The 72089-nt window shown below is 47.0% G+C and overlaps 1 protein-coding gene across 1 annotated transcript; it reads left to right on the top strand.

Moving 5' to 3' along the window:
* Positions 1-50134: 50134 nt before the first annotated feature.
* Positions 50135-71761, top strand: LOC142079768 (uncharacterized). The gene is made up of 3 exons (XM_075144514.1): positions 50135-52203; positions 69051-69794; positions 69852-71761. Exons 1-3 carry the CDS (start codon positions 50217-50219, stop codon positions 71759-71761), a joined length of 4641 nt encoding a protein of 1546 aa, XP_075000615.1. The 5' UTR covers positions 50135-50216.
* The last annotated feature ends 328 nt before the right edge of the window (positions 71762-72089 follow it).

Raw genomic sequence — 72089 nt, 5'->3', positions numbered from 1 at the left:
CTACGACTTCCAGCAGTGCTCATCACCTTGGCTATGCCGGTAATGTGCTCTGCGATGCGAGAAGGTGATGTGCGGAAGCGAATGGATCTTGGGTAAAAAATGTGTTTTGATGCTGGGGCTGAGCCACTTAGGACGGTGTGGAGCAAGAGGCTGGGCGGAGAGGAGGTGTGAAGGGATGTAGCCAGCTTCTGTCCGCCCTGGTCTTTGGTCGGCCTCACTGTTTCTGTAGTGTTGATACCTACTTCTGCAGACAGCCACCACAAGGCTTTCCTTTTAGTCCATGGAGAGAAACAAAGCACTTTTGGGATTACAGTCCTCTGAGCTCGCTGCCCAGAAAATGGTATTTCCCTATGTGGAAAGGATATTGTAGGTTCATGAGTGTGAAGGTTTCGCAGAAATCCTTCAAATTTTCATAGACTAAGTTAACTTTATTCCTTTTCTCATTTAATGCCATAAAGCTGGAAGATAACAAGCATCTCAGGAGAATTTTTTGGAAAAAAAAAATAGAGCATAGCTATAAATTGTGGACTGATGGCAAAATATGTAGTTAAGACAAAAACATCCATGATCTGGATAGTCCTGTTGGATTCTACATTGTTTCTCCACTTGCTAATTAGTGTAGTAGAAAGAAAATATTTCTGATGAGTATAATTACTATACAGCAGTGCTATAGTGACCTTAAGCTATGAGAAGCCAAAGCTTTAAAAAAGAACTCATAAAACTTTAATGAGTTTCACAGATGCTAACGAGCAAGCCAGCCTCCGTGAAGTCTATCTGTGCTCAGCAGTCTCCAAAGGCTGTGAAATGAACCCTGCGACCCTTTTGACACATCTTTCCTCTGCGCTCCCAGGCTGCAAGGGGTCATGTCAAAGGCTGAACCAATTAATTGCGCTCTGGATATTGGCATATGTCAAATGAGTGATTCAGTCTTTTGAGGTGGAGGAATGACAAATTATAAAGCTGCTGGCAAGGTCATAAGAAACAGCACCAGCACCCCGCAGGGATGCTTTCCTCAAGGACCGACAGTATTATGTTGATTATTGGCACGGTGGCTAATGAGCTGCCCCATTCAGGCTGAGCAGGGAATAGTGGTTAACCTGGGTCATCCCAATCCCGGCCAGCCACATCCAGCCTGAAAGCACATTTAGACAGTAGAAATTCTGAATGTCCTTCAGCTGTCTTGCCTGTGATTTAGTAGTTGACTCATTTTGACCTTGGGGATGCTCGCTGATTGCTGACTTACAGCTCAGCAGTTCAGCCAGAGGCCAACTGATCAGCTGCCGTGTGAACCGGTGGGTCCTGGCCCATTAACTGATCACCTCCGATGTCTGAAACAGAGATTGCTTCTTCCTAGTACAAGGGTGAGGCAAGACTCAGGAGCAGTACGCAACCAAAGTAATGCAGGCCACAAGGTCAGCCCAACTGCTTGTTTGTGAGATCTGGTGATTACCATGCTTTTATACCTCCCAGGGATCCCTGCAAGACTCCTTGCCCAGCAACCAGATGGGGATTGGCCTCAATTCTGTAAATGTGTGCAGGTATTTCACATAAGTCATCAAGTCTAGAGCAGCATTTCTTTAACAAAAGGATTGCATAACCTTTTTGGGAATAAAAAAACACCCAAACACAAATCTAGTCATCCTGTGCTGTTTTGCCACAATAACAACACTCAAGTGAAAGTTGGAGTTCATTTTGAATACCTAGTGACGGCTTTTATTAGCCTTCAACTCGTTTGCATGTATGTATATGAGCACACATGGTTTTTTGATCCTCCTGTTTACTTAAGAAGATATCTGATGGCTAAAGAGTGACTCAGACCAAGAAACACTCAGCAACCAAATCAAGTGCTGGATTGGGAATAGGACCCCTACGCACTCTTCCCACCTCTCCTGTAGACTTCTTATGTCACTTCAAGGAAGTTTCTTTCCGTATCTGCTTGTATTAGATTGTATTTCTCCCTGCATTTGTCTAGCTTGAGCACTTAGACTGGAAGTCCTTTGGGGTACAGGCTTCCCTCAGTGGCTGTCCATATAGCCTCTAGCAACTGACACAGTGTGGGCTCTTTTTTCAATGTGCAATACCAAAATACAAAAAACCCCATAATAATCACAGAGGTGTACAGTCCAATCCACATCTGAAACCTAGCGTACAATACTGGGTCACTCTTGTCCACCTGTGATTTAGCACAGACATCAGAGGTGTGAGTTGTTATACATTGTGCTAACGACAAGCCCCTGTCAGAGGTGGCTGGCTAACAAATACACTGTCATCCAAAAATAATGTACATTTTTCCATGCTATTGGCCAAATGTCTATTGGGTTCTTAGCATGCAGATAGGCACCCAGCGGGATTTTCAAACATTCCCGTATTGGCTGAGTACTTAATTCCCATTGATTTCTGGTGGAGTTGAGTGCATATCAGAGTTACATATTGACTTTGTAAATACCCTTACAGGTGCTCGTGTATTTTCCAGTGTATATATGCTTTTTGAAACACGTCTACCAGATCTGCAAATGGATGGGAAGCCTCTTCCGGACCTCAGCAGGCTTTGGCTGGACACATCTGTGTCCCAGTGAACAAAATCAGCCATGACGGCCGGCAGTGCCCAGCTGCTGAGTCCAGCCACTTGTGCCACGTCCCCCACGCGCTGCAGAAAGCTCCATGGCTTCATTGATGCAAAAGAATTAATCACAGCCAACAACCGATTTCTTTTCTGTTTTGATAATTTAAATCTGACCCACTGAGAACTTTGAAGACACAGATCAACTTTTGAACCCAATATCATATACCTTGGGAAAAGAGCAAGTGGGAGGAACAGCATTGCTCTTTTTCCTGAAGCCATTTTGGATTTCTTTTATGGAGGTGCATATGAAAATACAAAGAGGAAAAATCTCTGTTATTTTTCACTTACTCTTTTTAATTTAGGTGAGTGGGCTTTTTATTTCTTTCTACAGATTTTTTTGTAGGCAGTGTTTCCATTTTGCAAGGGTAAGTATGTGCAAATGGTACCATTTATATACCCAGTTCCATCACCAAATCAGTTTAGGTCGCTGAACCAGAACAACATGACATTTTTTCCAATAGATAGCAAATTCATGTCTCTTTCCCAAAAGGGAATTTCACAGGAACTGAAGCTATTTGCAAAACTGGGTTAAATGAGGCAATAATTTTGACTGAAGGAAAACATTTGGTTCAAAATGCTGTTACTGATGACTAAGAACTGTATTTCACATTTTAAAAAATGGTCTTTTTTATTTTAAAATTGACAAAATTCTTAAAAAAAAGGATTTTAAAAATAATTCCTATGTCAAATCACAGGAAGCTCTTTACCTGGTGCTTCCTTCTATTTTTCCCAATTTCTCCAGCATTTGTGGGTCAGCAGAGGAGGCTGAGATTACTTCTGCAAATGTCTACAGACTCTAGTCCTACCATGAACACCTTGTAAAGATGGGCTTGTAAAAATGGGACATTCTTACTGGTTCTTCTTTTCTCCCTTAGACATCACAGATGAAAGCTGCTTAACACATCTCCCAGTCCTGCCACACACTGCCAGTTCCCAACAGGATTCTTCTTGATGGCTTTCCTTATGTGAGACTGGCAGCCCATGAAGCAAATGTCTATCTATCACTTCAGCGACCATGGTTCTTAGTTTCCCCTCCAACTTGCCCAGCCAGCATGTAACAAAACACAGACTTATTTCAAGCTCTAAAATCTGCATCAGCTCTGGACGTGTTGGCATAAAGATGCTTGCCTGGCTTGTACGGCTTCCTACTAAGGACAGTATTAGTCCAAAGGCAAGGGAATGTCCAGAGAACTGGGAGGATTGTCTTAATGGGTGGTGTCCATTTAGCGGCTGCCCATTCCATTGAGCTGCTCTAAACCCCTCTTCCTTCCAAAAGCATCACTTAGAGGCCTCACAACCCTAATTCACTTCAATACTTTACCCTACAAGTTATCTCTACGTGTTTTGGTGGCTGCTTTTAGCCTCAGTTTGATTTGAGGTTATGGGTGAGTCCTTGGGAGAAACTTGGATGCATTTTCTCCCTTGCGTGTGGTGATAATGCTGCTGTGAGTTCTGGTAGGAATCATAGAATCATAGAATCATTAAGGTTGGAAAGGACCTCTAAGATCATCGAGTCCAACCGTCAACCCAACACACCATGCCCACTACACCATGTCCCTAAGGGCCTCATCTACACATCTTTTAAATACCTCCAGGGATGGTGACTCCACCACTTCCCTGGGCAGCCTGTTCCAAGGCCTGATCACTCTTTCAGTAAAGAAATTTCTCCTAATGTCCAATCTAAATCTAAATTCAGGAGCCTCTGAATTCCAGCCAATTCAGCATCTACTCACTTTATCCTCAATTTCTATTTTTCCAGAAACTTTGTGCTTATTCGTTGATCCTTGCTTGTCACTCTTCATTTCTCACATGCCTAGCTCCAGAACAGAGACAGCTAGGTCTTCCTTTGCCAAGCCTACAGCAGCTCTGAGGTGCCTCCTCCAGCTGGTCACAGGAATGTGCCCATCACAAGGGCATGAGTTTTTATTGGGAGTGCGAAGAAGATGAACCCAACTGGATATGATCCTGCCAGCAGGATGTTCTTCAGGGATGTGAAGAGTCTGAGTGCCAGAGAGAGGGATATACAGAGAAATAGTGATTGAGCTTGTAGAGGTTTCCAAGGAGCCATCAATTCACAGGCTGGAGCAACAAGGACCGATGTACTGAGCAAGATGATGTAGTGAACAACCTGCCCAGAGGAGGGGAGAGATGGTTGATCTGAGGAAAGGCTTGTTGAGGCCAGAACAAGGGCTGGATGTAGAAACAGTGTAGATGGCCTGCTACCATCGGTACCTGCTGCAAAGTCTACATGGTTTAAAGGCATAGGAGTCTGCCCTGGAAAATAGTTGGAGTAGGAAAGTGATGTTCTTGCACTGGTCCTGAGCTCCATCCTGTGCGTGCAGAGTTCATTGCCTGGGAGAAGTAGCACACGACAATGACACAAGCATACAATGCTGTAATCAATAAGGTTGCTTGAAGGTTTTCTTTCAGCTTTGCTGATTTGCATTTTCTCATTTTATTAGAGTTACTCTCTTTGCGTGTTTTACACTCTCACTGATAAAAATCTGTGACTAGCAATATGTCTCCACGTTTGTGCTGTTCTCCAGGCTAACCTTCACTTTGTTAACAACAGCTGGCTTGCTCGTCCTCATTCTTTTCCCCCACTTGGTGTACACAGGCTTTCAAAGCATTTTTGCTTTGGTCAGCATTGACAAGTATTGGGAAGTTGCTTGCAAAGCAATACAGAGAAAAAGTTGCCTAAAAATGTTTTCTCAAAGTTGCCAACATCATAAATCTTCTAGGAAGCATGTAGTTCTCTCTCCTGCTGAACTCGTAAAGGCAGAGATGTGAAATGAAACAGAGCCAATCTGCCACCCCCTCTAACTCGCTGTGCGCCGAAGGATTGAAAGGAAAGCCTCAAGCTGCTGCAGACCTAAAACTCGTCATGTGACTCCTTCAATAAATCAGCCCTTCCCACACGTTCTGAAATGATATTAGCTTCTAGCCACAAGACATTTATGATTCATATGGGACAGGCTCCTTGCAAAATGATTACAAACAGTCCCATCTGCGGCATAAAACCAAAAGACTGTGCAGTCAAAGTCAATTAAAAAACAAATACATCAGACCTCCCTGTTTCAGCGAGGAAGGATCACATGCTTTTCCCTATCAATTACTCATCAGCATCATTTTGAATGGTGTTATTTATTAGTTGTTCCTATCTAAATCAACAACCCAAACAATCAAACTGTCTCAGCTCAGTTATTTTACTATTTACAGACAATTTTGTTGGCATGACAGTGTCCGTATAGCCCTCAAGTATGCTATATATATCCCATCTGTGCCCATATTGCAATAAGAATCTTTTGTTTGCCAGGGCCAGATTAACGTCTGTATCCAGAACCACATCAAAGACTCACCTTAAACTCTGCAGAGATCGTGCCGACTGTGCGTAGCTGTTCTCATACAGAGGGCATTCGCTGCATGGGATTCAAAATGGGCTTTCGAAAGGGTGGCGGTTTCCCAAGTATCTTTTTGCTGTATGACAACGCAGCAGGCTTCCTGGCTCACCTGTGTCCCAACCTAAGGAGACATCTCAAATCCGCCGCAGGAGCAGCGTACCAAGCACCCCGGTTCCTGCCCCTCTCCAAGGGCAGGTCAAGCTCACACTTCTCCATTGGGATTCACCTCACTGAGAAGGTCACCTAAGTTGAGGTGTCAGTATGCAGGTGTGTCTGAGGAGCTGGTGTCTTCATCCTCATGGTAGGCAGTGGAGGTCTCATCCATGCAGTGAGCACAGCCCAGAGAGCTGTTTATCCTGTCCATACGCAGGTGTTTGCCTTTGGGTGACCCCAACAGCTCCCACGGGCTGTACTGACAATATTCCCACTGGCTATGAGAGGAGCTTGGAGGCTGGCTCAGACACCTGGGGGTTAAAAAGAGGTATCTCCTGAGCTAAACCTCAGAACTTGGTTGACTGACTTGTCTAAACATACCTGCTAAGTGCCACCTGAGATGGCCTAGGGTGTCTGAGACATCCGCATGGGGTGGCAGGGTGAGAAACCAAACCCGGCAGGGCTCCAAAGGTGCTAGACACCAGCAGGAGAATCGCTTGTGTGGGGGTCTTCTGTATCACAAATACCACATCACACTATCATTTTATATCAAGCCAAAGAAAACCACTTTGTATTTACTTAACCTCCCCTGTAGCTTCTGCTCTTCATTTGCAGTTGAAATGCTCTGATTATCCTGCGTTAGTCACCCAGTTTTCTTCTCTTTGTCATAACCTAAATGAAGACTTTGATTTTATTTTGTTCTTTTATCACAGCATTGGACAGCACTAGCAAAAAGAGAGAGAAAGCCCACGAGATTATATCTCTTTCTGCTGACGGAATCGGCGCAGTGCGGCGAGCGGAGCTTGCAAACCGGGGCAGATGTGGGCTCGGTGCTGTGACGAGACAAGGTGGCTTCAGCTTCAGCTCACAGGCTGGTGGTGTAAGGAGAGGAGACAGCAGCGAAGGAGCAATGATTGCGAGGTGATGAAGGGATGGACAAAGAGGAGCTCGCTGGTTTTTATGTAGTACATGCAGGTGTCACACGCCGGGATCTCAGCCCTAAGGAGTGATTGCAAGGATAACAGAAAATGGCACTGTCTGGGGTCCACCATCATCAAATTACTTCTCAGGAATGGAAAATAATGTCTGTATTTCTTTAGAGAGAGCCAGAGGGTGGTGAGGACCTGAGTGTGGGGAGTTTTTTCTGTTTGCTTTCTATGCCCCCTGCTTTTCTAGTATGATTAAGCTGAGAGGGGGGGAAAAAAAAAGGAGAATAAAAGCTATAAAATGGTTATAACTCATACACAACGCCAAGGAAAACATTCCAAAGTTACAGTGCAGTTTTCCATTGTAAAACCGCTGGCTTTGGCTGGAGAGCTGAAGGAAGAAAACTCCGTCAAAAGCAACTCAGCCATTTCTGACTCAGCTTTTGGTCTGGGATGTGTCATAACCTCTGGAGCAGACACATGCCTGGTAGGCAAGCTGGAAAGTAGTATCTCCTGTCAAGACGGAGACGAGAGAAGCCAATGGTCTCATCTCTAGCAGCCCCAGGGCATGTCACCCCATGGGTTCAAGCAGCGTGTGGGTGGGACATGGCTCCCATCTGCCCAGCCTGGGAAACCAGTAGAGCTTGTATAAAGCCTCCTTTGGGGAAATCAGCAAGGGCATCATGGACGTTTCTTCTTGGGTGACCCTTTGTACTAGATCCCACCATTCTTATGTGGGGACAGGAGTCTGATGTGTCTTGCCATGCAATTTATAATCCCAGGTATATCCCCCATGATGTTTCATTTCCCCTACACATATATATTCCCTGGGGTTCTCATTCCCTGCACTTCACCTGTTACTAGCCTGAAATCCACTCTCTGATGTGCAGGACAGTCTCTGTCCTGCTGCCCTTATCCCGCAGGAGCCAGCAAGGAATATTTTACTAGTAGCACCATTACTGTCCCTCATTCACAGTTCAGAGTGGAGAACAAAGTGAACAGCAGGACACTGCCACTGGGAAGCAACAACCTTCCCATCAGACCTCTTGTCCTGTTCACTATCTCCCATTCTCTAAATTAAAATTCCAGACCATGCTGCAAGCACTTTGAAAAAAATAATATAATACTTTATTTACTTGCATAGAGGCTGCACACACATAATACCTTTTACATATGAGTTCCCCTGGGTTACCAGTGAATACTTACCATTTTTCCACGTGTTGCAGAAAATAGGTTTTGCAGATTTGCTACCTCTCCACCTAACTATGTTTTTGGATACTGCTAGAATCTTCCTTGCGCTCAGGTAATATTTTTAGTGAAAAAATAAAATTGCTTATGTCTCAGCTAAGTTACAAAAACCTCTAGGGTAGCAAGCTTTCTCCCTGAATAGACTGGGGGACTCACCTGAATGTAAATGTTTACAGCCTGGCTGCTATTTGAGCTAGTCAGCCCAGACTCGGGTCTGTACAGTCCGTGGAGTCCAGGCTGCAGAAGTCAGTGACTAACGGGCTCTGCTTGTGTAGAAAGCTTAAAAGTCAGGTCTCATCTGAAGACAGCGAGCTGCCCTTTGCCCATCCCTTCATTACTTTGCAATTATTCTGTTTTGCCACTGCCGCCTCTCCTTACACTGCCAGCCTGTGAGATGATGCTCAGGCCAGCTTGTCTCATTACAGCACGAAGCCCACATCTGTCTCAAGACACTGGCCATGACAATCTCCATCTGACTTCGGTTTTCAATGAATTTCTCTGCAAAGCAGGGTTTCACATTATGTCTAACGTAGGATTTATCTGCAGTCTTCTCTTACGGGTTTATTAGCTAATTCAAACACAGCCTGGATCAAGAGTCATTACGGGCTCATGTCATTCCAGCACAAATTCACTGTAAGTAAAGAAAAAATAGTTGCTCATACTAGTGCTCAGCAGAAAATCGAAAGGGAATTATTCAAGGTTTGATACTAATTCATAAATGCACAGACAGTAAAATTTTAGAGTCAGACACAGGAAAGTTAAGAAAACCTCTTCTGTCTTTTTCACACATGCATATTTTATCTGTAGCTCTTTGGAGAAATTAGTGAGTTTAACTGACTCTTGGCCATACCAGCTTGCTGGAAACTGCTTGTCTAATTTCATAATAATGCAGTCAGGAGCCTTCAGCGAGTGCCCAGCTATCAGACAGGATCCTCATGTCTCAGTATTACAGCTTTTTCCAGATCTTTTGTCCTTCTCTCCTGATCAGGAATATATTATTATATATCTAATTGATCCATCACCAGGTTTTGCAGGTAGTGACAGGTGGCAGTAAGTGCACTTTTCCACTTCTTCAAATGTTTTTGTCTATTCATTGCTCCAGCAACTCTCTGAGAGCTAAAACATGTCTTTGTCTGCTTTGGTGGACTGGATCAGAGCAAGGGATTGATACAGAGACTCCGTGCTTCAGCCGTCCATAATCTGAAAGGGTAGATCTGACCATGACATAGAAAGATTTGAATCTCCGAAGTGAAAAAAAAGAAGAGATTCATGAGACTGGACCTAGTAAAGTACAAATTCTGGCTTATTGGTGTGGGAAATGACCACCAACGTCCAAGGACACAGTGATGTTTGCTTTGAATTCACTATTGCTTTTCAACTTCATTCTTTGCCATATCTATAATAACCAGTAATGAAACAGGCATTAATTGGACTAATGTCTTTCACATTTATTTTCTTTTTCTTGTTCCTGGCAGAGGGTGTGTGTATGTGTATAGGTAACAGTGGATTATTTTTAAGTAAACTATAAGCACTTCCATATCGTTGAGACTGAAAGCAGCCTGGGCAGAAGGTGGTGAGACTTGTAGAGGCCATTAGTTCTTGCAGAAAGTTTATCCCAGAGCTTTAAACGAGCTCCCAGCAATGTTTGTTCTTCCAGAAAACTTTACTCTTCTTATGGAAAGTTCTTTGCTGGAAGTTAACCACTGGATGAGGTCTCAAATGTTTTCCTCCAATCCTTGTTCTTATCACGTGTGAGAGATCAGAAACGTGGACACTTTGAGGCCCAGATAAAGACTATTAACCTTCTAAGACAGCTTTTTTTAGACCTTTACCCTGTCAGGCACCACTTTGTGATTGAACTAGACCAAACCCCAGCAACTTACAATCAAAATGAAGTGGCATTTGACACATTGTTTCCAGTTACTGCAAATAATGGCATTGTCACTAATAATAATCATCTTGCTGTTTTGCTAATTTTGCAGTTTGAACTGATTTAGCTTCAGTTCCCAGCCTGCAGATCTGCCTTTGCTCGTGTCTACTTTGCTGGAGAGCCCTGTACTATCAGAAATCTTTTGCTTGCAAATTTTTCTCTAGGTCATGATCAGCTCTTCCTTTATCCTCTTCTTCTGACTAAGCGCATTCAACATCCAGGCTGCCATTCCTCTGAGCAGCTGTGGTTGTGGTTTTTAGAATGACAGAACTAATGGAATTTATTATATTGGCTTACTCTCCGTTCCCTCTAATGGTCACGTAGACCTCTCATGTGTGGACATCCACAGTGTAGTCACCTGGGGTTCTCCTACTGCTGGTCAATGACAGTCCCAGCCTTTTAGCTTGCTTAGCACTCCCATCACATATGCTCTTCCAAATCCATGTGTCTGATGGTATAGAGCATCTCAAATGCTTAAGCAACCGTATCAAGAATTGGGAGTTAGTTTGAATTAAATGTGACACCCCCCACCCCTCATCCCTCCCTGGTATTATTTGGCCAAACTCTTACACATTCCTTTAGTCCTTCGTCACCTCTTCCTAAATCTATTTCAGATGCAGCTGGTAGGTCTTTACACTGACTTCATTTTCTGTGGCTTCCTCTGTTCATTTTGCATAGGAAGATAGCACTGAGATGCATGCCAGGTAACAATTTACCTGTAGTTTCTCTGAAGATCTTCCTCTCTGGCCTGAACAGCTAATGTAAACTTCATCAAGGTCCAAAGGGTCTTTGGCTCTGTGGAGTCCAACCTAGGTTTCTCCATGAGGATCAGAGTAAAGTTCTCTGGAGACCAGGATAAGAAAATAATTGTTTAAGGCACTATCCGCAGATGTACAGGTGGGCCATAACATTCAGAGACGGAGCAGATGCTGCTCTAAGCCCTTTCAGATATAAGAAATGTCCTGATACAGACCTTGAATAGGCATCTCTCCCCTTTGCCCACACCCCCCACCCCGCCTTCGGAGAAGAGGATGAGGCTGATGTGAAAAAGAGAAGGAAAATACTTTAGCTGAAAAAATTTGAAACATGCATCTGAGGAGGTTAATCTGGACTGTGGGTTTTGAGAGCTTTTTTGTTATAGCTTCTCTTTGCTGCCTTTTGGTCTTAGTACACGAAAAACTTAAAACTGTCAAGTTGCAGTATTGAATATCGAACAGAAGATTCGGTGTAAGCTGCATCTTGAACAAATAACAATTATGAAATAACCCTTAGGAAAGTATTTACTGTTTTCAGTTATCAAATCATGAGCTTATTCCACTATTTTCCTAACCATAGTCTTTAGTAGCAGCAAGGCAAACCAAGCCAGCGCAAATTTTACATTAGGTTTTAAATTAAAAACTGGCAAGGATCATGCTCTCCCCAGACAAACAATCCTCTCTGAGAATGAAGAGCCACAGGGACATGATTTTATTTCATAATTCTCTGAGCTTTACAATAAAACCCATGAAAACCCAGCCTAAGAGAAATACTTATCTAACACAAAGGTGGCATTGGCTATTTTCTGTTATGGCTCTAGGGAAGCCGTAAGCCTTCACCAGGTTGATGGTAGAATCATTCATGCTAGCACATAAGGTGGATCTTCGCTCCCAACAACTTTAGTAGGGAGAAGGACAAAACCAAAATCCTTTCACTCCCCATGGCTATAGCAGATCTATCTATCAAGACTTCACAGGATATCTGTCATTACTTCATAATGCAAATGAACTTGACTAGGACCATCTCGAAGAGAGAAAAAAGTGGGACAAAACATAGATTTTGCAAAATGTTCATGAACTTATTGGAAAAGAAATTTCATTTTGATGTTAGCCTTCAAAAAATATCATTTTTAATGAATATTAATTCAGACTTCCGAACTAAGAATGATTTTCAAGAGGAAAAAACAATCATGCAAAAATGGGCAATGTCAGGAATGTCGTAACAAATTATCTTTTGCTATTAATAGCTTTTATCCCTTGAGTATCTTCAAAACTAATGACTTCCAACAATCAGCTCTTCTTTCAATGATTTGTTACTTTCTAGAGACCAATAGTTTGATCAGAAAATTCAATGTCTCCTCAGTTACTGTGTGATTTAGCCTTTTCTTAATTTAAGCTTTTGCCAGAAGAATCTGGTTAACGTTGAAATAAAACCTTAAATAAATCTATATTACTCACTCAACCTGAGACACATGGGTATTTGTTATGATCCTTAAGTGGCTGATAGCAAAGGTGGCTATTTCAGGGGACAATCCGCAGCACAAGCCCACCTTCGATGCTCCGAAATGTTTCTGTGTGGGAGGCTTCAGGGAACAGGGGGAGTCTGGAAAGCTGGAGGCAGAGACGTGATCGCAGTACATTTGTACATGCACGCACTAAAATAATTTTCCAGTGTTGCAGGACCCCATGGCCGTAAGTAAAGAAAGGACAACAAAATGTGAGTGCCATACTGGGTCAAACAAAGGTCTATCTGGCCCAGGATGGCCTATTTCCAGCTATAGACACCAGTGGATGCCTGAGAAAACTGCTCTGTCTCTACACAGAGGCATGGCACTGTCTCTGAAGTGCCCCAGAGCCATATAGAGGTGAGGTCCTACAAATGCTCTCATCTGTGGTCCTAACCCTGTCAAGGGCAATATGTGCACCCATAGCACTCGATTCACTTTTCCTGAGCCCATTCTTCTTGTCACCTTCCTTCTTTTTCTATGGACAACGATAAAGAAGCGAGAAAGGAGTGGGAGATGGCAACAAGTGCTTTCCTTAGTGTGTACCACACACTCTTGGTCTTGTGGGAACATCTTCCTCATTGCATATCAGATGCCTTAAGTATTCAGCTCTTGCTATTGTTCTGGGATAAGAAAGGGCAATTAATGCACACTAATATTGGGGCTGAAATACTGTAAAAAGCAGACCCTCTCTAACCTCAAACTCAGTTCAGTCTCTGTGTTCTGCTACCACCAAGTTGCTGGGCTCCTTAAGATTTAGTCAGTCAAGAATCCCACTATAGCTTGTGTTTTCTTGGTGGGGGTATTTTTTTTTTTTTTAATTTAGATTGTTGGTTGGTTTCCAGTGGGGTATGTGCCTTTATGTGGGTATCCAAGTGGGGAGGAGTGCATCCTTACTTGTATCTCAGCTAAAGCAAAGGCTGCACAGTAAGTTCACCTTTATTAAACCTCCCTCAAATATTCTTGCAGCAATTGCTGCTGTCTCACAAAACACTTTCCTAAAGATTTGGCAATCAGAAGATATCTTGTGCTTTCTGAGGATGAGTAGCAAGTTTCAAGGTAAATGCACAACAACTAAACAAAGCATGGTGACATCTTCCCAGAGCCCAGGGAGGCAGGGAGAAACCTTGAACTAATGTTGCAGACCTTGCAAAAAGTCTTAACGTCCCCCAAGGGCCCAGTGCCTTGATTTCCTCTTTCTTTTTGGCCCTTAAGGATAAGATAAACTAAAATCAGCAACTTTAACCCAATTTTGTGTTGGTTTAGGATGTGGTCATACCCTGTGGATGACAAACTCCAACAGTTACTGCAGGTGCAAGGAGGACATGTATCCTACAGATATTGGAGGCAAAGGTGTTGGATAGAAGGATCGACCTCAGCTCATGCAGGATGTCCACGATGTAGGAATCTACCTTTGAGCTGCTCATTCAACGCAGTGGAGAGGAATGGGCACTCTGAGGCCATGACTCACCTGTCTGCTTACAGACACCTTCCCCAGGCACGGTGGGCTCCATACCATCGACTTCTCTGTTTACCATAAAGGGAGCCTCCGTGACTAGTGAGATGAACTCACCCTTTATGCCTCAGCACAGAAATGACCCATATTCTGAACCTGCTTAAATTCACCAGGATTATTTCATTGGTGTATCACTGCACTTTTGTATTAGTATAATGTAATGATGAATCACATCTATTGTTTTCTATGGAGCTCCTTTTGATCCAGAGTGGCACAAGTGGGAGGAGAAAACTATTGATGATATCATTATCCTTCTAGAGGAAAACATCTCCTGAATCAGACTGTCACTACAAATTCATTTTGCAAAGTTGAACACTGAAATATTTATTTTATGCTACCAACTGTATTGCTGAAATTTTACACAGAAAAAAGTACACAGAAAAAAAAAATATTAAAAAAAAATTTATCCTCAAAGGAAAGAGTTGAGGTGAAACAACCTCTAACTAAACAAAAAAAAAAAAAAAAAATCCCAGATATTCAAAACCCTCGTTATTTACTGTCTCTTTTTCATCCCATTTTTACAAAAGCTGACAGCTTGAGTGCTGTTCTTTCCTGTACATACACAGTTCCCTCTGTCTCTTCTTGCCAAAATACGGGTGTCTCCTGCCATAAGAGATACCCAAGAGCATCAGAGACATACTCCTGGCTGACTGATATGATACAGGACTTGCATGTGGACTTTCCGGGGAAGCAGCCAGAGGCCACGAGGAATACCTTAGGAGGTGTTAAAGGGCAGGGCATGCCTACGTGCTGGTAAGCGAATGAAACCCTTCCATTTGAACAGTTCTTGGTACCATTCACAGTGTGAAGTAGAGCTGCACGGACTATAATGGGAGCTGGAAGTCCCCACTAGAGGCAAATGTCACTCTCATATTCTACTCTTCTCTTACACAGTTTTACTCCATTATAATCCCAATGAATCATCCTGCTCTGATTTATATCAGTGTACACTCAAAACATTACCTGAACACCCATAGGATTATTTCCAAATCATACTGGTGTGAATCACAGGTGAATTTGGTTGTGGAATTAGCTCTAATTTAAAGAATATATGGGACTAGAATAAGGTCTAGCACAAATAATGCTCACTCTGCCCTTTTTCTGTACTTCAACCCCATGCTTCAGTAATACAAAGCACTATTGTACTCTTTTGATGAGGTGCCTCCTCCCTATCTACACGTCTACGTATCCATCTACCTGAGGCACCAAAAAAACTTAGTGCACATAGACATCCTCTCTTGGGGATGGACAGAGAGAGAGTCTGCCATAAGAAAATGTAGATTTTCCTGGTGGCCTGACTAGTTGGCAACCAAGTGCATGCATACACCTGTGTATGGATACAGGGAAGCTGTGGAGATGGGGGTACTAGCTTCACCAATGTAAAGCCTGTATAGCAAGCTATACAAGTCACACAATACTACCCTCATGTAATCCTGCTCTGAACATTGCAGCAATACTGTTGAAACTAAACAAAAAATGGTCCCACTGCAGAAATTCCTCTCTGCACAATAGCTTCTTCTGGACTTGGAGAGACAAAGCATAACACAAGTGAGCACCATGGCAACTCAAGCAGATTTTTTTTTTTCTTCCAAGAACGAAGCAACAATGTGTGGATTGAAGCCAAATGAAAGAAGAAAAGTTAGTCAGAACAAAGAGATGACCTTGTATTTCATCTCTGATTAATGCAGGTTATTTATTGTTGAATAACAACACTAAAGACTGTACTTTGTGTTTAAAGTACTATTCTGTCTATAAATAGACAGTGCTCAAGGCTGTTTAAAAAAAATATTAAAAAATGCAGAAATAAAATTTCCCAATAGTTCATGTCTTGGACAGATTAATCTCAGATTGACTTCCACTGGAATAGAGGTCATGGAAGAGAAAGTACATTGAGATTTGAGACGTGTGTCCTACCTCATCCCAGGATACCGAGATCCCTGCTGTTTTGCTGGAGGGAAGTAAACTCTGTGGAGAGATCTGAGACGAATGGACTAATGAATAGTCCAGATGTTTTTATCAGCTTGAGGTCTCACAGCCTCTTCAGCTACTTGGTAAAATACCCAGATCCAAGAAATCAGAGTGTAGGCTTGGTACCTGGATCCCAGCAGGACTAAGGTGCTTGTATGAATAATCTCTTTGTGAAGGAGTCTTCTGCCACAAGGGCTCACAGCAGACGTTGTCCTGCACACAGCAGAAGGGGTTACCTGGGAGAGCCTGAACAGAAGTAGATGCTGATAGACACATGTGATCTGCCCTGTTTTAGACATCTGCTTTAGGATGAGTTGCAGCCTAGATCCTATCCTATGCACTGTCTCCATCTCCACTGACTGTAAAGAGGCACAGAGACATCTATATTGTAGATGGTGGTGTCTTCTCCTGAGCTTAATTCATGTACCTGGAACTGGGGACCCATTGTCCTTTGAAATACCCCAGGGTACTGGAGACCTCCACACGGAGCTAGGAGGTATGACAGATAACAGCCAGCTAGGATAACCTAGGTGAGATACCCTAGGGCATCTCCAATAGCAGGAGATGCTATGTCTGGGCAACTGAATCAAGATTCCTGTGCCTGTGTGGCACGTTGTCTTCTTAGCCTCCTCCACGTGGCATTTTTCTTTTTCTGTTAGCCCCATAGAGCCAAGATCTGTTAAGATCATTAATTGGCATTGTCCCCAAGCACCTCACCACCTTTAACGTGTTTCTCCCAGGAAACAGAGTTGTGCTATTTTCTGAGTGTTGTAGATGAAGTGGAGACACCGAAGGGCTCAGAGCATTTCAGGTACCTATTTCTGTCCGGATTAGGCACCTCAGTGCCTTTGAATATCACAGTCACTTACTCCAAATCACAAGGGAACGCTGTGACAAGGAAACTGAAGCCATGTCTCCCAAATCCTAATCAGAGCTACCCCTTCCTTTGCTAACCGAGGCAATGGAGAGCAGCATTAAGGCTCATGGTTAGACTTAGTAGAACAGGAACATCTGCATTAGGATGACTCCCTTCTCACCTGCACAGGTACAGACAAGCAGCACCACAAGCCACGTTGCTTCAGGACAGATGGAATTTTCCCTCTTGTAACCTCAGGGAGTCCCTCAGCAGTGCAAATGGCCCAGGCCCACTTCAGATGACCTCCCTGCAGCCAGGCAAGGGAAGCCCCCTCCTCACACGTGGTTGTGAGACTGCCCTCACCATCATGGCATCACGGCAGAGAGGCTGGTCAATGTGCATGCACCATGCAAGCACCCTGCATGAGAAGTCGGTCCTAGGAGACATGGTGCTGAGGTGGCCCTGCAAAAATGTGTGCAACAGAGACCCTGCTCAAGACACCACGCACGGCTGCTGCAATAGCCCTTTGAAACCCTTCGGCCCTGGGAGATGCCAGCGATTCAACCCAGCTAGAACTACTCTGGGTATGACTGCATCCACCCCATCCTAGCTGAAAGGATCCTTCTTCAGCACCAGAGATGCTGCATATATCACGAACATCATGACCGCCCCAGTTAGGAAAGAACTGCATTCCCTGAGGAAGGAGAGCGTTTGGCTGGAAACACTGAAATACACATTCGAGCAATGCTGATCTTCTGCAGAGTCACTTTTCCCCACTTATGCCACTGTATTTTTGCCCATGCAATTTAAAACTGTAGTTTAGCAACTTAGGAGTGTCTGCTACACTGCAACTGCTTCACTTACCAGTCCCTGCTCTCCCAGAGGGAAATTATTTGTCTGTGTGAGAAGGACATAGGAGAGGCGAAGTGACACTAAAGTGCTCATTATCTGGAGGAAACATGTCAGTACTAATTGGGAACAAACCAGGAAAAAAGAAGAAAAAGGGAAAAAAAAGAAAACAGTCAGAAACCACTGAGAGAAGACAGTCCTGAAGACAAGACAGACCAAACCATGGTGAGCAGAGGATGGAATCACAGCTTTCTTACATTCTGGTCACTCACAAATCAGCAGAGCTGTCACTGCTGGCGTCACCTCTCTTTCCCATGAAGTGTAGCCTGGTCAAACACAGGTTTTCACTTGCAGGTCAGGTGGGTTAAGAGTAAGAGCACAAGGTTACCATCCATCAGTTGGACCTTGCTGCTGGATCACCACGTTCAGCCCTGCAATCGCAGCCGGCAGACAGCTATGCTCTGCCTGCTCTGCAACGCCATCTGTAACAGCTAGAGCTGACTGAATCGCTAGCAACGAGGCTTTTTTTATGGTCAAATGTTGCTTGAATGGTTTAACTGGAAAACCTGCTTCTGTCAAAAATCAGTCATTTCTACCACTCTGGACACAGGTTACCTTTGGCAATGAAATACTGCACGAGCATCCACAGCATCCAGCTCATGGCATTTATCTCGGGTAGAAAAGTCTCTTTTCAATAATTGCCCTATGCTCCTTCTGTGGTCAACAGAGAGCTAGCTAACATCGTCAAGAGTCCAGAGCATGACTTATCTCATCTTAAAAGAGGCATCTGAAAGAGATTTTTAAGCCTCTGTGTCTGTTGGCAATAAAGGGGGCTGACGGGGACTGGTCCAGCTTTAGACATCTAGCTGAGGTTGTCAGATAAATCATGCCTGATCTGTCTTTTTGATGCGGTTGTGCACAGCCCGCATGAGACCTTCTCCACACACAGTTGAGGATCCAAGACACTTATTGAGAGCAGATCTGTGATAACAGCAGCAACCACCACCACAACACGCCTAATCTAAAACTGCGTGGCTGTGACACACAAGCAGTGCATGCCAGAAAACTGTAAGTAGCAGCAATTTGCTTCTATTGAAATGTTTTGCTGACTTCAAGCTACAGTAAAGGGGGAAAAATAGTCTTGAAGGCTTCTTTTTGTCAGTTCAAGGTCTTGTTAAATATTTTCAGTTCGACAGGGTTTCAATGCAGCCAGGAAACTGGTCCTGAAAACCCATTTTCCCTGGAGCATCAACATACTGTGGTCTAAAGAAAGAGAGCAGGAGTTCTCAGCAAAAATCCCAACCTTTTTAGGTGTGACAGTATGTGCAATTTAAAATCCATTATCCACTAATATATAAGCTGTGCTGCTTCTACCACTTTTTCCAACAAAAAGTTTATATCAAAGGCTGGCAGCTGTCATAATGCTTTGATCCATGTTCAAATTGCCATTCTGAATTTAATATGAAATTGTTAGCTGAGTCAAAGCAAGAGAAATTTCCCTAACTCCAGTATTTAACAGCCTTTCTGTCTGCTAGCCATCTACTGACAGAGGAACAGGGGAACGATCACGCTGGAATGTATTCTTGGATCTATGCTCCTGTGCTCTGCAATAGACACTGCCCTAATCTTTGTGTTTCGGAGAGAAAAGTAAACCCGCAATATAAGCCCCACCCTGACCCACACCCTCTGAGACTGTTCCCTGACTCACTTTTTAAAAATAAGAGATAAACAGCTTTGAGAATATAATCCCATTCAACACAACTGAAGGAGCTGTTTCTCCAGTAGCTGATGAAGCCAGAGCCGACATGTCTGAAATAATAAACTATTTGCCACCAACATCCAGTACAGGGAGAGCTCAGAGTAGTGGTCGTATTGCACCTTCTGACACCAGCAGCATCACAACCTTTGCATTTTCCATGACATTTTCCCTGTGGAGAAGGAATCAGGAGCCCAGAATTAGCTTTGTGGAAGTACTGCCTAAATGTAGCTCAATGCACTCACATGCACACCAGTCTCGAAATCAAACAGCCCTACAGTTTGCAGGGCAAGACCTCGGCAATCCCAGCAGAAACATTTTGGTTTCAACAAGTGACTCTAACCGGAGCTTGACAAAATCAGCAAACTCACAGTGGTCCATCACTGCCCAAGCTGTGAGTGCACTTCTGGAGTAAAGTAATGTTTGAGTAGCTTGCAATTAGCTTCAACACAGCGGGGAAAAAACCGTTTGTTCTAACGCCTTGTTCTGATGTATAAAAATACATCGTGTAACTATTTGTTATCTTTCCGTATGAATGGGAACAGTATAGGAAACAGAGACTGTGCAAGGAGATTGTGGAGGAATTGTGCTGTCGTTTAGCCCTTTGAGCAGCCCCGGCCGGGGCACCGCTAGCCTGACTGTGAAGCCACAGCAAGAACATGGATGTTTCCTGGAAACTGCAAGGGAAGAATGGGTCAAGATTCCCCTTGCAGGAATATTCACACATATTTACACTCGGCTTCCTCAGAGATGTCCAGGAGCCAATCCGAAGAAAAGCACATAGAAATCAGGAAAATGAGGAATTCACCCATTAAGGCTAGGGACTGAGATTTTTTTGATGCTTAGTTACTAAAGGACAACAGGAGTTCAAGAGGGAAAGGCTTACTGCCTCCTCTCTGGTTTATACAGCCGACAAATTTACACATCACCTATTTAGCTGTCTGGAGCAAGTACTAAAACATCAGAATGGAACATAAATTAGTCTCTAAAAGGAATCAAGGTTAAAGGACAAAAATGAATGCATTAAACTGCTAGGCACCAAGTGAAAACTGCAAAATGCTAAACACAAATTACAGATATGTACAGAAACCAGCCATTCCTCTGCACTCCTCTGTCCCATCAGAAATGCCTCAGTGACAATAGGACATTCTCTATAAACACCCCTTTCCCAAGCGTGACTTCTCACACTCTTGACTCCTTGCCATCCGGGAGCTGTTTATTGCCCCCGTGAAGGCCCCAGAGCAAAGCAGGACAATCGCGAATTCCACGGTCAGCCTGGTTTCATCCCAGAATGCCACAGCTTTATCTCCTCCTGATCCTCCACTTACATCTTCTGGGAGACAGTAGCCTGCTATAAGAAGCTAGGACATGCAAAACTGAGAAAAGATCCATTCTACCTAGGGTAGGTTCACACCACGAAAGCTTTGAGAACCACTCCCATTCTACCACTGAGTTTGAAATCCTTGCAGGATTTGCAGAATTTAACACGCTGCAGGATCTGCGCTCAAGGGGCCATCAGCTGCATTGGACTGGTGGGGATTGGAGTCTTCTGTTCTCTCCCCATTTGCTTGCAGACATGCAAGCTGAAGTTCTGCAAACTAGTTCAAGCGGGCATTGGTCTTCCTGCTCCTGACCCATTCCACATCTCCCCTTTTAACCTGTCCAAAAAGACAGCTGCAAGGCCTCCTTAAGGATAACCCTACTTGGCATCTCCTCAAAACACCTTGAAAAAGTCTTGAAGGGACCCAAAGCTCCAGATCACTAAGAAAGCACCAAAAAGAAAATTCCACAGCTCCCGAGAATGTCCTCCTCTCTGCAGACCAAACAGCTTCATGAGCCATCTGCTGCCCTCCTGAGGGAGTATCGTTATCCATGCACCAGTGTTGGGAAATTTGCTCTGCGGTTTAGAAACTGCTACTGGTGGTTATGGGGAGGGACAGCCTGTCTCTCCCCTAGCTCGGTGTGTATCCCTGATCTACTTCCAGCATGTTTGCAATGTCTCTGCTGACTGCCTCTGCTCCAGGACCCCTGAACCCTGGCATCTCCCACCGCATTTGCAAGCCCTCCTCTTAACCTAAGACAGTCTGCAGGTCAAGCTGGCTCCAGTTTTTCCCCTTTCTAGTGAACTATTTCCTTCTTCACGTCCTCTAAGGCCTCCTGAGGAGCTCTCCAAGGAGTTTGCAATGTCAAAACACACTCGTAAATCAGTTATCTGCAGCTTTCCCAAGAATGAGCACACAGGCGCCGCCGTGTCCCTCTGAGTAATTTCCCACCGTTCTCTTTGAGAGACACGAAGCTGCTCCGTGGATTCTCAGCCCCCAAAAATTCCTTCAACTCCTTCTCATTGCATTACAGAGTGCACAAGTAGGTGTTTGCAAACAAGCCCAGCCAAACACTAAACTCCATGCTCCCCCCATCCTGGCTCTAAGCAGGCATCAACAGGGAATTTGACAAGTTATGCAGTGTATTATCTCATCCCTACAGTAGCTTTCACCCACGTCTTGTCCGATCAGAAGCCAGTTTTCCCACTAAAAATGTCAAACCATCTCAGAAAAGGATGCTCAAAAATATCTCATTGCTTTACGGAGTCTTATGTTGTTCATAACTCTTTTCAGCAAGTTTTTTTAGATTGTTTCAACATATTCAACAGCTTGCCCTATAAAACTAAACGATCAGTTGAGTAGTCAGCAGCAATGAAGCAACATTTCTAAACTCGTCTTTCCAGTCTCCAGGGCCTGATGGCTGTTGGTAGCAAAGTGATACCTCACACCTACACAGCTGAAATCAGCTAATAATCTCCTGCTGGGCTATTGCTTTCTCACCCATTGCACTGTTCCGGCAGCAGTACTACTGAGTAACCCCATGCCAAAATAAAGGCCGCTGAGAATTGTATCTGTCTTTCCCTGGACGTTTCAGCACAGAGTGCCTTGAATAAAAAAGTGGTGTTAGGAGAGGAAGGGAGGCTGATAAGGTACCCATATCTGACCTTGTAATTGCAAGGAGTCTTTCCTAATATGCAGGGAAGCAAATTGACACTGGAGAAGACAAGGAGGAAAGGGGGACCGTATGTCTCACCTCCATGGCTGCCAGCAAATTTCTGACTCATTAGAAAACCTGGTTCTTATCCAAGATGCTCTCTGTTGTCACATTTCTGAGCAAGACCTAGAGGGCACATCCTTGCATTGGAAGTCCTTGATTGTGTGCGAGACCCATGCTGACTCCACAGACAGCAATAAAATGTCTTTGAGAAGTGCAATCAAAAGAGATATGTGGCTTGGAGTTGCCCTGATAACAGAGTAACCCACTGAAAAACCAAAATCCTGCAGCCTGGAGATAGTGCTATCAAATATAATTCTTGGAAATCTCAGCAGTGTCTTTGTATTCATCCCTCCATCCTCTAAATATATCTCAAATCTTAGCACAACGCCAGCTCAAAGGGATGCCTGATGCAGAACATGTTTATCGGTATTTTCATCCTGGAAAAGCGTAGACTCAGGTTTGAGGCGGGATGTTAGAAAATGGCTTCTTCTTCCAAATGCCAAATTGCCTGGGGAAAGGTGAAAACCCACTCACCTGGAATGATAAAAGCTGTCCCCAGAATTCCTTTTCTGGTGTCTGGAGGAAACTCATGTCATTCAGCTGCGCAGGAGAGACTCTTAAAGCTTTCAATCAGATAATCCCACCCCAGAATCCTTATGGTGAGACAGAAGTTGGTCCATCTGCCATGGCTTCACTGGAGAATGCCTCCATCATCAGCTGTGCAGCCCATACCCCAATCACTTAGGGCAGCAGCTTTGCTTTCCCTCACTTGAGCCCCACAGCTCAATACCAACACCTTCTCTATTGCCCTTCTGCCTCTGTCGTTCATGCGCAGTGTGCATGCTTCTGAGCAGCCTCTTAGCATCCTATCTGGAAATACTGGAGTCTATAAGAAATCCTGAGGATTTTCCCTTTACCCGTCCTCAAATAAGTGCTTTCCTAAAGTAGTCATGTCTTTTGCTGCAGTAGGACATGCTCTAAGGGATGCACCTGCAGAAAGGCAAGTGGTTCTCCCACCTCCTCCTCCCAAAAGCCTGACCTCATTTCCAGGGCACATCTACTGGATTACGTTGTCAAAATTAAGGTGGTGGATCCCCTTGTCAGGGAAAGGATGGTGAACAGCTGCTGGGACCTGCCCATAGTAGTATCCTGACCTGTCCTGTCCCAGCAAGCCAACGCTAGTCCTGAGTGGAGACCTTTTAACTCAAATTCTCCCTAGGGGAACAGGGCACCAGTGAGACCCTCCCTCCTCTCCCTTTGCAGAGAACCAGGAAGGAGGTCCTGTCTTTTATGCCTTGGTCATACCCAAAGCAAGGTACGACTTTCTCTTATCCCTGCCCATCCCTACAGCTCCAAACCGAGCCCCATCTGCGGGTTGCCTCCTTAAGGTGGCTCCTGCAGAGAGGGAAGTCAGTTCTTCCCCACTCAGATGAAGTCCTCCCTTGAGCAGTGAGGTACAAGCAGGCCTCTTTTCCTTATAAAAGGGATAATGTACGTGGCAAATCTGTTCTCACCTTCACCCCAGGCCATGCCAAGGCACAATCTCAGTTTCTTGGTCTGCTTCACAGACCACATCCTTTCAACAGGGGATCATAAACCCTGTCTGCACAAACAGGTCAACACTCATCATATCAAGAAATAAACCAAATAAAAGTCCTCCCTCTTCTCCTCCCACCTGCCTCTGCTTTTTCTTCCCCTGTATCCATTACATTACACAAACCTGCTCCAGCAACAGTTTGAGAGCTGGTTCTCAGGATCAACGCACAAAGCCTAAGCAAAATCCATGAGGTGAAGCCAAACATCTGTGCACCCCACCCTTTTTTTTTTATCCCCAGTGCAAAGCCAGGAGCCATAGGTGCTCTTTAGCCAGTGAGAATATAAAGGAACAAATATCCCTGGCCAAAAAAACCTTTTAAACACCTGCTGAGCTAAGAAGGGTGTGTAAGCCACATTGCCTGGACTGTAAGCTGTGGTTTTGTACGCCCTGTTAGTACACAAACCCTAACTTGACCTTAAGATACTGCAGAGGGGTCCCTGAACTAGGCTGAACCTCTGTTGGGACAGCTGGTACTTCATAGACAAACATCGTCTAATATTAGCACTGGGAACCACAGAGGACTGTCACGAATACAGTTCACAGGCCAGAGAAGAGTTGTAAGTGGAAACAATATCTTTTATTAAACTAACCGGTGCACCTGGAGAAAGTAGACAAGCCGTTGGGTACACAGGCTGCTTCTTCCTGAAGCAGATGCCTTCAACCTGCTCTTCAACCTTCAAAACTGAACATGATTTTGAGCAATCACACAGATTGTAACCAATTGCTAAATCTGGCAGAAAAACAGGGCTTCCTTGTTTTCCCAAGTTCATATGAAATTCAGGATGCTTGCCAGGGAACGGAGTAGCTATGTCTGTGAGTGTGATGTGTTGGAGTGACAGGGAGAAGGCAAAATGTTTCATGTTTATTTTTATCTGGGGTCAGTGTTGACTCAGAAGGAAGTCAATAGAAACTTAGGCAAACAAACAAACAACAAAAATATCAGGGTTTCTGGTGGACCGGAATTGCCTGTGTAGGTGCTGAGGCATGCTCGTTGGTCTCATTAGTCGTTTAGAGGTTGTGAGGGCCAAATGCCCTTGGCCTTTTATCTGCAAACCAGCATGGGGCTGGGAAACTCACAGCTTCCAGCACCTAAGGCTTGAAGTTAAGACCCGAGGGAAAGTTCATTAAAACCTAGATGAAATACTTCAGTCTTAGACTGAAGATATTTTTAGACTGAACTTTGTTTCACTGGAAAGTCTCCCACAAGCTCTTAGCTTGAATGGCTCCCTTAAGGGATCCTCCATCAGCTTTGAAGCCACCAAAGGAGAAAAAAACAAAGAAAAAGCTCCCTACAGGGTCTTTAAAGCAACGTCCATACAGTTCTGCACAAGTCTGAACTTCTTAGACATACCCAGACCAACGATGAAAAAAAAAAGCCCACAACTGGGCAGCTTATCCCAGCCTACATGTTTGTAGAGCCCTGAGGAGACCTTGGTTCATTACATTGAGATCCATGCAAAAGGGACACAATCCTTTGCTCCAAAACCCCTGTGTACCCCAGCTCCAGAGCCAGAACAACACAGAGCCATGAAGGAGGATAAATCAGCCTGGGAAGTGCTGAGTCCATATTGCTCCTGGGACCTAGGCTTACTTATTCAGATCTAGCTGGTCTCTCTCTTTTCTCCTTTGGAGATACAAAATTTTCAGGGCTGTTCTGCCACCTTCCAGACTTCCACAGTTTTCCCCTCCCAGGAGGCCCTGGGGAAAAAGACATCCATGCTCACCTGCCTGTACAAGGCCTTGGCAGGCAAGCAAAAGTCCAAGGGTGAAATTTAATCCCTAAAGTATTTCTTCAATTAATCACTTCATCTGCCATTAGTCTAAAGCAGGCTTATCAGCTATCTAGGTCAGGTCTCCCAGTTCCATCTACCAGGCTTCATCTTAATCAGATACAGAGAGTATAAGGGTTAGTCTCCAGTCAAGGGAACTCATTTCTATATGGTAATTAGAGATATATGCATTAAAAATGCAGTTGTACTTCCCCTCACAAGCTTATTGCTTCAAATGACTCAATTCCAGTGAACCCAGTACAACCTAACGTGTTCATTAGTTTCCATAATTTTTCAGAGCTGTGACTGTGCGTGAAGCTCTTCTACCCGCCCATTTCCATTGTTTTTATCTCTGATGTGAAAGCATGTGAGAACAACGCACACGGCCACAGCATCGCAGGATTAGAAAGGGCTCCAAATAATGGCACAGGTTTATTTGTATGGTACAATCAGGTGGTGGTGGGATCAGGGCTGTGCTGCACCAGGAAAGCAGAACAAGGAGAGCCCTGAGGCAGAGAGATCACAAGGCAGCGTCTGATAAGGTGCAATAGGTGGATAAATGAGGTGGGATGGGATGGGAAAATTAGAAAGATGCAGCACTTGAGTATATAAAACTTCTCCAGGGGAAAAAAAGAGTTGCAGGAGGTCAGCAACGTAACTGCTGCCTCTCAGATCATCACACCATCAGGGATTTGGATCTGGGACCAGTATCTTTTAGGAAAGTTTCTGGTAGAATCCCAGTGGAACTGATCTTTCCACATTTCCAGAACTGCTTTAGAGAACTGGAGAGAATTTCACCCTCTTACACAGGGCAACCTTAAGGCTCCTGTGGAAGGGAGTTTGCCCGGTATCCACCTCTCTGTATTGGGAGGACGTGCTCAAAAGGAGAACAGGCGAGGGAGGCACCTTGCACAGACCCTCCCCTCTCGGGAGCATAGGGATCAGGGGTCCGGAGCTGCTGGGAAGCCACCTGGTCCAAACTCTGATACCACCGGGCAGGTGGTTCAGAGGAGAAGGCAGCAGATCCTGTACACAACTGTAGCACATCTCATCCAAGAGGGGGGATGTGATGAAATGTTCATCATTACTGGTTGTTTTATGGATCGGTCAGTGACTCTTTGGCTCTCTAGTTCTTACATACACCACATATGCATATATATAGAGTCTATTACATATGGTCAGAACATACAACATTATATATTTTATGTTTTTTCTATTATATACACTCAGAACACCTAAATATCAGCAGAGTCCAAATAAAATCTAATCCAAGGACCCGTGGGTACCACTACTGGCACTGACAGAGGTGGCAGGCACCTTGCTTGGCAATAGCAGTTTCCAGCTCTGTGCCAAGTCATGCACTTCTCTGAGTCATCTTATACAATATTAATGGCAAACATCTTCCTCTTTGAAATACTTTTCATAGGCTGTCCATGCCGAAAGCAGGGATGAAGATAAAAATGCCACTATTTAGGATAAAATTGCCTGGGTTTGATGGAAGAGAAGACATGCCACCTCTGGGATTCCCCTCCTGCTGTCTCAATTAAATCTACGTGGAAAGACAATTTTAAGAAAATAACAGACTGAAGTAAGTTGATGAGAGTGTGATAGTAGAGACGGAAATATTTCAATAGAAATATTCTCTTTAAAAATAGCCAACCACATTTGGGTAAATCTCAGTCTGCTCTACCAAACCACACACAACTCATGTGAGTCTTTGCTGAGAAGCAGCACGAGCTGGAAACATATCAGAGGAAAGAAGTCTGGGTAAAATACCCTGGAAAACTTCAGCTTCCACCTCCCCAAGCTTTGCAGCAAACATGGGTCAGGTCAGCTTGCTCTTTCCCACACAACTCCAGCACACCATTTGGAGGTTAGCACAAGGCGGGACACATCCCCAGTAGGTAGGCTGGACACGGTCATCCTCCTAGGGAGAGAAGAAGAAGAGTTTAGCGATACATACACACGTCAGACCGTGCCAGAGGGTGTCAGAGCTAGAGATCAGCCTCTAGTCCATTTAATTTGCTAGCCCAGCCCTGGGGACGCTAACCCCGCAGTGTTGTGGCCAGCTGCATGAGAAGGGGTAGTTCATCTCTCCCAAGGGCACAACGCACTCCGCATTCACCAGATTAGACTAGATTAGCGTCTTCCCACAAAGGGTAATGTTAAGGAGCTAGTGAGAAGGTTTTGGGAGTGGAAAGAGTACACCCTGAATTGCTGGTTGGTTCAGTAACTAGAAAGTTAAATGACTAGTGGGGCAACTTTCTCAGCACTTAGAGAAGTGGGCTTTATTCTTTGATAATCCAACTCTGTGAACATTGTCTTCCAAACAGGAACCCTAACCAAGAGTAAAGGTTTACCGTAAGTATATGTGAGTGCCACAAAGGACAGCAGCAGATGAAAAGCGATCCCTGTGTATTTCCAGTAATGCTGAATCATGAGAAGTAATTCAAACATTATATTTTCTTGCAAATTCCCTGCTATTGCAGCAGGCCGAATTAGTGCTTGAGAAAGCAAACCTCTGGCTGGGCAGAGCCAGGCCTGGCTGGGCACCAACAGAAACAAACAAGAAAATCCATCCACGCCATGCATGTGGACAGACTGCATCAAGATGATGATCATCCCTTTTATCAGAGACATGGAAGATCTTTGTCTCAGGAAACAGTTGAGTTAGGAGCTTGAGGGTTTTTTTTAAATTAAGCTGTATCTTTTAAACACAAAGAAATTTAATCATAAAGTAATACCTGCAATGTCATAGAATAATAGATGTTTTTTACTAGTCAGGATTTTGCACAATAAGACTTTTTGTTTGGGAAGGAAAATAATGATTCTCTGCTATGCCAACCTTAAGAAAAATTGAAAGGAAAAAAGCCCGATATATTCCATTTAGGATTTAATTGAGAGAGATTATAAAAAAAACCGAAAATCTCTTTTTAAATGTAATCATATTACTCGGTTCATTTTAACTATTATGAATTGATATTAAGAACTGAAGAGCATGGCTCCTTTTTCCCCCTTTCTTCCTGTGCATTTATATATTTGTCTCCTTGGAAGCCCAGGAGAGGAGCAGGCTGACAAGACAGAGAGTGGTTTCAAAGGCGCGAGGCTGAGGAGAGCACAAAGAAGCAGCACTCAGGTGCCATTTCTTCAGATCAAATGGCATGCTGGGGGACGTTCAGCTCTTGTTCACTGCAGAAGTGTCTATGGAGCCTGGTGAATTTTGCCTTTATTGCTTACTTTTAGTGACCACTATTTCGATCAGCACAGCAATGACTGAACTGAAGACCTCCAGCACACGGATCTATAAAACTGGAGCATTTATGGTACCTTCTCTGGAAGATTTAAATTCAAGACTGTGACCGCCTACAGAGTGAGGTAACAGAGCGGCTCATAACCAACATCGCCTTAGAGGTAGATTTATCTCACCGGAGTGCAGTGGACTGTGTCCGTGGCTCAGTTTCCTAGCCCACAGAGGTCTAGGATCCATCTCCCTAAACATCAGTTTCGGATGTTATTTGAGATGACCCAGAGCATCCTGCCTGGCTGCTGATCCAGAAGGTCAAACAGCTCCCAGGGGCAGGTGTCATCTCTGCCAGCCTCGTATGAATGTTTCAGAAACCCTTAGTAATCTCCAGCAGCACCAGATTCCTTCATTAAGGTGACTGAATCAAGCTCTTGGACTCCAGGAACTATCACAGTGTTGTGGTTTAACCCGGCAGGCAGCCAAACACCACACAGCCGCTTGCTCACTCCCCCCCAACCCACCTCCAGTGGGATGGGGGAGAGAATCGTAATAAGAAAAGTAAAATTCATGGATTGAGATAAAGACAGTTTAATAGAACAGAAAAGGAAGGGAAAAATAATAACAACAATAATAATAATAGTAATAGTAATAATAATAATAAAAAAAGAATATACAAAATGAGTGATGCACAATGCAATTGCTCACCACCCGACAACCGATACCCAAAAAAACCGATTGCTACTTCTTGGATCACACCCCCTATTTACATACTGAGCATGACATCATATGGTATGGAATACCCTGTTGGCCAGTTGGGTCAGCTGTCCTGGCTATGCTCCCTCCCAGCTTCTTGTGCACCTGGCAGAGCATGGGAAGCTGAAAAGTCCTTGACTAGCAGGGTACTTAGCAACAACTGAAAACATCAGTGTGTTATCAACATTCTTCTCATACTAAATCCAAAACGCAGCACTAGGAAGAAATTTAACTCTATCCCAGCCAAAAACAGGACACACAGGCACTTGGGCAACTAACTCATGAATAAACTGCATTTGGCCTTTGAAATGTCTTCATTTCTCCCACAAGCTGTGACATGTGCAGTACAGACACCTTCATCTGAGTCAGACACCTCCGGGCCCCATTTGTAGTCATCGGAAAGAAATGGGCTCTTCTAGAGCATGAATTTTCTAGCCTGGTTTTGGATGAGAGAGATCTTCTTCCAAATGTCTAATCCAGGCAATATAAGCTTACGAGTGATTGTCTCTAGCTACATGAAAATTGCATATTCCTTTCCCAGCTATCATGAATGATTTAGGCAAACCCTTCTGAGATTTGTCTTCCCAACAGAAGGGTTAGTTAGTGCCTTGTATCCAGGACTCAGTATTTCTTGGGTAAGAAGGCCTGTAAGTCACAAGCCAGGGTTTCATCCAACCCATACTGCTTCTGCATGGAGTGGGTGCCTCAGAAGTAAGCTGAATGCCAGCACCAAGTCAAAGTAATGGAAAAGGGGATTCACCAGGATGCGTTAGAACACACTCTGAGCTCCCCACCATAAAGTGGAGGTATAAGGGAAGGAGAACACATCAGCCAGGGAACTGGAGCTCCCCTCCTGGCTCTTGCTAGCCTTCAGCATTATATTGGTGGGTCCTCCTCTTCTCTGTTAATTTGCTTTCCTCCCTTCCCAGACGAGCTGTGCTTCCTGGGAGGAGAGCAATTGCCTCTCACTAAGGTCTGCATCCCTTACTGTGGTGCACCCAGTTGGAACCTATACATGTTTTAACACTATAAATAATAAAAACAGGCTAGAAAGGCGTAGAAGTCTAACACATCATCTGAGCGCATTTGAGAGATTCCTCAAAGGATAATGCAGAAACCTTCCCCAAGTAATTCCACCCCCTGTCCTCATCTCTATCACTTCTTAATATCTCCATTTTTCATCAAAACCTTCTATTTGCCTAAAACCACAGCTCTCACATCAGGGTTAATTCTATAGCAGTGGATCTCATTTGTATGTAAAAATATATCAAATGAGGTACCACCGTTTTTAAAAAGCTTACTCTGTTTTCATCCTAACAATGTTTTCCTCTTACTGTCAGGCAACTATTACTGTAACAGTTGTTTAATGCAAGAATAAGTAGTACTGATAACTGGAAGAAAACCTGTGAAACGGCACCCTGCTAAAAACAAAAATTTGAAGTTTTCCCTTCCTCCCAAACCATTGCAAACCCAATAGTTTCTCACGTACTGCCAAGCCACTACTCTAAAGGCTTTGGTGGAACACCATTGCTGGTTTCCCCTTTGGTGGAACACCATTGCTGGTTTCCCCTGGTGTAGAACAGCTGGCCACCATGGGAACAGGCTTTTTCAGAGTCAGGCACCAAAAGGAAGTTGTGTCATCGAACTCTGGACATCTGCGGTATGTGTTTGAGCATTGAGTGACTTGTCTAGTCTCCCCTTTGCAGTACCATGGAGATAAGTGGGCATTTGTAGAGCACGTGTCCTTTTTTTGAAGTCTACCTTCAGGTGAGATGAATTGTGCCCTGGAAATATTTGAGGGGAGTCATTATAAGGGGATTCACATGTGTGCTCTGTAAACATTTCGTTCCCACCCTGACATCACATTTAGGCACCTATCTTAAGCACCTCCATCCTCACATAACAGCTGTTGGCCCAGAGAGGTGAGCTGGACACACACGGTGAAGCACTCTTCCATTCAATGGAGAGGTCCTCTTCCATTCACTGCCAACAGAGAGTGTTTCAGAGACATAAATAAGGTCTCCACTGGCTGTGCAGAAAGCTCCAGCATTTGAGTGCTCACTAATGCCAAGGGAGGAAAGGAATAGAAGCCACAGATAGGGAAACACCAGGGACAAATGTGAGATGGAAAAGGGCCCCTCAAGACCCAAGTGCGCTGGTCTGGGAGTCACCGCTCACCAGGAATCACAGGCAAAACGTGTCTGAAACCCTGCCCCTTTCCTCTAAGTTCAGCACCTAAGTCCTGCCAAAATTTCTTCAGTGATCCATCTCTTGAAATGTGAATGATCTTTTAAGGCAAAATATGAGAATTTTCTCTGAAAGCAGCTGGTTAATGTTTTGCCGTCCTCCTACGTGAGTGTGATCTTAACTTTCCTTTTAAGCAGCTAGTCCTAAAATTATACTCACTACGTCTTATTTTTCTGAATTAGAGAAAAATGTTTCCCAAATTAAATAGATGCCTAACAAATCACCACATTAAATAATGTCTTCTAATATTAATTATGAATCAGGCTGTTTGCTGAGGAGAACAACACATGCGCTTTTAACTGGAGACTCTTACAACCTGCATACAACAGTAAATATCCCCGTAATTCAGATGCATTCACTCTTTCAACTCTTTCTGCATGTTTGTGAGCTGGAATAATTGACCTTCTCTGCAAACATCACTGCCAGGATAGACTCAGCCTGGCAACCTACTGAAGTTGTCAGTTGGCTCCTGTTGCGTTCGCTGTCTGGGGATCTTGCAGACAAAACCTGCCAAAGCGAACAGTTTTCTGTCTTATAATGCCAAGATCCCACAAGGTTTTTGTGAAAGCAAAGGTTTGCCTTCCATGCTTTCCCCCTCCTGTATTACGTCATATAACTGCTTCAAGTTTTGGGAACTCAGCTCCTCCTTTGGAGATTTTTGAACTTTGGTAGTGGTAAAAATCTAGTAAATGGTGTAGCCGCTATCACAGGCCACACATCCTGGTTGATGTCAAGGCCGTGATGCTTCACCTGCTTTTGCCAGAGGACAGTTGGGATGTGCGAAGTTTTCAGGTATTTACATGGAAATCACACTGTGATTTCCTGATGCTAATTATAAATGCATCTGTTAAATTTGCAGATTAAATTGTTAAATGTGAGCAATCACTCTTAGGCATTCAAAGGGGACAATTCTGAAGTGGCATTTTGTTAAGTCCTTTACATGAAATCTTGAGTCTGAGCCCGCGCAGTCCAAAGGACGGCTAGGAAAACAGGGTAGCTAATAACGTGGGTTTGATTGTTTGGGAGAGGGGTTGAAGGTTATGTCTTTCTCTGGTTTATGCAACTGCCCTGGGTGATCGCAAGGCAGATGGGATGACTGTAATTTCTAGAATGGATGGGTGTAAAACTTGATAAAAAGCTGAGTGATTAGAGGCACTTCTCAGCTAATGACAGTCAATTAATTCTAATCTCCAATGAGTGGCAAAGAAAATAATGGATTCCTGCTGGCTACACTGGGCTGTCTGCATAGATCAAATGACTTTCTTCTCTGAATAAAGCAGAGAGTGAAGAGTATCAGAGCATAATTCAGAGACAAGGCTGCTGAATCTGGAGCATCTTGTTTGTGTTTACCATGAGACACTTTGTGCATACCTGGTCCCACCGCTTGCTCACCCAGTTAGGCAATTAGGACCCAACACTTCAGTCTTCCCAAGTCTCTGGTTACTATGGAAAAAATATCTTGGTGATACCTTCTTCCCTGCAGCATGTAACATCAGCTATGACATTGTCATCTCCTGGGGTGGTGGACTTCAGATTTACCCTTGGCCAAAGCTACTACTTTTCTTGGTAAGTCTCAGACTCCCGTCAGACACTCACAGGACAAACCGCTTCCAAATACCTTCCAGGGGGATGGCTCTGGCACAGCAGAACAAGTCTCTACTAGACCGAGGAACAGGTATTCAGCTGTTTCATGGCTCCTCTGCATCCCCTTTGAAAAACAGGCAAAGCTTCAAGTAAGAAATACTATGTGCCCTTGGGGCAGGCAATGGCAGGACCCTTCTGAGAAGGGCACCACAGCACCATTACCTACTTGGCATCAGTCATGCAGGGTTGACACTGCTGGGATGCTTCAGAGGTGGCTCCAGAGGCTCCCAGCAGACCCTAAAGCTGGACACTGGCAGGAGACTCTAATATCCAATCTCCAATACCCAGTGCAAGGGCAAAAAATGAGTCCAGGAGCTGCCCTCCTCAATGGAGTTATTATGGGCAAAGCTTTCCACAAATGGACCTTTGCTCTCACATTGTCCGGGCTTTAAGACAGGAGGAGACAAGAGTTCAGCATGTTTTCCCTAAAAAGCTCCCCTCTCTGCAGAAACGATGTCACTAGGGCTGAGAAATTTCCTTGGAGGTTTCCAGGAGAACCTCTGGAGATTTGTTGGCTGTGAGCTCAGGGAGCCTGTAAACAATAATATCTGCGCTGTCAGCTCAGGCTGCCCAGGCTTGACTCACCAGGGCACAGCCCCGTGCAGCATCACCCTGCTCCGGCTGGTGGCTCTGGGTGGGCCAGCTGTGCCACCTGCCCAGCTGTGCCACATTTTCAGGAGCCACCGTGCTCCAGGATCAGTTATCAGCTGCCTTATCAGCTTCTGGGGAAAAAACAATGTGCTATTCCCAACGGGGATCAGAGGAAATGTCAGTGTGTGTGCTGTCTAGCACTAATTAGCAAGTAATTGTTCCTAACGGGGAACGTTATGTTGAGCATGTCGGCTGTGTTCATCACCTTTTCGGAGTGTGGATCATGAACCCACAAAGTTTAACAAACAAACAGCCTTTTCTCATACAAACCGGCTGGCACATGCCATTTGAAAGGAGGACAGAGCTGAACTGGGATCTCTTTCTGAGGGTACCTTAGGTATATAAGGGAGGCCAGATGGAATGAAATAACTCAGAAGAGCTGAGACATCACATACTTGGGAGCTTCTTAATTTAGTTTTTTTAGTACCATGGAAAGGTGTTTTTCAAGGCCCTTTGGTCTCCTTCTTCATCACTCATCCTCCCAGCAGACAGTGAAAAGAATGGGGAAAAGCTTTACATTTCTTGGTCGTCACCAAACACACACAGATAACCAGAATAGCTCCTCTAAAAAGATCAGCACTGCACACCCCTCCCTGTATTTTCAGCCTACTAATTATCAGCATTTTTCTCCCTGTCATCTTACAAAAACATTCATTCCCATGCGACACGGCTTTTGTTGAATGGTGTTAGTGCGTGAATGCAGTCCAAGACAATGCAGGAAAAGTGGAGTTGGCAAGATCATGCTCTCCTCCCACACTCCTGCAATTACTGTAGGTCAAATAAAGAAATAGGAGGCAGTTGTTGCAAACACGGTTAAATGTGACTTGCAAATGCAGAAACAGAGACGTGTGGGGCCTTTGTGCGAAACGTCCAGCGCACAAAGGTTGGAACAGCTGGAGGGAGGAAAATTCAGTCAAAAGTAAATATCTGGCAAGTAGCTGGCTCCACCTGAGTTAGCCACCTTCAGACCTTCTGAAGTCAGCAGAGATCGAGTCAATTTGGTCAGGGGGTCCTGAGGCACAGTTCAGACGTGAGCCAAAATAGGCCAGATGAATCATGATGTGAGAGTGACTATTTTCTCCTTTGACGGCAAAGGAGTCTACAGTGATTAACTCAGCTGTACACTTCGTTAGGATGGACAGTTGCTTCCTATATATTGGCTCTGTTTTACTAGCATCTTGATTTTTCTCACTATCTTGACCACTCGGTTACCTCTATGCAGTGTGCGTAAACACTTCTGATGTTCCTGAGGACCTCAGTTATTCTGTTTCACTCACTGCTACATCGCTTGAAATCACGTTATTATGGGGAATCTCAAGTTTCTTTGAAAGAAAAAAAAAATCATGGGAAACCTTTTCTTTTAATCTTTTTTAGCAGGTTTCATGATTTTAGGAAGAGCTTTTAAAAGTTTTTAAGCATTGTTGTTTTTTTTTTTTTAAGCTTTGGCATGTTCAACCAGCTTCTCTAAGGAGCAGCTGACATGAGCCCGAGTCTGACTGGTTTCACAGGTCCTATTACCTTTGCTTTCAGGAAAAAAATAGTTCTCCATCTACTGATAAAAATATACTGAGAAATTTTAAATCCTGACAAGTATCTTCATTGCTGATTGCTGTTTTTTCTCAAAAAGAGGTCAAAGTCTACAAGTTACCGAAAGAATCAACTTGTCAGACATTTGCCAAAATCGATGTCCTCACTTGGGTCATCCAGTGATTCCCCGGGAAAACGCTCTTTTCCGCACCTCCATCAGTGAGCAGAGAGGTCTCCTGAGTGCCCCCATATGTAAGAATTACATTGTAATTACATGTAATTTTTGTCCGCTGCAAGGACTCAAAGGATATACACAACACAAGGGAAAATAACCGGCTGTGAGGACTTTTGGAGCACACAGAAGTAAGGTCTATATTTTGCATATGCACAGCAGATCAACACGTACGCTTTCACTCGTATCAAAGAAGATTGAAATTAGGTGTCTAAACGTAGGTGTTGCCTTTTGCACAGCCTTGAGGTATTCAAGATACCCACACAAGGAAGAGAGATATGAGACAGAGCCTTTGGAGACTTGTGCTTCCCTGGAACAAAAGTTGGAACCTGCCGGGGCAGAGCATCTCAAAAGACGTTAGATATTTATGTTTAATCCACAGAGCCAATGCCACACTATCATTCTACATCAGCCTCACAGACATCAGTGAGACCTTTTGCAGACCAAGGCTAGGACTTCATCTCATCTCCCTTTGGTGGTCTAGATGTCTAATCTAAGACAGATGTTCAGGGTCCCTGTAGAGTCAATGGAGAGAAAAAGGATGCTCTAGAGGACATCTCAGCCCACTTACGTTCAGCACATTATCTTGGGGTGGGGTAAGCCTTTATGTCTTTTATTGACAACAGAGGGACCAAATGACTACTTAGAGCAAGACTGCCTCAGAAGTCTGAAGTTAGCTCAGGTGACCTCTATCCCAGTGTGCTGCTCAGCATGAGCAAAGCTATCAGGATCTACTCTGTAGCAAGAGGCAGCAGATCCGGAAGGAAGAGCCAGGGCAGCAAGAAGGAGGAATATGGAGGCGGAACCTGGAAATAGTCTACAAGCACATAGCTGGGATTGTTTCACCTCTGTGGATTGTTTCCACTTTGCAAAGCAGCCTGAAATACGCTCTACTAAATAGACACAACCCAGCACCCCTCACAAAGAGAGCCTTTAGGAGCTTATTACCCAGCAAAGTCTCTGGCACCTGATTGTGGTCTGTTTGATTTGTAATTAACTTTCGTCGCCCAGCCCGTGATACACCAGCGACCAATGGCTTCGTATGAAGAGCACTGCTCAGTGTGATTACACCAGCCACTCTCGCAAATAAAATCACACACTGTGAGATGCCGTAGAGGCCGGTGAGGTTGTATTCATCAGGAGCAACAAGAGAAAAGGGGCTACACTGCATGGCTGACCACACCATAGGATCAGAAGGGCAGGACTCATTATGAAAGAAGCTTCTTTCAGTGGACAGGCTGAGGTGGCATTAGAAAGACTGTGACATAAATTCTGCTTCCTCCTGAAAGAAACACGGGGATTTACTGACTGGGGAGGCTGGAGCTTCTCCATCACTGGAGGTTTTTAAGCAGGTGTTAGAGAACCCAGAATAATGTGAGCAATTCATTTCACGCAAGAAAGATTTAAAGACAGGTTCATTTGTATAAAGATATCTTCATGCAAAAACCTGGAGGCAAAAAAAATGCAGTGGCACTGCTTCCAGTGCAGGAATATGCCAAGGTAACACAAAAGAGAGGGATGCTCCTAGCCAGGATGAGCCACTGATTTCTATTTAGCTTTTCAGAAAGAGCTGGTCACTAGCAACAATATAAAACTCTTTAAAAATCATTCTTAGAGTGAATTAAAGCACTGTGGGTGTAGGAGGACAGGACACCTATGTGTCCTGCCCTCTACCATACATACACCTAGGAAAGCAGATGGAAACTTGGGTTTAATTTCCAGCAGTCTATTAGTGCTTTACAACATGGAGAAAAATTGTTTCCCTGCTCTGGGCCTTGGTTTTCCCACTGGTGAAACTGGAGATACTTGCATTGACCTTCACTTCCCAATCCTTTGCCAGGGAGCAGCAAGAGTGGGGCATCCCTGCAAGGGCTTCAAAGAAGATTCAAAGCTGACTGAGGACTGCAGTGGTTTGTAGTACCACCACTTTAGTACTGCCTGGAAAGCTACCTGAGAAAGACTGAGGGCAAGCCCATAGGGATGTTTGCCCAGGCTACAGTGATCTGCAGTGCTGGGATGCTGGAGGGCTCCTCCATATGTAGCAGCTCTGGTTCGTATGACGGCAGGATCTCGCCTTCCCAGGCCACTGTCCTGTACAAGCAGATCATAGAATCATAGAATCTTGGAAAAGACCTCTAAGATCATCAAGTCCAACCATCAACCCAACACCACCATGCCCACTACACCATGTCCCTAAGGGTCTCATCTACATGTCTTTTAAATACTTCCAGGGATGGTGACTCCACCACTTCCCTGGGCAGCCTGTTCCAAGGCCTGACCACTCTTTCAGTAAAGAAATTTCTCCTAATGTCCAATCTAAACCTCCCTTGGCACAACTTGAGGCCATTTCCTCTCCTCTTATCACTTGTTACTTGGGAGAAGAGACCAACCCCCACCTCGCTACAACCTCCTTTCAGGTAGTTATAGAGCGCGATGAGGTCTCCCCTCAGCCTCCTCTTCTCCAGACTAAACAACCCCAGTTCCCTCAGCCGCTCCCCATCAGACTTGTGCTCCAGGCCCTTCACCAGCTTCGTTGCCCTTCTCTGGACACGCTCCAGCACCTCAATGTCCTTCTTGTCGTGAGGGGCCCAAAACTGAACACAGGATTCGAGGTGTGGCCTCACTGGTGCCGAGTACAGGGGCACAACATCAGACACGGGTACTGAACCAACTCCCATTGCAAGGACGGCACAACCACAGGCAGGTTCAGCTCATGCTGTGCTGACTCCAGAGGTTGGTCCCTGGGTCAGGAAGGAAGAGAAACACCTGTATTTCTGGGTCTGGAGGCTGAGCAGACTCCTACCCAGGGAGGATGCCCCATGATCCTCTTCAGCCTCTGGCACCACGCTGGGCGCAGGACTCAGCATGGGCTGTGGACTGACACTTTGCAGGGCAGACACTTGTGCCAACGGAGGGTACCTGAAGCACAGCACAGACACCCACACAAATTGCCATGACAGAAGAGCTCTGACCTAAGCAGATTTGGGGGACTGGAAGATCAGAGTCTATCATCTTCTGCCAAAGTATACGCTTCAAGATCAATGGAGACAGCCTAGTTCCACTCCAGCAGAAGCGAGTATTAAAGATCTCATTGACTTCAATAGCACAACAACAAAGCTCTGGCACTTCAAAGGTTTCTTTTATGGTGCTTATCCTGTTAATAAGCATCATCCGTTCCTTTCAACAGGGGAGCCATCCACTGATTTCCTAACAGCGCTTTGCTCTCCAGGGACGTAGCCCGTGTTTATATAATTATGGCAGTTCGCCTACACAGGCAGAGAGGGGACTAACAGCTTCCCACTGCACAGAAGGAGCCCTGGAGAAGCAACAGGGGATTTCGCTTCCAACAAAGGCGTTGTGCTTGTGTTGAAAGTCCTCCCGTTTTCAGTTGTGCGGCACAAACAGCTAACTCAGCCCAGTCCACAGAGCAGGAGATGAGTGCTTGGCTTCACACTGAATGAGACTCGTTATCACATAATTAGCATTTGTATCAGTTAGGGAGTTGGAGAAGTCCTCTGTGGAGCCCAGAATAGAGTGGTTGAAGAGCATCCATTCTCACCATTCTTAAAGCCGGGACAACTCTTCAAGTGCAATAGCAATTTTTTGGACTTAAAACTGTAGAAATTGGAGGTATTCAAAGTCATCTGGACATGATCCTGGGCAACCACCTCTAGGCAGCCTTGCTTGACAGGGGGCTTGGACCAAATGACCTCCAGAGGTCCCTTCCAACCTCAACCATTCTGTGATTCTGTGATTCTGTGAAAACCCTTTAAGTACAGGAATAAACTACTTGTTGAAATTCAGTCAAAACTGGATGCCTTTCTAGGAGACAGGTGATTACTCAGAGCTTCACTTTGAGATACATTTCCATATTATTCATTTTACTGGAGAACAAATTTGATATCACCTCAGACACCCCAGGGTTTTATATACACACGCACAAAGTAAATCTACATATGACCTATGAAAGAAATGAAAGAAGAGGTAGAAAAACAAGTCTTTCTCTGAATTCCCATCTCAGCCCAGAGCAAAGCCAGATTCCAAGGAAACAAGACACAGCCAGGCATCAACCGTGTGCTCAGATACAACACTGCCTTACAGGGCTTCACTTAAACGAGGGGGAAGAAATATCTTTGGTACTTACCCTCACAGAGAGATGACCACTCACCACTGCAGAATCACACTGCTGTGCTCTGGCACATCCAAAGGAGCAGCTCCAGGCATGGGGAAACAGCTCTTGTGCATCACCTCTCTCTGGGAAAAGTTTTTCCTTCCTCACCTACACTTCACAAGCTGCAACTTGTGGTCATCACCACTGGTTATATTATCTGCTGTGGCTGAGAAGAGTCTTTGTGACTCCCCCGCAAGTAGTTGCAGACAGGTGTTAGATCACCCTTCAGCCTCTGCTTCACCTGGCTAGAAAAGCTTAGATCCCTCAACTTCTCTGCAGGCATTCCAAGGTCCTTCTGGATTGCAATTCTGTCACCTGCTGATTTTCTGAGAGTAACTCTGACATTACCTAGGTCATAGGATCTTAGGATCACAAGATAGTTCAGGTTGGAAGGGATCTCAGGAGATCTACAGCCCAATCAGGCTCAGCTGTGAGGGTAGAGCAGGTTGCTTAGGGCTTTATCCAGCTGGGTCTTGAAAATCTGCAGGGACGGACACTGCACTGCCTCGCTGGGCAGCCTGTTCCTTGTTTTAACTGAAGATCATGAACATGCTGGACAATATGGGACCTAGTGGTGACCCTTAATGCACTCAGCTTATCACTAGCTGCTGGCTGGACACTAAGCCATTGATCCATACCCTTGGCTTATGATGTATGGTCTCACACCACAGATTAGTACTAAAAAACCCATTTATTTCTCTTGTGGTTGCTAGATGATAACAAGTCTCTTGCCCGACTCTGATGCTTGCAAGCAAGCTAATTCCAAAAGCTTCAAATTAATTGCATAGAGAATGAAATCACACGTTCAAAGAGCAATGCTACTCAACTTGTTTCCACATCTACTCTGCTCTTGCAAAGAATTGGTGTTGAACGTCAGCATTTTGTTAATTTTGAAAGCCAGTGCTTGCTCAAGATTTTGCTTCAGATAAAGGATTTGGTTTGCTCCAAAGAAAATGGGGAGAGCATGAGAGATGGATGAGGGTGTTTTTAATGCTATGCAGAGCTACGGCTGCCTGACAGCATGTCATAGCCCACACTGACTGAGAGGCTAACAAGGAAACAGAGCTTTTTTCATTCCCAGCCCTGTTTTCTGACCTTTAAAGCATCCTCTCCTCTGAAGTAGCATATAAAATACAAGAACCAGGATGTCACTCCTGTTCTCCACTTCTAAAAGAAATGTAAGAAAACAAGACAACAAACCCTTAAATGTCAAAAATCTCTTCTGCCCTGAGCACGCACCCAGCAAATCCTTGTGACTACCGTAAGCTCATGCTGAAAACTCCTGCACTTTGGAAACAGGGGCACTTTACCATGACTCCTCACCTGGGCAAGATGCTAAATATTTATAAACAGCTGTCAAGATCCTTCTTTGCTGGGTCTTTCACCATGGCTAACCAGCATGACGTGAAGCCTTGGGGACGCAGAAGTACAAATAATGCTCTGGGTGTCTTTTTTCACGGTGGTGGCTGAGTCACTAGGAACGTGAGAGTCACTGGTCCTAAATGTCCTTGAGTAGGAGGGCTCCCAGTCATTTTTCTTAAAACGTTGGCTTCCATGTCCTGCTGTAACTCCACAAGATCCCTTTCCTTCATCTGCAAGTTTGGGTTTTAAGGCTGCTTGGCTTGATTCCAAGTGGTTTTCTGTTGTGTTGGTTAAAAGAAGACCCTAAACATGAGAGCAGCTAGGCTTTGAAGGACGAAGACGAAAACTTTAATTCCACTGGCTTTTCACATCATTTAAAAGACATAAATTTGTGAATACTCTCTAGGCCTTTGAGGAAGTCACAAAAGCTGATGAAAGGTCTTGCTTGGATTGTTCTCTTCACCAGCCAGTTGGTCCTCTGTAGATAAAAACATTTTGAACTTATGAGTATTTCTACCCTCTAAAAATGACTTTATTATCCTTATTAAATCTTGAGGATTTATATATAGAAATCCTGACTATCCTTCCTCAAGTGAAGGAGAGTGAATGAGTCTGAGGAGGGTGATAGAGGGGATCAGAGAGATTAAATCAAACTGCAGCTGAAAGAAGAAGAAATAACTGCCCCATCCTTTAGCAGTCCTCTAAGCATAGACTGAGCATTTCAGTATGGGATTACTATTTTCCTTGGTTCAGCGGACTGGGCGATGCTCCTCTCTTAGGATATATTCTTACTACATGGAGGATGTATCAAGGAAGCAATGCAAGGAGGAAGGAAATATCCTCTACACTAGAAGGCAAAGAAAGAGAAAGATCAGTGCAGCAGGGCAGCCTAGAGGATTTAGTTACACATTTATTAGCAGGTCTCCCACAGCTGTTCACAGCTCTCAGGGCTGTATGCAGCAGGGTAGATTGGGGTTCCCCCGAGCCCTGCATCTTGTGACATGGGCAGCATCAGAGGAGGCATAACACCTCCTTGGCCTCCTGGTGGGTAAATTCACGCCTGTCTCTTTCCTTTAGTCTCCATTGACAAATCCCAGAGAAGAGTGGGGTGGCCAAGAGTCAGGAGGAGGGGAGCCAGTGCATCGGGGTTCGGTCCTTCGGGCAGGCGGCTGACAGCAGGATTTACACGGCAAGATGTGCACATCTGTGCCTGAGCCAGGCTTCCTAAGTAGCATGCAGAAACCAAGTCGGGGGGGCCCGGGGTGTGATTCATCTCAGCCTAAGGCAGATGTCTAAATTAGAGCAGATGAATCATGCCCTTGAAATTCCTCCACTGAATATAAGCTCCTCTCACTACCAGGGAGCCTAGCTCTGCTGCAGGTATTTGAAAGCAAAGGCTTTGCCTTCTCAGCAATGCCTACAGCTGGGTTTGCCCACACTGCCCTCCAGGCAGGGAAATTGAGGCACCAACACAGGCCAGGCTCATGCCCAGACTCCACTTTTATAATCTGGACTTGGAAAACACCTACCAGTCCTAGGGAAAAATGCTTGGTTCCCTCTCAGTGGGATGTGGGGAATGAAAGACATTAGAGGGCAAGTAGCACTCACTACTCAAGTAGCTACAACTTTATTACACGTGATTATGGGCAGGGAGGACCTATGGGGTTTGTCTATGGATGAAGGATGAGGCCAGGAGAGTAAGAGCATTGGATAGCAGCTGTTGTGTTACAAAGGCACTGGGAAGGCTGCTCTGTTAAGCAGCAGAGCTGTGCTGCCTTACACCAGCTTCTGAGATGTTTCTCTGCTCTGCTACTGATGTGCTGTTCAACCTCGGGCATGTCATTCAGACCTTACTAGGTTTTTTAAGTTATCTTCTAATGGGGTTGTCACCTCACCAGGGTGAAGAGAGTGGGACTCAAGGGATGAAAGGACGACTGGTTCAGCCTGGGTGAAAGGGCTAGGTCCCAAGGTCCTTGTGGCATCCCAGTTCCCTGCTCACCATGTAGAAGACCTGGAGATGTTTGATCCCTCCCACAATGCTGACAGCACTTGGGGCAGAGTGAGCAGGGCAAGGAGGGGTTTCTGGGGGCATTACAGCCATAAGAAGCCCTGCAGTCACTAGCCCTGACTGCAGCTCTCCCCAGGAAAACAAAACCAAACACCAACTGAGTCTTTATGTACGAGAAGCCCGTTGCTTGTAGGACAGACAGGCGGACGGGTCGCGGTGAACTGGCCAGGCTTGAAATCAGTGCTGGGCCCATTCATGCTTAAAACATTTTTTCATTTCAAGCTCTTATCAGATGAGTATGGTGGATATGGAAGCGGCCACAGACACCACAATTATTTTCATGGCAGCAGGACAGGAAACCGTGGGCTTGGGCTGCACAATGAAGCTGTAGGAGATGTGGGCTGAAAAAAGAAAAGCTTGCCTCCCTAATCAGATGCTCAAAAGCAATTAAAGAAAAGCAGGGGGGGGTGGAATAGCACGGAAAATTACTCGTCATTTAAACACTTTATTCTTCTTTATCACATTTGCCTTACTGTGAGAGTTGTTTCCTAAATTAATAAAACAATCTATAGTGTAGCAAGGTAGCAAAGGGCTTTCTCAGCCTCAGCTGGCACCTATCATGTTTGCAAATCTCAGGAACAATCACGGACTCACCTGAACAAATAACTGGGCTTTCTGTTCCCTTATCTCTCCATGTCGCATTGTCCAGCTCTCCTGCATTGTGTGTACTCAGCACAGCAAGTCACCTCGCGCCCTCAAGCCTCCTGACGTGATTAACTGTGGCATCTTTAATAAAACCTGCAGCAATATTTCCTTCTAAAGCAGAGTGAAGATTTCATTTACCGCTCCTCCTTTATTTTGCCAAATGCCATTTTTATTTCATTGTATGATTAATCAGGCACTGGAGCATATGACAGCTCGGCTTAAATTTAGTTCTCACTTCTCCTATGCAGCCTTGTTGGATACAGTTGGCTGGTCAAACACAGAGTTGGATTTGTCTGAAAAAGCAACACAGAAATCGCCAATTTGGATCAGACCTTTACTCCATCAAGTCTAATATCTTGTCTCCAATGGCAACCAGCATCAAGCACTTCAGAGAGCGAGAGGTGCACCAGGCGCTGGAGGAGAATGCTACACCAAAACACAACTTGCCCGAAGGGGAAGACGTTCCTAACCCTGGAGGTCCTCTGACATGAGAGGGTGGCTGTGCCCAGCACATGAAGGACACGCACACACCCATCCCTCCTGCAGCCTGGATAGCTGCTGAGCTTTGTGTTCACACTGAATGCCCGTGGGATAGTCCAATCTGCTTAGACCTTGACCAACCAGGTGAAAAAAATGGTGTGTGCAAAGCCTGGAGGCTGCTCAAAGGCTTAGACCTTGTGAAAACGTCAGTGGGTAACGTGGGACAGATTATGTTCTGCAAAGTGCAGAACTCCAGGCACTAAAAGATAAAATGTGAGATCATTTCAGTCCCATACTGATCTCTACACCAGGGAAGTGCAGCATAGATCTTGCTGGTGTACAGGACTGTGAGCTTCGTTTATTTTTTACCCTTTCCCCATGGAGGGTTTCTTTCCTGGTACTGCAGCGTCTACAAGTTTCATTCATTTCACCTTCCCACTAAACACCAAACATATACAAGCTGGTTATAGGCACCACCGCACTAACTTGCTTCTACTCCGTGATCCCCTCCCCAGCTCCATGCAGGTCTGTTCCTCCAGGCTATTACTCCCATAGCTGGATAAGCTGGACCTATGTCTTGCCTCTTGGTCACCTGATATAAGGAATCATCTCCCAGAGCAGGACGGGGCTTGGACATGTCATGCCAACACCTGTATGTTTCTTGGACCGACTGTCCATGTCAGGACATCAAGTCAAGATGCGGTGGCTAGAGGATTTGGCAGGTGAAGGGTTTGGGAGGTTGGGGTGTTTGATAGGAAGGGGAATGAGGAAAGGAGCTTGGGAGCGAGATCCAAGACATTGGGAAGAAGTTCTCATCTAAATAATAGCAAACAAAGACAAATATATATACATATATTTGAGAAACAGAGAGAGAAATGGGGAGATAAACAGAGAGAGAGAGGAGATATACACTAAACACATTCACACATATATTTATACATACTACCCAAATGCAAGGAGGCCTTATTAGATCAAAAGTGAAGGACTGCCTTTAAAAAAATACAATAAAACAAATCAAATTGCCAAAAGTGTGAGATTTTCTAAGCGGGAGCAGGCCAGGAAGAGCTTTCACTGGCATCTAGTGGTACGTTGCAGAGGCAGAGTCACTGCAGCTGGTGGCACAGCTTCACTTCCAAAGTGGGTTTCCCCGGGATAGCGGAGACTCTGTTCAGACTGGGAGGTCACCACTTCCAAACTGGGCTTAGGAGGAGGCATTTTTGGACATCGCCCAGCCCTCCCCTGACAACTTTGTCTATGAAGCCCTTTTGGGGATGAGCATGAGGCGCTCTGGGTCTATTTTTGACCACACGAGCAAAACCTTGCACACGAGCAAAACCTTGGGGTCATATCAAGGCATATTTGATCTCTTCTTTTCTTGGACTTCGGGGCTTTGTATAAGCCTGAGGGGTCAGCAGGCATATCTGGTTTATTTGAAGGAGAGGGTGAGCTGTGGGGTGACTCACCTGGGAAAATGCAGTTGTGAATGGAGAGAAAGAGGAGCTCTGAGGGCACAAGTCATCTGCCCTACTAGAGGTGTCCACTTTAGAATAAGGTAAATTGTGCCCCAGTGGATGAATGGACACAGACACAGCTGAAACGGCACGATCCTGGCCCCTTCTTCCAGATCTCTCTGGCAGCAAAGGAGTGACACAAATGGTCCCCCAAGCTGCTCCAGGTGAGCCCTTCACCCATGTCCTGCCTCAACCTCTCTCCCTCCCTGGTGCCACACACCAAGATGGGGCCGGTTGATGGAGCATCCAAAGTGGCACCATCCAAAGTGTTGGTAGACAGGATTTGTGGGAAGGTATTATGGAAATAGGAAGGATGGAAAAGCAGGGGCATGTTGCCTAAGGAGTTCTGCACATGAGGAATCTCACCTCAGCATACCTGGGGTCTACTGTGGTCTAACACCGTGGTCTCTCCTGTCTGTTCGGGACCTGCTGGGGCACTTTCATGCATGAAAGCGGAAGACCTTCGGTAAAGCAAACTGAATGAGGCTTGTGTATCTTCTGCTGTACGTGTACTGGTATAAAGATGGTTGGATTTGTATGACATCTTCCTTCACTGGACTGGGATACAAACTGGAATGTAGGAGTACCTTCCTACTGGTGCTGCTGCCTCATACTGCTGGTTTGTATTGGGGTAGGAAATACATCAGCAGAGTTTATCCAAGGCACATACAGTGTGTAGACTAGATCTGAACTCCAAGGACACTGTAACCTTGAAATTCCTTGTGTGATCTGAGCCAGGCACCTCACCATCTCCTGCCTCAGTTTCCCTGAATCAAAGAGGAGGAGAATAGCATGTTTGCAGCCTTGTGTCATATTTAGGATAGGATTGGAGGTGCTGGCTTCTGCAGGAATGAGTATTATTGTCCAACCTCAGAGCCGTGGGACAGCCCCTAATCGCTGCCCCAGAGAAGAGTCACGCTGAAGCTTTTCATCATGCACATGCTCCTAAAACCCTCCCAGAGAAGCATCCTGGGCCAGAGCTTCCTGCTGAGTCTCTAAGCCTCATTGTGCAGGGCAGATCCAGGAAGGTCTCGATGCTTTCTGTGGGGTCCTGCTGAGGCTCAGCCTCTCCCGGTGGTGCTCATCACTCTGCTAAATCAAGTCCGTATGCCTCGGTGTCCACCCTTGACAAATCTGCACACTCCTTTTGTGCTTTCACTGAGCATTAAAAAGGATCCTTTGCTGGTAACTAGGCACCAGCCTCGGTTGCTACCTCCCCCCAGGGGGCTGCAAGCTGCTACGGACACAGAAATACTCCCTGAAATGCATTTTTCCTCTCCTGACGCTTCCTGGAGCAAGTCCCAGACAATCAGTCTGGGAGGGAAGAAGGATGCTTGCAGCACTGCGGGGATGTTTTCCTTCCCCCAACATAAAAAAGCAAACACTCTCAGCTGGGGCAAGAAAGAAATGGCCTGATCCTGACCCACTGGCTGCCAGGGCAGAGAGGGCAGGATGGGGGGCCAGAGCTGCCGGGGAGAACTACAATTCCCAGAAGGCACTGCGAGCCGGGGACCCTTCCAGCTTCCCACCAACATAGCGGTGCAGAAGAAAAGCACATCGGGGAGAAATTCCCCTCCTCTCCCTCCCCGCGCTCCCGCTAACACCTGGGCGGTGGCGTGAAAATCCCTCCCGGCGGCACGAGTGGAGAGCATCCCCCCTGTCCTCCCCCTGCTCCTTCAGCCTTTGCTCTTTGTCTTTGTTTTGCTTCACCCTTCCTCCGGTAGCTCTCACTGCACTGGCCATAGACTTCCTTTAGGTCAGCCCAGCTGCGGCTGCAACACAACTTGCAGCCAAGTCGCAAACACTGTTGTGCCACTGAGACTGCCCCGGAGGAGAGAAATGCCAACCCGAGATTGATGGCCCGCTCAGGTAAGATGCTTTCGGCCAACCGTCCTTCGTTTGTCCGGGTAGCCCAAAGAATAGATGAAGCAACTCCCTGGGATCTGGTTCTGCCCTTGATTCCAACCCTGAGCCCGGGGGATTGCAGAGCTGGAAGTAAAGGCAGGATTTGGATCTGTAGGATCTGGATGGGGGGGGGGGGGGCGGGGAAGGAAGAAAGTAATTAGGAATTTCTTGGTTTACCCTGATCTGGAATTCAGGGATTTGTTGCTTTTTGCCAAAATCCAGAGGCAATTGAAACGCTGCTGCCGGTGAGATGTTTCCTCTAAGGGACCGGCGCGAGCATCCGTGGCGAGGAGGGAGGCCGTGGACGCCGCAGCATCAGCCAGACGCGACAGGAGGGTCCTTGGTGGTGGGAGGCTAAATCTGCTACCCGCTCAGGGGGTTAACGACCTTCCTCCGTAAAAATAAACGGATGAACTTTTCTGAGTTCACTCTTTCCAGCCTGGCTGCTGCTGAGGCTTTGTCTGCTGAATTCAAACCTGTTCAGGTGTTGCATAGCTGCTCCCGCGCCTGGGGAGGGGGCCTGGCCCCCCTCCGAGTCTCCGCTCCACGAGCAAACACCAAACCCAGTTCCTGCTCCAAGTGGGTGTGCTTTGCCTCTCCTGGCTCAGTATAATTTTACAGGTCGTTATTTTTGGGTTTTTGTTTTTGTTTTTGTTTTTGTTTTCCTGTGGTTCCTCTGTACCAGCATGGAGAATTCGGCTTGGACAGGAGCACCGTTGTGCTTCAGTGGTGGCTTTTACCAGCATCGGTGGGGATCCAGATGGGTTAGCTGAAGGGGAAACACAACTAAATCTGAAGGAACTTTCCCTGTTATAACTGTCTGAAATCTGACATAGCTGCCCGCTTCATTTACCGCCCTGACCTCTCTCCCCTGAGGAGCGTGTAGCTGCAAACTCTGCATCGCAGTTGTGCTTGGATGTTTATACTCCACATCTCCCATCGCTTGTCCCCTGATCCACGGCATCCCCCCTCCCCAGGCCCCTGCACCTTGGTGACAGGCTTCCCAGGGACTCATCTTCTCAGTCACAGCCTTCCCAGCGACCCAGACCTCCAGGGACAGATTTCACTGACAACCCATGTCCTTGCTGGTGGCCTGCCCCATAACTGGTGATTTTGGCATCAGCACCTTCAGCCGTCGGTACCCAGTCGAACCCTCTTGAAAAGGACAAAGTCACTTAAAGTTTCCTTGTCTCACTTCTCCAGCTGCCCGCTGAGGACACCACTGACCTGTCTTTTCCTGTGCATGAAGATCTGCCAGTACAAAGCAGCACATCCCAGTTTGCAAATAGTGCCCAGTTTGGTTTTCTTCTAGGTTTTGGGGATTTTGGTTGCTGCACAGTCACTCCTCAAAGCGCATTAATTAATTAACTTATTTACTTATATATCTTCTTCGTCAAAGGACAGAGGACTTTTCTGAGCGTAAATCACTAGTGCAGCAATAGTAGAGCCGAAACCTCAGTGTCATCGCAGCAGCGAGTGCACCACAGATCCCCCATCGCCAGGAGAAATTAGCCTGTTCCTGCTCTCTGCTGGAGTCCAGCTGAGCCTGTGGCTTCAAAGATCTCAGGTTGAGTCTCCCACGGAGCAGCCAAGGTGCCACCCGTTGTGTTTACATAGCGAACACAGGAGGTGGAGAAGAGATAATGCCTTAATAATTTTCCCTTTATTTTTTCAGTCTGGCACTTCGAGTCTCCAGGAATGCCAGGGAAGCCTCTCCAGGAGATCAGAGGAGGCAGGAGACGGAGTTACAAACATTGCATCTGCAAGCTGAGGTGGAAGGAGGCTGAGCAATGAGGAAGACCACACGCTCCTTGTTGGCCTGGCCTACAGCAGAAGCACCCTTTCCCCTACGGGGAATAAAGTGCATCCGTTAAAGTACACTTTGATGTGTGCGTCCTTACGGTTTTTGTATCCTCCCAGACAGTCCATCCCCATAACGTTCTGGCTTTTTCGTTCCTGCTGGCTGCTTGGCAGCCCCATCACGCACCGCTGGGTGCAGGGTGCTGCTGCCATGAAGGACTTAGTTAAGCGCCTGGTGCTAAAGACACATCCATGTCAGGAGTGTGGCAAATCCTTCAGCAAGAAGGGAAACCTGAGGAGACACCAGCGGATCCACACGGCAGAGGAGCTCTTCACTTGCGGGGAGTGCGGGAGGCGCTTCACCACCCGGGGCCACCTCACAACCCACCAGAGCATCCACACAGGAGAGAGGCCCTTCTGCTGTGGGGAGTGCGGGCGCTGCTTCCGCCTGGAGATATGCCTGGCCGCCCACCAGAAGACGCACGCCAAGGGTGGTCCCTACCTCTGCGCCCGCTGCGGCAAGAGCCTGAGCACAAAGATCTACTTCAATATCCACATGAGGACACACAGGGAGAAGAGGCCATTCGCCTGCACTGAGTGTGGGAAGAGCTTTGTGAAGAAGGGGACCCTCACTGCCCACAAGGAGATCCACAAGAGGGAGAAGCCCTTCAGATGCCCTGACTGCAGTAGGTGCTTTGGGCAAAGTGCCACACTGCTGGCCCACCAGAAGATACACCTCCGCGGGGGGCCTTTCATTTGTACGGAGTGCGGGAAGAGCTTGAGCACCAAGCGGTATTTCAACGTCCACCAGAGGAACCATGCTAAGCAAAAGCCACTCGAGGGACACATCAATGGTGCGTCTCTCCAGGTCATCCAGATTAAAGAGGAGCCTGATTTTGCCTTCAGGTCAGAGGAGAATATGTTGGAGAATATATCCCACGAAGGACATGTAGCCCAGGGGTGTAGCATACCTAGAAACCCATCTAATCCAAAAAGCCCTCCTTGGAAAATCCAAATGAAAGAGGAACCACACCCACCCACTGATGACACAGCAAACATTACTGCAATAGCCTGCCAGAAACTTTACATCAAGGAAGAGCCACCAGAAAACCTGGACTATGGAAAGCTCTTTGATCCAAAGATCCCACTGATGGCTTTACAGGGAAGACAGCTTAAAAAGGAGGAAGATGCTGATGGGCATCATGAATGGGAAGTCAGTAACCAGGTGCTCCATGTGAAGGAAGAACCACAGGAAAGCATTGAGTTTGGGATGTATTATGGGCAGAAGCCAAACCTCAGTGCTATCCAGAGGATCCAAATTAAAGAGGAACCTGGTGTAGAGGCCAACCACCAGGACAGCCAGAGCCCAAAGAGGAAACAGAAGAAATGCTATCAGTCCACCAAAGAGGGGATGGTGGAGAACCGAGAGAAATCCATGTCCAAGAAAGATCCCTCAGCAAAAGGAGCTCCCAAGGGTGAACGGATATTCCCCTGTCCTGAGTGCGGGAAGAGTTTCAATCAGAAATCAAACCTGACCAGACACAGGAAGATTCACACGAGCGAGGGGCCGTACAAGTGCAGCGAATGCGGGGAGAGCTTCCGCATGAACCGCAAGCTCATCCGCCACCAGCGAGTCCACATGAGCGAGCCCTTCAAATGCACCGAGTGCGGGAAGAGCTTCACCCAGCGGTCGAATCTGGTTCGGCATCAGAGGATCCACACCAAGGAGGAGCCCTATCAGTGCCCTGAGTGCGAGAAGACCTTCAACCAGAAGGCCAACCTCTTCCGTCACCAAACAATCCACGTCCGCATGGGGCCTTGCAAGTGCACCAAGTGTGGGAAATGCTTCCCCCAGAAGCGCCACCTGATTAAACACCAACTGCTCCACTCCCGAGGTGGGGCCTACAAGTGTGGGGTCTGTGGGAAGCGCTACCGGCTGAAGAAGTACCTGAGGAGGCACCAGAAAATCCATGCACGGGAAGGAACTGCTCCCTGCGCAAAACAAGGGGAGACCAAAAGGACCGGCAGTGGACCCCACCACACTGAACAGAGAGCATTGGCCCCCATGAAGAGTGAAGAGGAGAGCTGAGCGGGTCTGGTGCCTGCTCTTGGGGGAAAGTCCTTTGGGAAAGGGGAGGGATGGAGACAAACTCTGCTCACCTCATGTGTGCAGTATCTGGGGGTGGGGAAGTCAACCTGAGAGGACAGTGAGATTGAGGGGGCAGAGGACTGCTGGAAACCAGTCCTCTGCAGCTTTTCTGAGGACAACCCTCGGGATATCACCTGCTCACAGCTGTGGGATGGGGCTGGAGAGCCAAGCCTCCTCAGAGCACTTGGAGATGGAGAGATAAGAGCTTGGCATCCTGCATAATGGTATGCTTGTGCCTCTAAAGGCTGCCAAAGTTGTGGATGCCAAAATTGTCTTGTGTGGGCGATACATAGCCAGGTAGGATTTATTTTTATTACATTACTGTGTTTGTGAGAAAGCTGAAGGAACCTCTCCCATCTAGGCAAGGATTTAAAGCAAGGGCCAACTCTCTTCTTCTCCCTCAAGTAGCTCTGATCCACACCTTGATCCTACTGGGCTGATGGACCCCAGTCAACTGGGTGGTACAGACGTGGGAGAAACTACTGCCAACCAGACCAGGGTTTTAAGCCTTGAATCCTCCAAACCAGGCTCCCAGATTGGCTTAAGCCAGGTCCCTAAAAGTAAGTTATGCAAAATCAATTGCTGTTTTTCCAAAGGTAGCCCAGAGACCAGCAGATTGTATTCCGGTTTGTGCCCCCACAACCCCACGGCATGGATGTAAATGAGAATGGTTTTTCTTAGCACCGAGTGTTACATCTCGGATGAGCAGGTGACTTTGCCACCACAAGTCCCAGAAGCATTGGTGACTTCATCAGCTTGAGCTGACACTGGTGCTGGTTCTCAGGCACCTGCTTCCCTAGCTGTTACTGTGCAGCTCTTGGTAGGATATTGACTTTATTGGGCATGATTTAGGGAACTCAAACCAAGCAGCAGGAATAGTTGAAAAAGTCTTCAGATTTTATGGACTTCAGATTTTATGGACTACAGAACTGGAAATTATTTCCCTGTTGGGATGTTTTCCTTTCCTCTTCCTGGTGTAAAGGGGACTGTGCAGCTACTCAAAAGCATGGACAGTTCAACAGTCTTTATTGCTCACTGCTGATCATAGAATCATAGAATCATACAGGTTGGAAAAGACCTCTAAGATCATCGTGTCCAACCATCAACCCAACACACCATGCCCACTACACCATGTCCCTAAGGGCCTCATCTACACGTCTTTTAAATACCTCCAGGGATGGTGACTCCACCACTTCCCTGGGCAGCCTGTTCCAAGGCCTGACCACTCTTTCAGTAAAGAAATTTTTCCTAATGTTCAATCTAAACCTCCCTTGGCGCAACTTGAAGGCCATTTCCTCTTGTCCTATCGCTTGTTACTTGGGAGAAGAGACCAACACCCACCTCACTACAATCTCCCTTCAGGTAGATGATTTTGTTTGAGTGTTCCCTGGTCAGATGGATCTCTGTGTCTTGAAAGTCCCTGGTGAAGCAGAGATGTGGAGGGAACCCACAATCTCCTGAGTCACTCCCTAAGATTTCTCTGCAGCGCTGCTACGTGGCCACCTGGGCACTGCAGAGCAAAGACGCATATTAGGGTTTGTTGCGTTGCTATAATACATAGAGTCCGAGAGGCAAGTGAAAAAATGTTCCATGCTGAAATAGTAGCTCTAACTCTCTGGTTTTGAGCAGGAAAAAAGCCCCTTCTGCATGCCCAAGGCACACAACACTTCCTTCTCCCAGGACATGTTGCAGTGGCATTCTCTTGGAGCTATCTGGAAGTCATGCAGTATGTCTTTGGACAACTACCTGCTATGATGCTTCAGACCCAAGCTGCTGATTGTCTGCACTGCCTACTCTGGAGCAGCTGTGTCTCCAGGCAGGGAAACTGAGGCATGGAGGGAAGGAAGGGAACAGGACAAATTACACTTGAACTTTGCCTTTACCAGCTACTTGGACACCACTGGGTTGAGGTGTTTTGATGCAGTGGCTCAGGCCCAACACTGAGTAAAGCTGTCAAACCCCAAAAGCACAAAGTAATTTTGGTGTTTGGACTCTCTCAGCCTTTGATATAATCAGGCCCAGGACGTGATTTCAAACAACTCTGACAACCTCTGAAGGAGCCTACCTCTGTCCTCTCACCTATAAACCGTAGCCAAATTGATATGAAGCTTCCCCTCTAATCCCTCTAACCTGGTGGAGATTCATTTCTGGGACAGAAAAGGAAGACATATAGGAGAAAACAACAAGTTTAGAATGATCTAGGGGAGTCTAAGGGACACCCTTGTTAGAAAAATGGGTCTGGGCCATATGGTGGGTAGATACTTCACTGCAGGCCTGGGAAACTATGTTCCTTGGGAAGAATATGGCTGAGCCAAACTAACAAAGCAAAACAGACTCTGTTAGGCTTGCTGAGGGGCAGGGGAATAGCAGAGCCCTTCAGAGGGGAGAAAGTAGTCACCAGATGGCTGGCATTTATTTCCTTTTCATTAGCCTAGTGCAGGGCCGTAGAGATTTTTACCAGGAAGAGGAACTGGTATGAGAGGTTTGCCAGTTGTATTATTGTGTTCCTGCACATAGAGAGGGCAGTGAGTCAATGTCAGTAGCTTTCCTGGACATCACTGGATCTTCCACCGTTGACCATGGCCAGTGTGGGTGTCCCAGCTTCTGGGGAAAATCAGGGCTGATAGTTTGTAATATCTCCTCAATAAAGTATTTAAAGAAAAAAGGAAATAAAGTGAGGCTCTTTTCTTTTTTTTTCATAAGCTATCACTGTGAGAACCACACTACATTCTACCCACAATGCAGCAGGTGAACAATGCCAGAGCAAGATTCGTACCAGTGGTAACCAAATGGATGTTGTTGGTGAAGAGCCCTCCAGGCTCTGCTGACTGCGTTGACCAGCTCTCCACCAACTATGCTGAGAGCTCAGACCTCCACATACTGACCCCAGGGCTCCAGTCAGTGACCCACACATAGGTACCGTGTAAAGTGCCCTGAGGTGTCTCCATAGGGCTAGAAAGACATAGGCTTTATGGGAGGCCTTGACCTTGCTGGATGAGCAATTGGAGGCCAGGAAGGGAATCTCAAATTACACCAGACACCATGGTGTGAGAAACTGAAACGATGCCCTAAGTATGGGTGTTTTCATCCATCAGCTAAATAAACTCCACACAGTGTCCTACCTGTGGGAGCACAATGCTCAAAGTACAAAGAGAGTCTTCCTTGGGTACCACCAAGATCTGCCTGGGACATTACACTATGACTTTCTCAAGGACACCTCCAAAGAGATGCCTGGCAGATAGTTTGGGCTGCCAGCTCTAGTGTCTGCTGCTGACAGTTGTTTTGGCTTTGGATCAGGACCATGGAATAATCCCAGCTCCATGAGAAAAAACGGATTTATCTGGGGATTGAACACAGCCAAATCCTCACCCCCCAGTAGCAAAATAACCTTCATCCTTTTCTCCCTAAACCCATTAAATGGGCTCCCAGATAATAATAAAATGATAAAAATCCATAACATTGCCCCATTCTCCACAGCACAGATTTTATGCAGAAAACCACATCTGGAAGCATTTCCCGAGCAGTTTCAGTCACTAAGTGAAAAGGATGCCCACAAGGTCTGATTCTGCCTTCAGGTCTATACAGTAAATTCAGCGTGGTCAAGCTGAAACCAATGGAATTAAATCAAAGTAAAAGTTATGTCAACAAAGAGAGATCCAAGCTCTGATGACTTTTAAAAAGAAATCTTCTGGTCTTGCACAGTGGGTCAGGTAGGACTTGTCTTGAGACAATTGCTGTCCTATTTCTAGCCAAGCGCATTGTTTCTGTGGATTTCAGGAAGAATTTGACTGTAGGACTTTTTTTGATCACCTCATTGACTCATTGACTATCTCCATGTATCATCTCAGCATCAGTTCTGTCTCCAGCATTCAGCATGGCCTGCCTGGAGGAGAGATGGAGACAGGCCGTGTTGAGGAGCACTTGCGCAAGAGTGCACATTTCGTGCTTCGATGGGAGGCGTGGAGCTGATTGGCACTCAGCGTGTTCTGGTATGGTGGGAATGAGAGGGTCTTTGGGGCCAGAGCAAACATCTGCTCCGACATAAGTGCCCTGGGATGTTTACTTGCCTGTTGAGAACGTGATAGTTCCCATGAGAACTTCTTCAAGAATCCCAGACCGCAGGGAGCCTGGTGTCCCCTCAGATGGAGAGTGAAGAGAGGAAAAAGACCAGGGTGAAAACTGGGTGAGCAACAGGACAGTCAATATCACATACTTCTACACATGCTTCATCTGTTCTCTTTTGACTAGCAGCCTCCATGGGGAAGGAGTATTTACTCACCACCGCCACCTTAGCTACCTCTCATGGCCCATCCAGGGCCAAAGTCATGCAACCAGGTAACACCACATGGGACCAGGTTACCAAGCTGAATTGCCTGTAGCCAAGGCACACTTGGAGCCACTGCCTCCATCTCCTGACCCAAAGCACAGTCCTTCCCTTGCAAGTGATTTCTTGTGCTGGAACAAAGCAAAGGTGAGAGGTTTCCATCAAAGGACCGAAGCTTCTGACTAGTCCCCGCCTGCAGATTTTCTGAACAAGGTCATAGAAAAATCTGTGATCTCCTTTTCTAGGGTTAGTGTTAGCTTGAAGACAAGAGCAACCCCTGCGATGGGGTGGGTCAGGTGAGCAGTGCTGGGCTGCTAATTGCACAGGAGGTGATTACAGCCCATTGCTATCCTTTGTAAAAGCACTGCTGCCCCATGGGGGACATTGCAGAGCCCCACTGCTCACTCTTTTTTTTCTACCCCAAGCTGATTTCTGTCTCTTCTGCTTCTGTCTGGTCTCTTCCCGGGGGAGCTGCTGTTTCAAGGACACCAAACTCCTCCAAGTCGCGGCAAACTGAAGGCAGAAGTAGGAAGCAGAGTTCTGGAGATCCTTCCCTACCAAGTCATAAGATTTTCTGCTTTTTCATCATCTGAAAAATAGGATAAGATGTTTTGCAAGTGGAATAAGATACAAACTGTTCTCATTTCTACATGTGTGTTGGCCTCTGAAGAACAAAACAGACTGAAGAGTGAGGGTCTGAACGTAGAAGACAACTTCTGCTAGGAGAGTAACTTCTGCTGAAGTTCACTCGCCCTTAGACATGTCTGCAGAGCAGAAAACCAGTCTGTGCAGGAGAGCTGGGAACAGCACTGATGTGACCTCACTTTGGGGAGAAAGGCCTTAGGAAACTAAATGTTGATCTTGTGGACTACAAGCTAAGCAGCCCTGAAAAGTAGTTATTTTCCTAGTCACTGCTCAAAGTGTTGGCCTAGGGCTGCAGGCAGAGCTTACCAAGAGCCTTTTGCTGCACAGATGAGCTGCAGTGCATTGTACATAGTCAAGGGCACATGCTTATTCAGCCGATGTTGCAGGGCCCAAAACTTCCCCATCAGAGTGGACAGGCAAAGAAGCAGAAAAAACCTTGTGACAAAGAATGTGTTACTGTCCTGGTTTCGGCTGGGATAGGGTTAAATTTCTTCCTAGTGCTGTATTTTGGATTTAGTATGAGAAGAATGTTGATAACACACTGATGTTTTCAGTTGTTGCTAAGTGCCCTGTCAAGGACAGCTTCCATGCTCTACCAAATGCAGAGGCTGGGAGGAGGGACCGTAGCTGGGACACCTGGGTATTCCATACCATGTGACGTCATGCTCAGTATATGAAGGGTAGGCGTGTTCCAGGAAGTAGCGATCGCTACTTGGTTATCAGTCAGCGCGGGTGGTGAGCAATTGCATTGTGCATCACTCATTTTGTATCTTTTATCATTATTATTATTATTATTTTTTTTTTTTTTTTTTTTCTCTCTTCTGTTCTATTAAACTATCTTTATCTCAACCCACGAGTTTTTCTCACTCTTACCCTTCTGATTCTCTCCCCGTCCCACCGGGGGGTGGGGGGTGGGGGGTGAGCGAGCGGCTGCGTGGGGTTTGGCTGCTTGCCAGGTTAAACCACAAGAGTTACTTAGATGGAGTTCACTTATAATAACTTTAACTAGCTTGGGGTAGGTTGCAGTGCAGTGAGAGAAGGGGAGAATGTGAAGTATGGAAGAGGTGATTGTAAAGTCTCTGGTCAGATGGCAAAAATGAGTTGTGCATTAGATCTAATAACGTGAAGGAGAGATACAGAGCCTGGGAAACAGCACGAGAACCTAGGCTTCCCTGCGGGAAGGTCTTAGATCCAGATCAAATTTTACTTAAAGCTTTGCCTGTTTGTATTAAGTTAATTGTCGTGGTTTAACCTGGCAGGCCGCCAAATACCACGCAGCCGCTCACTCACTCCCCCCCTCTCTGGTAGGACAGGGAGAGAATCGGAAGGGTAAGAGTGAGAAAAATTCGTGGGTTGAGACAAAGACAGTTTAACAGAACAGAAAAGGGAAAATGATAATAATAATAATAGAATATAGAAAATGAGTGATGCACAATGCAATTGCTCAGCACCTGCGCTGACCGATAACCAAGTAGCGATCGCTACTTCCTGGAACACGCCTACCCTTCATATACTGAGCATGACGTCACATGGTATGGAATACCCCGTTGGCCAGCTGGGCCAGCTGTCCTGGCTGTGCTCCCTCCCATCCTGTGCACCTAGCTCAGTCGGTAGAGCATGGGAGCTGAATGCTCTTGACTATCAGGGTACTCAGCAACAACTGAAACCATCAGTGTGTTATCAACATTCTTCTCATACTAAATCCAAAACACAGCACTAGGAAGAAATTTAACCCTATCCCAGCCGAAACCAGGACATTAATTTATTATCAATGACTCCAGGCTACATTAACGCCCCCAGTTGGGTGATGCAGCTGATTCACTGCTCATGGCAGGGTGAGGAAGGAAAGAGTTTGTGGGTGTTCAGGCACCTTCCTGAGTTCTTGTTCCTCTCTTCAAAGCATCGTCTGCTGTTGTTTTCCTGGGCTGAGCATCAGGGTCCTGAAGGCACCAGTAAGCCTTAATGGCCCTGACCAAGCCCAGCTGGAACCTCTGCCTGCCATGTCCAGCCCCTGAGAGACCGCACCTCATGGGCACTGCCTGTGCAGGGTCCCAGATGGCTCCCCACCCCTCGGGGAGCAGCCAGCCCTCACTGCTCCCAGACGCAGAGACAGGGTGTGTGGGGCTGTCAGAGGGGGGCAGCAGGAGAGAGGGGGGCTGCATGGGCACACAGATACCGCGGTGTTCCCAAAAGCACGTGTAAGCCTCTCTGCCTGCATCTGTGCGCAAGAGCTGAAGTTCAGGAAGGAAAGATAATTCAGGAGAGCTCGTTTCCTGAGCGTGAAACCCCGTGCGGTCACTGCTACAGGTAAGATCAGGTAAGCTGATCTTTAATTGCAAAACGCACTAACCCGCCCCTTGCATGCCTGCCTTTGTCCACAGTTAAGGGTTCAGGTGTGATCAGCAACTAAGGAGCTTGTGATGAATTTCCTTGGATGGACCACCCAAAATCAGATAGCTCACACGCACACCCCAGACCTATGGATGTAACTGGAAATATGGGAAAACGAGTCACGGATCAGCATCCCTCTGCTCCCTCTGCAGGCAGCACAGGTGGAGCACAGCTGATCTCTCTGAGACTTTCCTCCTGTCTATAAAGTGGTGTATGGTAGCAATCACTCCGGACCCTATAGATGTTCCTTATTGCTTGTCTCTATTAAAGCTCCATGGGGAGCTCCTGTTCCAAACAGGACCTGTTCATTCTTTGCTTTCCCAACCCTTTCCCTGTCTTACGGTCTTGGAGAAGAGGAATGCTCCCAGGGACAACAGACACACCCAGCCCAGATGGTCTAGGAGCCCGATTCCTGCAGCGCTGCCTGCCTCCCTTTGAGCCCCTTTCTCTCCTCTTTTTCTGGGTAGTTTTTGCAAACCTTTGACACGGGTGTGCTCTGGCTCAGCACTTCGGTCCCATGGAGGATGGACAGAGCTGGGGAAGAGGCAGGCCTGCGGAAGATAGGCTTGGATTGCCTTCGCTAACAAGACCTTGTCTGCCTGAGAAACTCTCAACCAGCTGAACCTTGGTGAAGGTAAGGTAAGCGGGGCTGGGGGGGCTGTTCCTGCAGCTGGGACATTCACTGCCTCGCTCTCCTTTGCTACACTGACACTGGGAGTCAGCAGGGAAAGAGAAAGGGTTTGGAGAGATTCTCTGGTGCCTGGAAATATTTCTCCTCAATGGGAGAGCGTATTCCCACCAATATTTCCATGGGGTATTTCCCAATCCTCATCAAATGTTCCTTGAGTGTACTCGCTTTGCCTTTTATGCTAGGCATTCTTGTGTTTCCCAGGGCTGAATTAACAAGGACACCTTGTGATTAGCTGTCTGTCAGAATGGGACTTCTTTTATCTCCTGTAGACTTTCTTGTTAAATATCGGACAAAGTCTGTAGCAAAGAAAAGAACAGTGTACATTTCATTTTAACATCTCCATGCAAGTAATAAGCCTGATCCATCTTTAGCTCAGCATAAGGGGGCCCCTTTCTGCTCACCAAATTGCTTGCAGATGCTGGGGGCTCAGAGCAGCTCAGCCACTAATGCAAAGCCTAACATTGCTTAACTCCACTCGGCTTGCTTCTCACAAATGGATTGCCAAGCAGCCAGCATGGAAAGCGGCACAGGGCTGTGGAGGTCTGTGCTGGTATTGCATGCCAGTATGGTCAGCCAGATGCCGAGTTTGAGGAGAAAAGGCATTCTGCTGCCCTCAGCCAGACAATTCCCAGGGTTTAACCCCAGCCTGCAGGGGAATTTTGGACAGCAGGCATGTAATAGTAGCATTATACATCTGTGCAGTCTGAATATGCCCTCTATACCCAGAGTCTTCCGTGTGCAGCTCCGCCCATGTGAATCCCTCGTTCAGCAGTATGAAGGTATTTAATTCTGGAAAACAAGAACCACCACAAAGAGTGGGTCAGGCTCCACCAGAGATGCTGTCCAAGGTGGTACGGCCAAGGACTACCGTCGAGCATCGCTGACCCAGCCCAGCTCTGCGTGGCTTCCTAGAAATGCTCCGGCTCCTCGGCAGTGTTAAAGCTTAGGCCATGGTGGGTTAAGCTGGGGGTAAAGCACTTGTCCCTCAGTTGTGGTCTCCTGCTTCCATCGGTATAATTTGGATACACTTGAATTTAGGTGAATTTAAGCATCTTAACTCTGAGCTGAATCCCAGCCAAGGAGTCAAAGTCCTGAATTCATCCTGGAAGTATCTTTGGCCATAAGCTGGAAAGGGGCTAAAAAGCATTTTAATGTGAAGGGGGAAAGGAATTTTCCGGTCCTTTGAAATTTTTTTTCACTTTACTACAAATTCATGAATTCTTCAGGCTGACAGAAAAGGGGATAATTAGGACAACTAATTGTAAAGCCAGAAAAAACTTTTGAAATTTTTTCAATCTCCTTACTTCAAAAATAAATGCAAGTTTTACATTTTGGTAGGTAGGAGGTGCTTTTCTTTCCCTTAGAAGGAGCCAACACTATCCTAACACAAAATGTTTCATTATGGAGTGAAAGTAAAAGATATTCAAAGATTTGTTTAGATTTGTGTTTGGTTTTGACCTGGTTTCGGCTGGGATAGGGTTAAATTTCTTCCTCGTGCTGTGTTTTGGATTTAGTATGAGAAGAATGTTGATAACACACTGATGTTTTCAGTTGTTGCTAAGTGCCCTCCTAGTCCAAGGACAGCTCCCATGCCTGCTGACTGAGCTAGGTACACAAGATGGGAGGGAACATAATCAGGACAGCCAGCCCAGCTGGCCAATGGGGTATTCCATACCATGTGACGTCATGCTCAGTATATGAAGGGTAGGCGTGATCCAGGAAGTACCGATCGCTACTTGGTTATCGGTCAGCGCGGGTGGTGAGCAATTGCATTGTGCATCACTCATTTTGTATATTTTATCATTATCATTATTATTTTCCCTTTTTTTCCTGTTTTATTAAACTGTCTTTATCTCAACCCATGAGTTTCTCTCACTCTTACCCTTCCGATTCTCTCCCCGTCCCGCTGGGGGTGGGGGGAGTGAGTGAGCGGCTGCGTGGTATTTGGCTGCCTGCCAGGTTAAACCACGACAGTCCTCCAGGAAAAGGAGTTGAAAAATGCTTGGGATTGTTTTTTTTTTTACGTTTACCTGGAACAAACTCTTGGTTTGACAGATCAGATACTACCACATATTCATCCGAGTCTACTCGAAATAAAGGGCTCTTGAGATTTCCTAAGTGCTTAAATTAAAATGGGTGAAAGAATAAGGGGCATAAGTGCTTCTGACGGAAATAACAGCATGTTTCTAAGAGTGCAACAGCAAGAAAGGGTAGTGGATGTGACCAAGCCTGTTGTATTCCCATGGCTGGCTGCAACCAAAGTAGCAGGCAGGAATGAAAGAGGGGAAAAAACCACTCACTCTCCCTTCCTAATAAAATAAATATATAATCCTTTACATTGGAAATGTACTGAAGCAGAGGCAGGAGCAGATGCCAGGGCCCAGGGCTGAACACAGGAGTCCCAATATCAACCTCTGTTTGGTTCTTTCTACATCAAGCCCGAGTTCCTGCTCTTTACTTTAGCTAGGACAATTCAAGCACTTACTCCATAAATGACGGTTCTGGATGTGCTTTTTCTCCAGCTTTGGCACTTCATGCCTTGCCCAGCAGATTTACAGTGTGGTGGTTTGAAGAAAGTAGAAGCATCACAAAAGGGATTCTAAAAATAGGAACCAGACCAGGAATTGAAATGAGGAAGGAGAACTGAGAGCTTCCCCCCCAAAAAAATCTTAACCAAGCTGAATAAAGACAAGAATAATCATATGCTGGCTGGAAACACAATAGTTGTAAACATTCATTCCTTGGCAGCAAAGCACCTGGCCCTGCACATCAGCCCACTCTTCTGGGGAAAGTGGGGAACCAAGAACATGGCCACGTGGCCTCCAGACCCTCCAGACACGTACACAGTTCTGTACACCTCGTGTGGGAAAAACAAAGGCAAGGGTGCATGAAGGACACTCCACCAGCAAAGCCAGTGGGAGGAAAGCAAGAAGGAGAAGAAAAAAAACCAAGCGTTGTGAGGAGGTACCCTGTACCAAGCCCTGAAGACACACAAGTGTATCAGCGTTGTACATGTGGGAAGAACTTCTTGAAGAAGAGAAATCCCATAGCCCACCAGAGGAAGGTCCAACGTTGTCTACAGGGTTGGAAGGAGATGCATCAGGACCAAGCAGCATCCTTTGCAAGGAGCAAGACAAGCAAGGCCAAGGAGGCACCATCCCCAGGGCAGGGAGATCCATGCCAAGCCTCATGAGACCTTCACTGTGGTGTACCAGGTGGTGCAGGTCCCCAGTAAAGAGTGAGGATATAGTGGGCCACTATGAAAGGTGGCCCAGGCTGCTCATCTCCACAAGAAGCTGTGCTTTCTCCTCTCCGTGGTCACAGTGTCTGGATGACGAGAGGGCGTTGGGGGTGGCCGGGCTGAATGCAAATGTAAAGGTCACACAGGATCCCTGCTGGCAGCCACTGACCTGGGGTGGTGAAAATCAGTGACACTGATGGGACTTTGCTTCTCTTCAGACCTGGAACCATGCATCTGGATTTCTTCATGTCCCCCACCTCCACCACCTGTCAAAATAGAGAGAAAAGCTCTTTGGGAGGTGATTCAAGATATCTGACTAAGGTTTTTGCCCTTGAATCACCTTCTGAGGAAACTTGTCCCTCTCCATGGACCAGAAGGGACACAAGCTCTCAGCCTGTGCTCTGCAGCTTCGGCTGTCATCACCTCTGGGCCTCTCCTACTCTATGGATGAGAGTAACAAAAAATTCCCACCCTTGTCCAGGACCCAGCAGAATCAGACTGAGGTCCATCTGTATTCTTACATTATATTTTGTTTTTCTTGTGCTTCTAATAAAAACTAAGAGGACCATACCTTACTTTCAGTGATCATGGTTGCAAAGTCTGGAATGAATCTGTTCGCAGATCAATGGCAGCTGCAGTATCTCCAGCCCTTGCCTCTTGTGTCTGTCTCCCCACCTAGTTAGCTGTGTCCTTGCTGCCCAGTTTTGTGGAAGGTAGACTTTAACTCACCCTTTGCTCTTCCATCCCATTCCATGAGGTCTTTACCTGTCCTACATCCATAACATTTGCAAAAGAAATGAGAGCAGACCTTAAGAGTTTGGGGTGGGAGAAATGGAAAAGAGGACTCAGCTGCCTGGAGCAGTGGAAAGTTTTAAAGGATTTTTCTCCTTTTTTTTCTTCAGGGTTTTCCCAAGTCATCCAGCTAAATTGACTCATCCTGCACCTGCAGTCACTTGGTCCCATTCAAAGGAGCACGGGCACAGACGGTGGCAAGGAGCAGGACTCCCCTTTCAGAGGCTCCTCACTGCTAAGTGAGCATGAAGTTGCTGCTCCCCATGCCTGTGTCACCTCGCTTCCTTAACCAAAAAAAAAACCCAAACAAAAAAAAAGAGAACATAAAAACATCCACCTTTTGTCCTTCTTCTCTATTTTGTAACTGGGAAAAGAGAACCAAAGAGAATGTCAGTGTCACTCTTTTTTGTGGTCACTTGGCGAGGCAGTTGTGAGCCAGGAGTATGACACAGGGTGATGCAGAGGGTCCAACTTCCTACCCAAAAGGTCAAGGAAAACTGGAGATGTTTTTTCCAAGGTTTCAAAAATGGGATATAATAACATTTTTTCCCTGAGGATACTAAATTCACGTAAAAACCAGAAATAACAGTTACAGTATTTCAGCCCAATTTTGGAGATGGGGAAACTGAGGCAAAACTTTGGATCTACACAAAATCCCACAAGCAACCTATGTCAGATGCACACCCTCATCCCTCTCTTCTGTTTCCCCATATCATGCTTTGAAACAGCTGTGAACCCATTTCATCTGAATAAGGATGTCAGGAGACATTGGTTTGGCTACTAAACGAGCACATATGTGAAATCAGAAAACACAAGGAGCACAAAACATGCAACCATCAACACAGGCTGAACTCCTTTTTTATTGTACAATGATTTTCATTTTTTTAAATTTATTATTTTTTTAAAAAGTCCTAATTCTGTGAGCGTGTCCCCCCAACACTTTAACCTGTACTACCCAAGCTGCTGTCTGCAAGGTGCTAGCGATAAGCAGCCAGGCAAAGTGGCTGTGTCTGTGAGTAACTGAGCCGAGGACACTTCTCCAGCCCTGAGGGCACCAAGCTGGCTTGCATCCATACACCTAAACTCCATTCAGGCTGGCATCATCCAGCTCTGCCCTGGGACTCATCCCTTGCTCCAGCTCTGACTCAGGCTAAAAGTTTCAGGTAAAGACATGAGAGTTGAGAAAATTGTGCTCCGGTGCCCAGGAACATCGCCATTTGTTTCAGAGACATGGCTTGGGTTTTCCATCACCCCAAATTATCATATGTCCAGCAGCCACCAAATGCTCCAGGACCTGCTATGCGACGCAGACTGGCAGGACCATGGAGTTACTGTGGATTTCTGTAGGCATCAGTGCTGCTGGTTATAACCAGCAGGCTCCCAATCCAGGCAGCCTGCTAATTGCTACAAAGCACCAAGGAACAGGCAGTCCAGCCTCCCCTGGGAGCTGGAGACTCACAAGGAGACTCACAGACACATGGAGGAATCAATTTTCTTGGACTCACTGGGTGGAGACCCCCTCCGCCGTGTCTAGCAGAGGACGCAGACCTGGGCTCTGCCACTGCCTCACCAAACATCCCCTTTCAAGCCACCTCACCGCATTTCCCATTTGCAAAGTGTTTTTGAGATCCACAGACAAAAAGGTCATGGAAGAAGAGAAGAGGATGGCTTTTCTTGCTTGCACAACTCTAAGGGGGGTCAGCCACACGGACAGAGTGAAAGCGTCCACAGTGGGGGCTCGGAGGTACGTAATGGGGACCTCTAATGCAAAGCAATGCAGTTCAGCTGCCTAAAAATAGCAATTAAAAAAGAGAACTAATGTAAATCAAAAGCTATTTCCAGCCTGCTGCAGCGTGGGCACGGCATTTCCCCCAAACAACCCCCAGTCACCAAACGTAGCCATCCTCCAAAGCGAACGGGCCACCGCATCCCACCGAGGACTACAGCTCCCAGCAGCCTGCAGCCAGGCAGCGCCTGCGCGGGGACCAGGCGCTGGGCAGGCGGGCAGGGGTACCGCAGGGAGGCAGCGCAGGGGATCCCCCCAACCACGCCCGAGAGGTTTTAGGGCTGTTGTTTCCTACCCCCCAAGCCCTTTTTCTCCCTGACCCAGCTCCTCTTCCTCTGTCTCTCCTCCCCCGGGAGTTTTTACATCTCTGACACAGACTTCCCGTGAGTCAGCACCAGCAGACATGAACGAAGTAGTTGGAAGATGAAGAAGAGCTCAAAGTGGGTAGAAATAAGAAAATTTGGCCAATGACACTTGGACACTTCCAGATGCGCGTGCTGCTGAGGGAGATGGGAGACAGGTCAGTAATCGGCTGAGCTGGGATGTCTGGGGCCAGGACGGGATGCTCAGGGCTGAACCCCTCCATGGTGTCTACATGTGTCCCGCAGCATCCCGGGGCAGCGGCAGGACATCTCTGGATGTTGAGGTCACCGCTGCAAAGGTTTGTCAAGGTTGGCTGTGGTGGAGCAAACTGTCCCAGCTGGGATAAATCACCTTGCTTGTCTTTCGCAGGCTGAATCCTGCCTGAGAGATCTGGCTTGCTCCCCTGGCTGGAGGTGACTGGTGGAGTCAGAGGTACAGGTGGTCCTGCCCGGTGTGGGAGCAGGGGGCTTAGCTACACGCAAAGAGCAGGAACAGCAGCACAAGATGGGAAGGGGCGTCCGTCCTTTAAAATCTGCCTAAAAACGATGCTTCTGGGGTATCTGAGCGACAAGTGCTTGCAGGAGTGAAGGAGGCATGGGTGGGAATGAGTTAATAGGTCCAGCCTCCTCCTTGCAAGGAGGAGCCGTGCCTGCCTATTGCCTGTGCCTGCGTGTGTCTGAGCGCGCTGGTGGGGGGGTTATTCCCAGTGAAAGGAGCAGAGCAACAGCTGAGGAGCTGCTCACATTCCCGTGTTTCACAAGTGAAATGCAGACAGCTGTGCTGACGTGCAGCCACCTCTGGGAAAAACAGCCCAGCACACAAAACAGCCGGAGGGAAAAGTTTGCCCGGAGTCACCTCTGGGCTCGGAAAAGTTGGTCGCCACAGAGAGTAAAAGCAACCTCCGTTTCTCAGCCTGAACGGTTCCCAGAGAACATCTCACCCAACACCCATCCTTTCTCTTGGTGAGAAAGAAGCAGAGGTGCCGCAAATGCCTTGGATGCCTGCTGGGATGGCTGGATCAGGATTCCCTTTGCTCTGAGGGGTTGGACAGGGGCTTCTCAGGACGCCTCATCACTTTGGGGCACTTGGGAGTCAAGGAGCAGGGGAGGAGAGAGTTTTGGTTGGCTGGACCACCATCAGAGACCTCTCCCCAGGAGCTGCTCCAGATAAGTTCTTGGGGAATTTTGGTGCTGGTTCTCCCATGAAGAAAGTCTATGGCAAATGGGGTTCTTCAGCTTGGACTTTTCATGCAGATGGGTCAATAATGCTGTGGTGTTGTGGCTGCACCCTTCATGGGTCAGGCGTGACAACCTGCAAATGGAAGCTGGCACCAAGGCAAAGCTGGACCTTCAGCAGTCCAATCACAGGGCAATGGGACGGGGTTGGGTCCTTGCTGTCCTCCTGGACACCAGGAGGACTTCTCCGACCATTCAGATGTCTTTCTGGCCACCAGCCCCAGCAGCCTTGCACAGGCTCCGGTGTCTGCCCTGGTGCTGCACAGGGAACTGAGGACAACGGTGTGAGTTTCACTTCTGCCTCCAGCCTGTCTGGCTGCAGCTGTGACCCAGATGTCCCCGTCTGCTCCCCGAGGTGGACGTGACACAAAATCTCTAGAGAAATAAATGGGCAGCTGCTGAGGGATGGGAACCCCACGGGGTTCGCACAGCCAGAGGAGCCTCAGACAACGCTTGGTCAGTTCTGTTTCACAGATGTGAGCTTTCGGTGCTGTCTGGAGGCCGGGGAGCGCGATGTGGTATGTCCCAGACATGGGCGGCTGCTTGCTCATCCTCCACTTTTCCCCTTGTGGTCCCACAAGGTCCCTCTCTGCCAGTGCACTGAAGGAGGTGCAGATGATCTCAGTGACCACTCACCACATGGGATGTACCTGGCCCTGGCCCTGGCCCCAGCCCCTGGTCTGGTCATCCTGGCTCAGAGCAGGGATTGCACCACCCCAGGGATCCTCCAGAAATGGATTTGGGTGTGCCCCTCACCGAGAGGGATTTACTTCTAGAGGTGCTGATGACCATGAGTTGGTCCCTGACGGTTGTGACCACCAGCCTTTACTACCCCTCTGAAGGAAAAGTGGTGTTGGTTCCTGCTCAGAGATCAGCCCCCAAATCACCAGTTTCTTGTCATGAGTACCTGGAGATGTGGAGAAACTCCAGCCTATGCCAGGCAGTTCCAGCAACCCCCTTCAATCCCTTCCTAGATTTTACAGACTCTTGGCCTTTGGTTTTACTAGAATTAACTAAGCTTGGCTGGGCTTTTATTTATTATTTTCTTTTCCATATGACAGCTTACCACACTAAAAGTGGTCTGGTTTTTGTTTTTTTTTTCCTGTTGGCCTTGACAATAACACCTGCCTTGGTTTCTGCTCAGGTTCAGCCCTCATGAAGGAAAACACAGGCTTTCATCTAAAGAAGCGTAACTCAAACCAGCGCTGGCACTTTCCCATGGTCGTTACCTCCCAGCAGCCCTGGCAGGCAGGGAAAGCTGGTGGCAATGGCCAGGAGGACTCTCAGTGATGCCTCTCCTAGTGAACACCACCCAGGCCCCCACCTCTGAAGAACCGGGTGATGGAACAGCTAGCCATGATGATGCTGGAGCTCTTGGAGCTCCACTTCTCAGCCACACTCGGGAGAAGTCATACGCTTGCATGATTTGTGGGGACAGTTTTAAGCACAAGGGCATCCTGGTGACCCACCAGAAATCCCATAAGGAGGAGATAGGGGCTAAAGGCTGTGAGAAGGAGAGCGATGCTGACCAGGCTGGAGAGCTGCATGACCAAGAAGCCATCAGAGCTGGAGGGGAGGCCAATGGGGAAAGCCATAGGAAGTACAGCACACAGAGTGATCCTGAGAGAAAGGAGAAGCCCCATGCCTGCACCGAGTGTGGGAAGAACTTCAAGATGAAGGTGGACCTCACCAAGCACCTCCGGACTCACACGGGTGAGAGACCGTTCCCCTGCACCAGCTGCTTCAAGAGGTTTATCACCAAATCACAACTCAAGGAGCACCAGAGAATCCACACGGGCGAGCGGCCATACAAGTGCCTGGACTGTGGGAAGAACTTCACCCAGAAGTCGCAGCTCATCGTGCACCGCCGGATCCACACAGGTGAGAGGCCCCACCAGGGCAGCAGCTGCCAGAAGAGTTTCGTGGACAAGTCGCAGCTGGTGGCCCATTACCGGATCCACACGGGCGACCGTCCCTTCAAGTGTGGGGTGTGCAGCCGTGGCTTCCGCCAGAAGATCACCCTTGTAAAGCACCAGCAGGTCCACAGCACCAAGGGGGCCCAGCGGGACACCACCGGGGCCATTGTGGCTGAATCCATTCCAGCGGGGGAGAAGATCTTCCACTGTGGCACCTGCGGGAAGGAGTTCAAGAAGAAGTCAGTGCTGGTGACCCACCAGAGGATTCACACCGGGGAGGAGCCCTACCCCTGCCCCATGTGCAGGCGGTGCTTCCGGCAGAAGATCCACCTCATCCGGCATCAGCGGACCCATGAGCGGCCCGATGCCCACATCTGCGAAGTCTGTGGGGACCACTTTGGCAGCAAAAGGGAGATGCTGCAGGACCACCAGGGTCACCACCCCTGGCAGGCCTCCCACACCTGCACCACCTGTGGAAAGCGCTTCAGCCAGAAGGTCGGCCTCACGGACCACCGCCGTGTCCATGCGTGGGAGAAGGAGACCCCCAGTGCCGCAGGGGGTGGGCAGCCCCCCACCACCCTCGGTGGTACCCACGCCTGCGTGCAGTGTGGGAAGACGTTCACCAAGAAGGGCAACCTGGCCAATCACCAGTGGGCTCACGCCGAGGGCCAGGGTCACCACTGCGGGGCTTGTGGCAAGGGCTTCGCCAAGAGGGGGGAGCTGACCAAGCATGAGCGGACCTACACCGGGGAGAAGCCCTATGGGTGCGGGCAGCGTGGCAAGCGCTTTGCCCAGCGCACCCAGCTGGTCACCCACCACCGCGTCCACACTGGCGAGCGGCCCTATCCCTGTGGTGACTGTGGCAAGCGCTTTGGCGACAAGTCACGCCTCACCGTCCACTGGCGCATCCACACCGGTGACCGGCCCTTCCCCTGCCCCACCTGCGGTAAGGGCTTCCGCCAGAAGATCGCCTTGGTCAAGCACCACCGCGTCCATGAGCATGGCAAGGACAAGGGAGGCGGCAAAGACATCAGTGCCACCACCAACGCCAATGCTGACACTGATGCCAATAGCGATGCCAATAGCAATTCCAATGCCAATGCCAACACCAATGCAAGTGTCAAGACCAACGCCAGTGTAAAGACCAACGCCAACGCCAATGCCAAAGTCAACGCCAATGCCAAGGTGGCTGGCAAAGATGAGGAGAGCCCGGCTGTCCCCTGTCGGCAGCTCCCCGTTGGTTGCAGCCCTTCTCCTGCAAGGAGCGTGGGAAGGGCTTTGCCCAGAGGGCCCAGTTGGCAGTCCACCACCGCATCCACATTGGGGAGCACCCCTTCCTCTGCGCCGCCTGCCCCAAAGCCTTCATCGACAAGTCCCGTCTCATCGTTCACTGCTGCACCCACACTGGCGAATGCCCCTTCCCCTGTGCTGCCTGCAGCTGAGTCTTCACCCAGAAGGTCCCCCTCACCATCCACCAGCAGGTCCACACACGGGAGCACCAGCCACCTCCAGCCCCAGTTCCCCTTGGACTCCAGGGTGAGGAGTGGCCCTTCACCTGTGCCGTCTGTGGGAGAGGTTTCCACAAGGAGATCGCTCTCATCACCCAAGTATGAGCTCAACTGCTGCAGCAAGTGTGGGCAGGTCTTCCCCAACAGGGCCCAGCTCTGGCTTCACCAGCCCTCCAATGCCAAGGACCGGCCATTCAAGTGTGCCATGTGCGGGAAGGACTTCAAGAAGAAGGAGATCTTGATTACCCACCGGCGGGTCCACACGGGAGAGGCACCCTTCCAGTGCGGCCAGTGCAGCAAAAGCTTCTCACAGAAGGCCAACCTCATGAAGCACCAGCTCACTCACACCCGCCAGGGGCCGTTTATCTGCTCCGACTGTGGGCAAAGTTACACCACCATTGGACATTTCAGGAGGCACCAGAGGAATCACCTCAAGAAGCAAAGCCCTCCTAGTGAGGGAGAGGAGTCCCCTGAGGACCTGGCAACTGGCCATGTGCCACTGGAGCCAGTGGGTGGCCACAGCAGCCCCATCATCGTGGTGAAGACAGAGGCTGATTCTGATGACTATGAGGTCCTACAGGTCCCATGATGGCAAGAATCAAGCACTCAGGGAGGGAAGGGCTGATGCCTGCTCACTTGGGGATGGGGGTGCTGCGTCTGCCACCAAGATCCATGGTCCCGTGGGAGCTGCTCCCTGGGGAACATCTCACGGTATTTGGTGGGAGCCAGGAGCGGAAAACCTGTGAGGGTCTGGACAGCAATCCCTGAATCAAACCTCAGTCAAAACTGGCTGAGACAATGTGAAATTTGGGGGGGAGGGAGGGATATAAATACATATCTTGGCTTCTTTTTTATATCTTATATAAGAGTCCTCATCTCAAGAGGTTTTTTTTTTCTTTTTGCTAACAGGAAGGCTG

Source organism: Calonectris borealis, chromosome 2 (assembly GCF_964195595.1).
Source record: "Calonectris borealis chromosome 2, bCalBor7.hap1.2, whole genome shotgun sequence".
In the NCBI taxonomy this organism is placed as follows: domain Eukaryota; kingdom Metazoa; phylum Chordata; class Aves; order Procellariiformes; family Procellariidae; genus Calonectris; species Calonectris borealis.
Note: the sequence above shows the minus strand (reverse complement) of the source record. Positions and strands in the feature narration are given on the sequence as shown.

Bases quoted from the DNA above. Each gene is read 5' to 3' on its own strand.
- LOC142079768 (XM_075144514.1), top strand. From the start codon at position 50,217: ATGTGTGCGTCCTTACGGTTTTTGTATCCTCCCAGACAGTCCATCCCC. The intron at 52,204-69,050 runs GTGAAGAGGAGA...TGCCTCTCCTAG, and splicing joins AGCATTGGCCCCCATGAAGA to TGAACACCACCCAGGCCCCC. The intron at 69,795-69,851 runs GCACCAAGGGGG...AATCCATTCCAG, and splicing joins AAAGCACCAGCAGGTCCACA to CGGGGGAGAAGATCTTCCAC.